General features: G+C 38.2%; 1 protein-coding gene across 6 annotated transcripts; it reads right to left on the bottom strand.

Annotated features, from left to right (window-relative positions):
• Positions 1-12,255: 12,255 nt before the first annotated feature.
• On the bottom strand, positions 12,256-71,806 carry OMA1 (OMA1 zinc metallopeptidase). Of its 6 annotated transcripts, none has more exons than XR_006335839.1 (10): positions 69,826-71,485; positions 62,298-62,816; positions 59,125-59,353; positions 53,742-53,915; positions 53,528-53,635; positions 50,758-50,886; positions 47,193-47,267; positions 30,055-30,204; positions 26,155-26,300; positions 12,574-12,709 (listed from the first exon to the last, which is right to left on the bottom strand). XR_006335839.1 is itself a non-coding variant. In XM_043877721.1 (10 exons), the coding sequence occupies exons 2-9, from the start codon at positions 62,795-62,797 to the stop codon at positions 29,896-29,898; spliced, it is 1,446 nt and encodes a 481-aa protein (XP_043733656.1). In that variant the 5' UTR covers positions 62,798-62,816; positions 69,826-71,487; the 3' UTR covers positions 12,600-12,709; positions 29,871-29,895. The 6 variants fall into 6 exon arrangements, 5 of the variants coding, with proteins under 5 accessions (XP_043733652.1, XP_043733655.1, XP_043733653.1 ...); XM_043877721.1 differs by lacking the exon at positions 26,155-26,300 and adding an exon at positions 29,871-29,976 and having other exon boundaries at positions 12,600-12,709; positions 69,826-71,487; XM_043877717.1 differs by lacking the exons at positions 26,155-26,300; positions 69,826-71,485 and adding an exon at positions 71,737-71,806 and having other exon boundaries at positions 12,256-12,709.
• Between the last annotated feature and the right edge of the window lie 283 nt (positions 71,807-72,089).

Below are 72,089 nucleotides of genomic sequence, written 5' to 3'. Positions count from 1 at the left end.
TGATGTAAACATAGTACCTGGCACACATTAGGCAATTATGTTCCTCATCCAACATTCTTGGATGGAACAATTTTTCTCAAACAGAACTGCTAAAACTTAAGAGCCCTAGTTCTGCAAACTCCAGCTATCTATAGCAATCAGGGTGAATCGAAATGATCTCCATTGACCCTTCTTATTCACACCCATCACTCTTTCTAAAGCAGCATTTGTGATTAATCTCACTCCAGGGCTAAATCAGTCCCAAGCACTTCCAAGGCACTTGATAAAGAAGCTCTCTGATTTATAGCAAACACCATTATTGAGCGGTGGCAGAGAGAGGCCATTGGGGGATTTGTCTTGCTGGAAACTCTGTCTATTGGAGCCATTTCTTCTACTTTCCTGGGTAAGAGCTCAATTTATTTCAAAATAGATAAATGGGGTCCTTTTTTTATTCCCTTGGTGGGGTAGGAAGGTGAGAGGAGTTGGACAGTTTTTTTAAAATAATGAATAATGGTTAACATTTTAAATTTGGGGAACTCTCTATGGCTGACACAGACATCAGGGTTCAGCAGAAGGCTAGGCACATAGTTCAGTTCAGTTCAGTCACTCAGTCGTGTCCAACTCATTGTGACCCCATGGACTGCAGCACACCAGGCTTCCCTGTCCATCACCAACTCCTGGAGTTTATTCACACTCATGTCCATCGAGTCAGTCATGCCATCCAACCATCTAATCTTCTGTCAACCCCTTCTCCTCCTGCCTTCAATCCTTCCCAGCATCAGGGTCTTTTCAATGAGTCAGTTCTTCACATCTGGTGGCCAAAGTACTGGAGCTTCAGTTTCAGCATCAGTCCTTCCAATGAACATTCAAGACTGATTTCCTTTAGGATTGACTGGTTGGATCTCCTTGCAGTCCAAGGGACTCTCAAGAGTCTTCTTCAACACCACAGTTCAAAAGCATCAATTCTTCAATGCTCAGCTTTCTTTATAGTCCAACTCTCAGATCCATACATGACTACTGAAAAAACCATAGCTTTGACTAGATGGGACATTTGTCAGCAAAGTAATGTCTCTGCTTTTTAATAATGCTGTCTAGATTGGACATAGCTCTTTCTTCCAGAGAGCAAGCATCTTTTAATTTCATGGCTGCAATCACTATCTGTAGTGATTTTGGAGCCCAAAAATATAAAGTCTGTCAAAGTTTCTTTTAATTTCATGGCTGCAATCACTATCTGTAGTGATTTTGGAGCCCAAAAATATAAAGTCTGTCAAAGTTTCCATTGTTTCCCCATCTATTTGCCATGAAGTGGTGGACCAGATGCCATGATCTTAGTGTTTTGAATGTTGAGTTTTAAGCCAGCTTCTTCACTCTCCTCTTTCACTTTCATCAAGAGGCTCTTTAGTTCTTCTTCGCTTTCTGCCATGAGTGGTGGTGTCATCTGTGTATCTAAGGTTATTGATATTTCTCCCGGCAATCTTGATTCCAGCTTGTGCTTCATCCAGCCTGGCATTTTGCATGATATACTCTGCATATAAGTTAAATAAGCATGGTGACATAGTAGGTCCTCAATAGATGTTTGTGGACATATGCAGTCATCTCATGGAATCCTCACAGTGCCCCTGTGAAGTGTACCAAATCCATTCTTCCCATTTGACAAAAGGGGAAGCTGAGGCTCGCAAATAAGAAATGGAAGAACTAGGACCCTGATGTAGCGTCAGACCTGACCTTGACCAGTCACCACACCACTGCCCTTGGTGGTCCAGGAGCAGAGCCATCATACCCATTCCTTGAGCACAGATGCCTAAGACACTGGCTCAGAGTGAAAGCCAGTTAGCCAAGGCTGCAACTTCTTTTTCCCTAGCCTTTGGGTCCAGTTGGTTCTACTCCAGAACATATACATAGAACATTTGTCTCTCACTTGCAGTCCCACTTCCTCACTTCTGCCTACTCGGAGCCAGACTCTCCTCTCCAACAAACCTTACAAATGGTAGTCTGACAAGATTTTGCCTGAATATTTCCAGTAACCAAGAGCTCCCTTCTTGCCAGAGCTGTCCATAAGAGAGCTTTTCTTATTTGTGCCCTAGGAAGGTAATTCCCCTGGACCTTAGACTTTACTGCAGGCAGAAGAGCAGCAGTGAAAAGCTCAGGCAGACCTGCCTTGAAGTATGGACTTTCCATTTACTAGCTAGGTGAACTGGGAAAGTTAACTAATTTGCAAAATGCAACCAATAATATTTTATCAGTAGGATTTCTTTTGGGTGCAGGTATGAGAATGGCCACCTGATGTGAAGAGCCAACTCACTGGAAAAGACCCTGATGCTGGGAAAGATTGAAGGCAGGAGGAGAAGGAGATGACAGAGGACGAGATGGTTGAATGGCATCACCGACTCAATGGACATGAGTTTGAGCAACCTCTGGGAGATGGTGAAGGACAGGACAAGCTCTGGCAGATAGTGAAGGACAGGGAAGCCTGGCATGCTGCAGTCCATGTGGTTGCAAAGAATTGGACACAACTGAGCAACTGAAAAGAGAATACTTAATTAACAGTCGCATAAACAATGCACTTAATTTTTCATTTCATAAACAATCTCAAGGGAGGCAGCACTGGCACTCATTCAGCAACACAGTGATGTTGGGCTTCAGGTTGGTATCTTCATGATTCTCTTGGCCTGCCCTCAAGTTCATTAAAAGGCCACAGCAGCAGCAAGTATCATATCTTTACACCAAACTTGCAAAGAAGGGATAGAAGACACAGGTTTAAAAATAAAGTAGATACACAATAAGGGTCTACTGTATAGCACAGGGAACTATATTCAATATCCTGAGATAAATCATAATGGAAAGAATATATATATATATGCATGCATGTATATCAGAATGTATAACTGAATCACTTTGCTGTATGGCAAAAATTAACATCACATTGTAAATCAACTATACTTCCATTGAAAATGTAAAATGAAATAAACAACCAGACTTTTTTATGGCCTCTCTCTTATCAGGGTGGAAAACATTTACCATCCTGGAAAATATTAAACTTGTCTCTATTTCTCATTGGTCGGATCTGATCACAAGCCTGCTTGTAGACCAATCACTAGCTTAGGGAGATAGTACTGCCATGATTGACTTAGACAACTGTGTTTTATCTCCTTGGGCAGGGCAGATTGCCATTTAAACAAAATGAAGCTTTGCGAGCTGTTGGCTGAAGAGCAACAATATTGCACTTGAGGGTAAAATGGGAGAATATGCGCACAGTGCTTAGGAATTTCTGGCATGTTTTACTCCCTAAGTGTTAACTCTTACTATGGCCTATTATGATGACAAACATTAATAAAGGTATCCAGTTTTCCTCTGACAATCTCTTCTTCCACCTAGAACTTCAGTTCACCCTTAATTATGTTCTACCTTGAGGGTCATTCTTCTTGACAGAAAAGATACAAGCATTAATGGTAGGACTGCCTTGTTGCATTACTCTACTGGGAGTTGTTCACACTGTAGTCTGGGCGGATGGCACCCTCTGGAGTTGTGCAGTATATAACTTGTGTGACTGCTAGCCTTGGTCCGATTAGAAGTAAAATAATTCTTTCTGTGTCATCTGTCTTCACCATATCATCTTCTCCGATAAGCAGTCCCCTCCTGTTCTTGGTATATTAGACCCTCCAAAACTTTAGCTTTTTTGTTTTGTCTTACTCACAAGTCTCACTTAGGAATTTAGCCTGGATTAACATCTTATCAATATCTTGAGGGAAAACAGGGACAGGCAGTTCCCTTTAAGGGGTAGAGTCAGTGACCAGTTGTGGCCATTGAACTTGACCATGGGACCTCTATCTGCCCTTGTATGGCAGTGGGGCTGGGGGGAAGGCAGGCTTTCCAGTTCTGCTGTCACCTTTGAAACAGTTCAAAGAGACCTCATCAGCAAAGGGTAGAGAAACCAGGGCAGGTATTTCCTGAATATTACTTAATGCTGTCTTGAGTAGAAAACGAAAGACTTTGTTGAAAAACCTTTCTCGTATTTGTCTCTTGATATCCTCTGCCTTACAAAAGAATCTCTTAAATCATCTGAGGCCTTATAAGAAGAGTCAGATTTTGGCCCCAAACTTTCCTTTGTAAATCATCTTTGGAAGTAAGTGGACTATAAGGTATATGTTTGAGGGGGAAAGAGAAAGAACAAGAAGTGATTAGTTACTGTGTGCCAGGCACCTCTGTCCATAAATCCACTGCCTTCTCCTGGCTGCTCTGTGAAGCAGGTATCACTGAATATTTGGTGGGAGTGAAATCAGTCCCGGGAAAGTGAAGGAATTTTCTAAGGTCTGTCTGATTCGAAAGACATTTCTCCACATCACACTGTCAGTTCAGTTCAGTGCTCAGTCATGTCCAACTCTTTGCAGCCCCACGGACTGCAGTATGCCAGGCTTCCCTGCCCATCACCAATTCCCGAAGCTTCCTCAAACTCACGTCCATTGAGTCAGTGATGCTCTCCAACCATCTCATCCTCTGTTGTCCCCTTCTCCTCCTGCCTTGAATCATTCTCAGCATCAGGGTCTTTTCCAATACATCACACTGTATTTTTGTGCATCATAAACCAGTCAGTCAAATAGCCAAACCACCCTCATTGAATGCCTTCAGATGGCATTAAATCTGGGGCCCATGAGCTTGGAGGATGGGGACAGTCCAAACTGTGACTCTGGGTCAAGACACCCATGCTCTCTAGGCTCTGATTCCTGCATCCATCTATAAAGTGAGACAATCATATCCGCCTCACAGAATGGCTGCAGGGATCAAATCAGCTCCTGGATATCAAGTGCTTTTGGGTCCTGGCTTGTAAGAGGTGATTAATTATTCATCCACTAACCAATGGTGGCCCTTATTATTGCTCTGCTTACTGGTCTTACTGTCAGTGACTGGATCTTGCTGAGCCCTGAAGTGAAGTGAGAAGTGTGAAATGAAAGTGTTAGCCACTCAGTCGTGTCTGACTCTTTATGACCCCATAGCCTACCAGGCTCCTCTGTCCGTGGAATTCTCCAGGCAAGAATACTGGAGTGGGTTGCCATGCCCTCCCCTCCAGGGGATCTTCCCAACGCAGGGATTGAACTCGGGTCTCCTGCATTGCACGCAGATTCTTCACCATCTGAGCCATCAAGGAAGCCCCAGTGACCACATTTCCAGAACAACCCAACCTGAATGTCCTCTACAGAGTAAGCTGGTGCACTTCTGAGTTGGCTTCCCCAAAACTGGTTTGCCTTCCCAGCCTGTGTTCAATATTTCGACTCCTGACAGATTCCTTGTATCGGACAAGGCCTCTGAGTGTGACTCTGCCATCTGCTCCGGCTGTTAAATAAACTTCTGCTCCTGGACAGGCTGTCACGTGTGTGTAAAAACCACTTTACGTCTGGACTCTGATTTTCAAGTCAAAATTCCCACTGCATGGCTTGGTTATTAGGGTCACTCCGGATCCAGAGAGTATGAATCAGAGATAATAGGTTCCAGCTCTGAGGCTGCCCTGGGGACTGATGATGGGCCTGAACGAGGGATGTTTAGCTATTGTATGTGGGTATGTTTATGGCTACTCTGAGCATCAGATGATCGTTTTGTGTCCCCATCATTAGAAGAGGTGGCATTATGAAGGGACAATAAGCCACTCTTGCCCAGTACTACAGTTTATGAGGCCCATTTATATTTAAGTGTTGACTCATTACCTCCTCATAACAACCCTGAGGGGCAAGGGTTATTTAAACTATGCATTGCTGTGTAACCATGGGCCAATTCCCACTCTCTGAACTTTAGTTTTGTCATCTGCTAAGTAGGCTTGTTATGGGCATTTAATAATAATAACAGTGTTTGATAACTAACTTCCCAGTTTGGGTCTCCCACAAAATAAGGCCGAAGCAGGCACCAGGGTAGAGTAGGTAGGGCTGAGGTGGTTTATCTGGCCTTGCTCTCAGGAACTCATGTAAGGAAGTGGACAGAGAGAGCGGGGAGGGAGAGAGCACTGCAGTATGGATTAATGAGTGGGTTAAAACTGTGATGGGGCTTCCCAGGTGGCTCAATGGTAAAGAATCCACCTGCAACACAGGAGACCTGGGTTCAATCCCTGCATTGGGAAGATCCCCTGGAGAAGGGAATGACTGCCCACGCCACTATTCTTGCCTGGGAAATCCCATAGACAGAGGAGCCTAGAGGACTACAGTCCATGGGGTCGTAAAGAGTCAGACATGACTTAGCGCAGTAGCAGGTTAAACACACACATGTATAGGCTCATAAATCAGACTAAAACTAAACCTGCCACAGATAGGTTTCCCTTTTTCTCACCCTTGGGTAAGAACAAATCATCATCAATTCTGGGTTGTATCACATCAGGCAATGGTCATCCTTTTGTAAATGACCTCTCCTAAATAATAACCTTATCACCCAGACTAAGATGATGCTAGAATCAGCCTGCATGCAGTGTTGTTGTCTTTTTTTTTTTGAAAGGGAAATGAAGCAGTTTTTAATAAAATTAATGGCATAAATTTGGTTGTATATCTTAGAATACAAAAATAAATTATAGGTGTTTTAAATACAAAACGACAAAAGCCAGCCCCAAACTGCATGCAGCATTTTGGATATTGTACAAAGCAGAGACACATATCTATATTTAAAACCCATAATAACTGTGGGAAGTAGGCAGGGAAAATGTTATCGTCCTATTTTCCTAAAGAAAAAATAAGATTAGTCATGTTCTTGATTTTTCTCAAGGTATTCTAACATCAGAGGGGAACGGTTGTGGAAAAAATTAAATTCAACTTGCTTTTCTGCAAAAATGATACTTAAAAAATATATCCTTATATACAGAACAACAGACCTGTCTACCTTCAGTAGACCATCCATCATCCCTAACCTACAGAAATATGGCTATAGTTTAATATACTGGTCAACATTTATACATGTTAATTTTACTTTCTTTCATCTGGAAAAAAAAAAGTGAATCTGACTGTAAATTCATACCTCCAGGGAAGAGGTCCCAGGCCCCTTGTGGCTTGTAAAGATGTTATTGGAATCTTTCAAAGAACCTAACTAAAATTTTTATATTTTCTCTAATATAATTAGGCCACACAGACTAATTAAAATCACAAATCTTTCTTTTGGCTGGAATTTGGTAACACCAGAGATCACATGATGATCAGCAGTCCTGATTGGTCATTGATGACATCACAGAAACGCTGAGACCTGGAAGCAGAACCACACTGTTAGTTACGCCCCTAACCCAGCTATCTCAGCTCCTAAGCAGCCAGCGCAGCAAGAGGCCCTGGTCATGGGAGAGACATTCCAACCCTTCACGACAGAGAGAACTTGGTGCAAACATCCATGCACACAGAGCCAGGTCGTGTAAAAAGAATTCTTGGTGATTTAAAAGCTAGAGCCACTGGCCTACTTTGGAGGGCTATTGGCTTTCTGATGGAAATTAGAGGGCCAAGGAATAAAGGGGGGATGCACTGATAGTGCTTTTTTCCACAGTGAATATATATATATATGTTTTTATCACAGATTAAGGAACTCTCTAGGTTTCAATAAAAATACATTATACAAATGCTGGAGAGGCTGTAGAGAAAAGGGAACCCTCCTACACTGTTGGTGGGAATTTAAGTTTGTGCAGCCCTTATGGAAAACAGTAGAGAGGTTCCTCAGAAAACTAAAAATGGAATTACCACATGATCCAGCAATCCCACAACTGGGCATATATCCAGACAAAACTCTAAATGAAAAGAGGCATACAACCCAATGTTCACAGTGACACTATTCACAATATCAAAGATATGGAGACAACCTACATGTCCATCGAGACAAATGGATAAAGAAGATACGGTACACAAATACAATGAATACTACCCAGCCATAAAAAAGAACAAAATAATGTCATCTGCAGCAACATGGATGCAATGAGATTACCATTCTAAGTGAAGTAAATCAGAAAAAGACAAATACCATATGATATCACTCATATATGGAACCTAAAATATGACACAAATGAACCAATCTATGGAAGAGAAACAGATTCACAGACATGAAGAGCAGACTTGTGGCTGCCAAGGTGGAGGGAGATGGGGGAGGGATGGACTGGGAACTTGGGGTTGAAAGATGCAAACTACTACACTTAGGATGGATAAACAAGGTCCTATTGTATAGCTCATGGAACTATATTCAATATCCTGAGATAAACCATAATGGTGATGCATATAAAAAAGAATTTGTGTGCATGTGTGTATGTGTGTATATATATAACTGAGTCTCTTTGCTGTACAGAATTAACACAGCATTATAAATCAAGTGTATTTCAATTTAAAAAATGTTATATTATAGAACAATTACCAGGAATTTTATCTTCATGTACATGAATATGCTTAAAATAGTTATTTTTACCACATGCCATAGAGCATTAAGATGAGTGCTTTTAAGAAAGGGAAGAGAAGGTATCGGCCCTGCTGTTCACAAGTGAGGAGTGAAAGGAAAGGAACCCTGCGCATGTCCACTTCCTTTATGAGATCTGCCCGCTGAAGGAGTAAATGGATGAGGAGCACAGACTCTGGAATCAGAAGATGAGGGCTTCAGTCTCAGTTCTGCCATTACTTGTTGAGCAGTGCTGGGCACACAGTTGCTTAGTATCTTTGAGCTTCAGTTTTGAGATAAAAAATGGAGGTAAGGCCTGCCTCTCCAAAAAGAGTGGAGTTACAGTATGGTGTTACCGTTGAATGAGCATAGGATTATAAATCAATGAATCTTTTCCTTCTGATCTCAGTTCAGCCATTCACTTGGATAACCTGCCTAACTCCTTCAAGCTTTAGTTTTATCCCCTATGAGCAAAACTCACTTGTCCTTCCAATCTCATAGGTTGATTTTGAGGATGTAATTCAGGTCAGGCAAAAGAGAAATTTATAAATGAAAGCAAACATATCAATGCAAATCCACCATCATATCAATGTAAAATTTTGCTGCAATGTTTTTTCCAGATTAAATATCATTTCAGACCAATCTTAAAGGATCATGTTTCCTTACTTGCTCAAAGAGGCAAAGGCAACAGGTTTCTTTATTCATCACTCAACAGACCATGCAGTTGCATGTCCCCCTCCACGTCACAGAGCTCTGTTTGGGTGCTGTTGACCGTGCCCATCCTTGGCTCCTGGCAGTCAGGACAATCCCATTCTCTACCATGGTGATGGTGACTGCTTCTGGGATGCTCTCTAGAGGCTGCACTTAGCAATGAAGGCTTTGTTTCAAAAGTTGCAAAGAGAGTCACTCTTCCCACCTAGATGTGAAGTAAACCTGGCGGCTGCCTACAGCCATCTTGATTATCACCAGAGGAGAGAGAAGCCAGAGCTGAGAAAAATCACAAAGAGCCCTTGCTCTGCTGATATCATGATCCTCTGGACTGAATTGTGTCCAGAGCTAGTGCACTTCTGGGCTTGTTGGCTGAGACAATAAATTTTCTTGATTGAGTTTGAGTTGGTTTTTCTGTTCTTGCAAGTAAAATAATCTTAAGAAATATACCATGTGACCTTGAGCAAGTTTCATTAACCCCCTGAACATCAGTTTCCTGATCTATAATAGGGGATAATATAATATCTATCATATACAGGGTTACAGTGAGGTTCAATAGTGCTTGAAAAATGCTTAGCACAGTTCTTAGTACAAAGTAAGAATTCAATAAATTATGGCTATTTTTATGATGTTTGGAGCTCTAGACATTGTGCTAAATGCTTTCAATACATCATTTCCCTTAATCATCACGTTAACCTATAAAGTAGGATTTATTATCTCCATTTATAAATGAAGAAATGAGGGTTAGAGGGTTTAGGGGACTTGTCCAGGGTCCCATGGCTACCAAAAGGCAGAGATTTCACCAAGTATGATTGCTTTTCCTTTTTTCTAATCTTTTGACCAGATGATATTGTACATTATCAGCAAAATGCAAATGTGCTAAAAATGATTAGGTATTAAGAGATATAGCAGTAAATATACATGTTTTCTTTGAGCTTAGTTTTAGAGGATATAGTATTAAAACGATTCGGATTATAAAAGAAATTAGATTGAATTTGTGCCCTGGATTAACCAGCATCATGTTCCAGCCAACAGCATCTAAATCCTCCAAGCACATAAAAAGCACTCAAAGTAAGTTATGCACCTAAATGCAGGACATAGAGAGGTCGTCTACACGTACAACTTAAAGCATTTGTACACATACTATGTTCCAATTGCTATTTAATTTCTCCTAAAACCCTGAGCTGAGATGTAACATTTCTTTTACATTTATTGATTCTAGTTTTTAAAAAATCTGTTTCATGTACACTATAAAATTATCATCTCTATATTTTCTCTGCTCTTTCTGACAAGATGTCAACTTGTATACATTTTCTAGGAAGTCTGAACAATACAATTAGATGTGAGAATAGAAGAAAAAATAAATAGACTAGGGTCTCCACTACATAATTTTCTTAGGACATTTACAGGGAAATCTAAAAGTGTGTTTTACTGTTGACCTGTCGGGGACTTTCTCCAGATGTCCCTACATGGCATGGAGCGACAGAACTCCAGTCACTAAGGGCGGAAAGACCAACCAAATGGAGAATGGTTAATGCAAACCTCTGCCTTACAAGTCTTGTGGGCAGATGAGGAAATTCCCTCCAAGCAATACATAGAAAGCCTCGAAAAACATAAATACACTCTGGACTTGTCTTCTTAACAACTAGGTCAATACTTTGTCAAAGACAATGTAATTGCATCCAGACACATCCCCAGTGAGAAGTAACAGTTTCACAGGCAGGGAGAGAGGTTTCACTGCTGTCCTGCCTCATTCCAGGTTTCTCACATGAAGCCTGATAGAAACGTCTGAGAGGAGGACCTGGAAAACAGCCTTATAGATGACACAGTGATCCTTGATTTTAAACTTAGATGGTTTTTCACCTATAACAAAGACATACATGAGGAAGCTGACAAACAACCGAGAAGAGTTTGTTCCTTTTGATAGTTTTTAGAAAGCTGAGGGTGTGGAAGTGGAAATATCTGTAGTCAGGCAGGTGTAGCTTTGCTCCTTCTAGGTGAGAGACACTGAGTGTATCATTGAACCTCTGCAAGCCTGTTTCTCATCATAAAATGAAAATACAGGCATGCCTCATTTCACTGCGCTTCACTTTATTGCACCTTGCAGGTATCATGTCTTTTACAAATTGAAGGTTTGTGGCAAGACTGTGTCACATTGTCCCAACAGCATTATTTTTTAATTAAGGTGTGTATATTGTTTTTTACACATGATGTTATTGCATATGTAATAGACTATAGTACAGTATAAACATAAGCTTTATATGCACTGGGAAGCCAAAAAATTGCAACTCATTTGACTGTGATATTCACTTTCTTGTGGTGGTCTGGAACTGGTCCTGTAGTATCTCTGGGGTATGCCTGTAACAAGACCTAGTTCACAGGGTTGTGTGATGAATGGGCATAGGTAAAAGGTAGATTTCCCCTTTAATTTTTTGTTAAACTATTTATTTGATTTAATGTGTTATAAGAAACATATCCTTCTTAATATAACCTCAACATCACTAGACTTCACCAGTTTGGGAGTACAAATAATACAAAAATAATAATACATTTTTAAAACCTATTTCTACATGTAGCAAATACAGTAATTTCTGGGTATCACTAGGGATGTGTCTTGTGCTTCTTTCATCTTCATCCAGATCTTTTCCGATGTCTGCTACCCAGAAAGATCAACTTGGGGACTACAGCTCGCCCAGGCCTGTGTCTCCGTGATACCTCACTGAGAACAGGTTGGCTGTGTTCTCTGAGAACCCCCGAGGTACTGAGACTATGATACCATCAACAAGTCCAGATGACACAACTTCCTGCTACGGCTTCAGTGCGCCAGAAGCATACCATGTCTGCAGAGAAGATCCTTCTCCTCATTTTCTCACTTGACCACTTAGACCACAAACAGCACTACTTGTGTCTGCCTACGGAAAGAGCTTCTTCAGCTTCTTCTTAATCGCTCATGGCCCACAGATGAGGATCAGGAAACTCTCTAGTCAAAGGTGCCCTATTCCACATAATTGCAGTCCTAATGCAAACCAATTTCTGCATATTTCAGACTATCAGTTCCCTAGTTCATTGATAACCACCCAGACTCTTAAATTCAGTTTGGACTCAGCTGGAACCCTCTAGATGATAACAATTACTTCACGTTCTGATATTCTGATTTTCCATCCTCTAGAGGTTTTCCCCCCAAATCAAAAGTATAAGACAGAGTAAAATATGTAATATAAATTTATTCTGTGGCATTTTCCTCATTGAAGGTATTTTTAAATTGATTAAATACATCAATATTTCACGAAAAATAAATACCTAGTGTAGGAATTTAGATAATACCTGTAATATACATGATTTGACCCTGAGTATCCATTTTTTTCCTTTCAAACATCATTTTTAAAAAATAACATGAAAATGATAAGGACTGCTGCATTCTTCATGTATCCTGTGTCTCATAAATTTTAATTCAGCTGCCAGTTCTTTTGTCCACTATACATGTTAATGGTATTTGCTTCTGGTTTTGGATGGGAAGAGTATCCGTTTTCTGTTTAACAGTGATATTTAGGTCTTCTTTCTCTGCTTCAAGAAAATTCTTCATGCTGAGTTTGAATAGTAATCGAGGGTCTGGTCCAGAAAGTGGTGGGCAATTACAGGTCTCTCTAATTTTGAGAGCCTATAAAGAAAGAATACAACACAAAATATATATACACATAAAAATTTATTAAAACAGTGAAAAATAAGAATACATTTTGTATTTCTGCAATAAAAGGATCTTAAATACAACATGCAAAAGTGAACATATGTAAATTCATAGTAAATAGTCATATTTACATGATTTATTCAAAAATAAGGTATTTGCAAAGAACAACTGTATCTGCAATGACTGCCCACTGTCCTGTTGGGGATAAACAAGGCTTCTTGAAGGTATCTCTATGATTTGTCAAACTCGAGTCAATCCTGAGAATAATATTCAGGTCAAAAAGATCTTAAGACTCAGATTTTTTTCAAGAGGAAAAAAGAAAAAAACAAAAATAGATGTGAACACAATGAAAGAAGATATACATAAGTGGGACAGTCTGGGGTGGAAATGATGCTAATAACCTAGACAAGTAAGCAAGTCAAAATCACGACACCTTTTAACTCCAGGGAAAATAAAATGCTGCAGGGAAAAGAAAAGTAAACGTAGTATACCACATGGCTCAGCTGTGATTAGTGTATACAGGGTTTAAAAAAATCTATCTTTATCTAACCAAAAGGGGGAGAGCTGTATTCATGCCTATGTATGCATAGTCAGGGGGAGCTTAATTCTCATCCTCCGTGGGGAGAAACGAACATATAATACCCAACACCAAAAAGTTAAGTAGCCATATAAGCATGTTTCAGTGGTACTGAAAGAACCACTTTATAGAGTTGCAGTTACCCTTGAAACTGGAAGCAGGATAGGGAGACTGCTGCTTCACATACTAGCCTCAGAGAACTATGGGCTTCTTTAAAGCGGGTACATGGATGACCTTAAAACATGAAAACTAAAATAGAAATTTTTTAAGAGAAGAAAGTCTTGATTCTTAAGGGATTTTGAAAGAAACATATCTGAGGGGAAAAATCAGTTCAGTCTTTTACCGCTTCTAAATCTTGGATAACGCTGCACATTAAGGGAAGAGAAGCAGGGAAGGGGACTTGAGAACCCCTTAGAAGAATCCCTTAGAAGCAACAATCCCTTAGAGGAAACGGACTAGGCCTCATAGTCAATGAAAGAGTTCAAAATGCAGTGCTTGGGTGCAATCTCAGAAATGACAGAATGGTCTCTGTTCGTTTCCAAGGCAAACCATTCAATATCACAGTAATCCAAGTCTATGCCCCAAGCACTAATGCTGAAGAAGCTGAAGTTGAACGGTTCAATGAAGACCTAACAGACCTAGAAATAATACCCCAAAAATATGTCCTTTTCATTATAGGGGACTGGAATGTGAAAGTAGGAAGTGAAGAAACACCTGGAGTAACAGGCAGATTTGGCCTTGGCGTACAGAACGAAGCAGGGCAAAGGCTAACAGAGTTTTGCCAAGAGAATGCACTGGTCATAGCAAACACCCTCTTCCAACAACACAAGAGATGACTCTACACATGAACATCACAAGATAGTCAATAATGAAATCAGATTGATTATATTCTTTGCAGCCAAAGATGGAGAAGCTCTCTACAGTCAGCAAAAAAAAAGATTGGGAGCTGACTGTGCCTCAGAACTCCATATTGCAAAATTCAGACTTAAATTGAAGAAAGTAGGGAAAACCACTGGACCATGCAGGTATGACCTAAATCAAATCACTTCCAGTTATACAGTGGAAGTGACAAACAGATTCAAGGAATTAGATCTGATAGACAGAGTGCCTGAAGAACTATGGACAGATGTTCATGACATTGTACAGGAGGCAATGATCAAGACCATTTCCAAGAAAAAGAAATACAAAACGGCAAAACGGTTGTCTAAGGAGGCCTTACAAATAGCTGAGAAAAGGAGAGAAGCTAAAGGCAAAGGAGAAAAGGAAAGATATACCCATTTGAATGCAGAGTTCTGAAGAATAGCAAGGACAGATAAGAAAGCCTTCCTCACTGATCAATGCAAAGAAACAGAGGAAAACAATAGAATGGGAAAGATTAGAGAGCTCTTCAAGAAAATAAGAGACACCAAGGGAACATTTCATACAAACATGGGCACAATAAAGGACAGAAATGGTATGGACCTAACAGAAGAAGATATTAACAAGAGGTGGCAAGAATACACAGAAGAACTATACAAAAAAGATCTTCATGACCCAGATAACTACGATGGTGTGATCACTTACCTAGAGCCAGACATCATGGAATGCGAAGTCAAATGGGCCTTAGGAAGCATCACTATGAACAAAACTAGTGGAGGTGATGGAATTCCAGTTGAGTTATTTCAAATCCTAAAAGATGATGCTGTGAAAGTGCTATACTCAGTATGCCAGCAAATCTGGAAAACTCAGCAGTGGCCACAGGACTGGAAAAGGTCAGTTTTCATTCCAATCCCAAAGAAAGGCAATACCAAAGAATGCTCAAAGTACTGCACAATTGCACTCATCTCACACCCTAGTAAAGTAAAGCTCAAAATTCTCCAAGCCAGGCTTCAGCAATACGTGAACTGTGAACTTCCAGATGTTCAATCTGGATTTAGAAAAGGCAGAGGAACCAGAGATCAAATTGCCAACATCTGTTGGATCATAGAAAAAACAAGAGAGTTCCAGAAAACCTTCTACTTCTGTTTTATTGACTGCAACAAAGCCTTTGACTGTGTGGGTCACAAGAAACTGGAAAATTCTGAAAAGAGATGGGAATACCAGACCACCTTACCTATCTCCTAAGAAATCTGTATGCAGGTCAAGAAGCAACAGTTAGAACTGGATATGGAACAACAGACTGGTTCTAAATCGGGAAAGGAGTTCCTCAAGGCTATATATTGTCACCCTACTTATTTAAGTTATATGCAGAGTACATCAAGCGAAATGCTGGCCTGGATGAAGCATAAGCTGGAACCAAGATTGCTGGGAGAAATATCAATTACCTCAGATATGCAGATGACGCCACTCTTATGGCAGAAAGCGAACAAGAACTAAAGAGCCTCTTGATGAAAGTGAAAGAGAGAGTGAAAAAGCTGGCTTAAAACTCACCATTCAGAAAACTAAGATCATGGCATCCAGTCCCATCACTTCATGATGGCAAATAGATGGGGAAACAATGGAAACAGTGACAGACTTTATTTTGGAGCGCTCCAAAATCACTGCAGATGGTGATGGCAGCCATGAAATTAAACGATGCTTGCTCCTTGGAAGAAAAGTTATGACCAACCTAGACAGCATATTAAAAAGCAGAGACATTACTTTGCCCGCAAAGGTCCGTCTGGTCAAGGCTATGGTTTTTCCAGTCATGTATGGATATGAAAGTAGACTATAAAAAAAAAAGCTGAGTGCCGAAGAATTGATGATTTTCAACTGTGGTGTTGAAGACTCTTGAGAGTCCTTTGGACTGCAAGGAGATCCTAAAGGAAATCAGTCCTGAATGTTCACTGGAAGAACTGATGCCGAAGCTGAAACTCCAATACTTTGGCCACCTGATGCAAAGATCTGACTCACTGGAAAAAACTCTGACGCTGGGAAAGGTTGAAGGCAGGAGGAGAAGGGGACGACAGAAGATGAGATGGCTGGACGGCATCACTGACTCGATGGAGATGAGTTTGAGTAAACTCCGGGAGTTGGTGATGGACAGGGAGGCCTGGCGTGCTGCAGTCCATGGGGTTGCAAAGAGTCGGACATGACTGAGCAACTGAACTGAACATTTCACTAGGTCTCACTGATAAAATAATGATCAGGAGGGTGGACGGAAGACCTAAAGGACAGGACCTGAGGGAAGAAGTAATTCAGGTATCCAGAAGAAGATAATTCCAAAATGCGGCAGTGAGTGCCAGAACCTGAGATGAGGAAGCCAGGCCAGCTGCAGCAGAGTGGGTATGTGGCAGGCGCAGAGCGTGTGGGATCTCACGGGTCAGGGAAGGGATCTCGGTCTTACTCTGAGTGTACCTGCTTCTGACATCTGTGGGGTCCATGCCAAGAATGCAAACAGAGGCTCAGACACCATATATTTAAATATCTAAAATGACTACACAAAAAATGTTCTGTTCTACTTTGAGGAAAAGACAATCAAAATGATGCTGATGGCCAAACACAAAACTAGCAACCTTGAATTTCACCGTAAGGCTGCAGGGAGCCTACCCTGGCTGCTGCCACTGGCCAGCTGTCCACTCCCTTCTCCCGTCACCGCCCACCTGGCACAAGGAGGGAATTGTGTGCGTGTGTCCAAGGGAAGAGGTGCACGCAGGCCCTGGAAACAGGCTCCAGAGGATCTGGGTGAGGAATTCCATTATTCCAAATACCAGACTGCCTTGTGATGACAGCATAGGTTCTTAAAAGGGACTATTCCCTTAGGTCTCACAGGAGAGGAGGGCTTACAACCAGAGGCAAGTCAGAAGAGGGTCTTTTTAAATGGCTGAGGCCAGGGCAAGAGCTTGGGTCTAGGACTCTGACTCTGAATGAGGCTGTGAGTTACCAAAATAAAGAGTAAAAAGCACTGAAGTGAAATTCTTTGGTGACAGAGGTCTTGTCTGAATTTTCTTTGTATCCCACAATACGACAATGTAATATGTACTCAGTGTTAAGTAAATGTTTGTTAAACTGAACTGAAAAAAGAAAAACAACGTTTCCCAGCTACAGCACTAAAGTAAACAGAAATTCAGACCCTCAGTCAAATGGTGACCTACTGTCCAAACAAGGATACCTTTGAGAGTGAAAGGAAATGCTATTAAAGTAAGATTTACACCAAGACACCAGGCACAAACTGAGACTGTCCTGGCAAAACTGGGACATACTACTCTTGCTTTAACGCCTTTACAACCAGGCTGATGTTCTTTCCCAAGTGAGAAGCCATTCTGTCACGGCTGCTACATCACACGCCCAAGGCCTTCCCGGGTGTCAGCAAAGGCCCAAGTGTGGGGTTCAGCAGGTAACAGGTGGTACAGCTGAGTTTAACAATGAGAGATGTGAAAAAGCAAACAAAGAGAAGAGAATACCATCTCCAGTAGTCTTTTATGTTCAGTACAAGCTCTTCTCTTTCCCTTACCCTAGTCAATACTTTTGCCTTCAACAGAAACTTAGAACACACTACTGAGTAAAGTGCTAGGTACCCCTGAATCAGAACAGTCAGGATCCCTGCCCTCAAGCATTTCCCCATTACTGGGCTTGTGAATAGTTCCCATAGTTTTGTTTTATGTGGCTTTTATAAATTACCCTGCTATGAAAATCTTTGTTAAAAAAAAAAAAAAAGATGCTATTTTCTAACCTCCAGTTGGGAAGGAAAATTCCCCAAAATAAAATCATCTGATCAAAAGCATAAGAACAGAGTGTAATTTTTGTGATATAGGACCAGATTGCTTTCACCAGGAAGGGTTTATCACCTTATAATGTCATCAGCATACAATCACATCTGACCTAATCCATGTAAGACTGCATGATTTCTATCTAGATAACCACATAATTTCAAACCTCAGAATTCTTAGAAATCATGCATTAAATTTTCCAAAGAAAACTGAACCCTAGAGAGGTTAAGTGACTGGCAGGAAACAAAACACTGCCTAGTAGTTGTTTATTTACTTTTAACTGCCAAAACTTGGAAGCAACCAGGATGTCCTTTGGTAGGTAAACGCATAAATTATCTGTGTTACAAGCAGACAACAGAATATTATTCAGCACTAATAAGAAAAATTTTCAAGCCATAAAAAGCCATGGAGAAACCTTAAATGTGTGTTTTTAAGAGGAAAAAAAAAAAGCCAATCTGTAAAGGCTACATAGTGTGTGATTCCAGTTACATACATGACATTCAGAAAAATGCAAAACTATGGAGACACTAAAAAGATCCTTGTTTGTTAGGGGGTAGAAAGGAGACAAGAATGAACAGACAGAGCAAAGAGTATTTTTAGGGTAATGAAACCTACACTATGTAGTACTATAAGGATAAATATGTGCCATTATACATTTGTCAAAACACCACCAAATCTACAACTAAGAGTGAATGCTAATGTAAACCATGGACTTGGGCCATAATAATGGTGGCGATGTAGGTTCATCTACTGTAACAAATGTACCATTCTGGTGCAGGATTTTGATTGAGGGGGAGGATGTGCCCACATGGAAGCAAGAGGTAGATGGGAAATTGTACCTTCCATTCAATTTTGCTATGAACCTAAGATCTGTCTTAAAAACAAATCTATCTTTTTCAAAAGCTGGCATGGAAGCAACCCCAGGTGGCACCAGTGGTAAAGAACCTGTCTGCCAATGCAGGCGACGTTAAGAGACGAGGTTCAGTCCCTGGATTGGGAAGATCTCCTGGAGAAGGGCGTGGCAACCCACTCCAGTGTTCTTGCCTGGAGAATCTCACGGACGGAGGAGCCTGGGGGCTGCAGTCTCCGGGGCCTCAGAGAGTCGGGTGTGACGGAAGCCACTTAGCACCGCACAGGGAAAAGCAAAAAGGTTTAGGAAAAAGGAGTTAGAACCCTCTGCTGTTGTTGTTTTCTTACTTCTGCATTACATGTAGTAATGTGGTTTTTCTTTCTTTTTTTCTTTTTTTTGCACATTACGTTTCTTGAGTAATCTTTTACTGAATAAAATGTACTTCGGCAACATCTGAGCTACATTTCCTTAACTGCTAGAAAAACTATATATACTTCATAAAGGCTTATATTAGTATTTCTTCACACATCAACTGTTTTTCTCCTCTACCTATCAAGCAGAATCCTGTTACAGACCACATATATTTTCATCAAGTCTTCATCTCTTTTGCATAGTAAGATTTTTATCACATATGTTGGTGAAACATTCTTTTTTTCACTTTCCTTTCCACATTTATTTTATTATGCTTTGTGGTATCAACACCTCTTATTTTTTATAAATTCAAATCTATCTTATTAAATATGCCTTCCTCTCTTTTAACGTAAGCAAGGCGTTCCTACTATATAACTAGAATATGCTTTTTCCCTTACTTTGTTTTCTGTATTTAACTCCATGCACTGCACATAATAGTATTTAATAAATGCATACTGAATTTTAAACAAACATTTATAGAACACAAGCTATGAATAAATCATTATGATAAATGTCATAGGAAAAACATTCTTAAGAGTTTTTACAGCCTAAGAGAAAGCAGGAATGCATTCACATAACAAGAATATACAGTTCAAAGAATCCCATGGAAGACCTAGCATTAAATATGGGATTAGCTAGCCTAAAGATTCCCACTAGGAGTGAAAGAAACTAACATTTACCATTCATTTTCTATGTGTCTTGCACTGTGCCAGGTGTTTTATCTAAATTGGTGTTATGATATGAACTACTTTGAAATCCTGGGCTCAGTGTTAAATACTTACCATTAAAGTATCTTATAATGGAGGGAGGGAAGGAGAAAGTTTCCTTTTCTTAGGCCAAGAGGGAAGGAGGCGTGATCTCCACACAAATACATAAAACATTCATTAAACATCCAGGAGAGACTGCTATCTCAGTTTCCTTCTCCAGGGGATCTTCCTGACCCAGGGATCAAACCCGCATCTCTTTTTGTCTCTTGTATTGGCAGGCAGGCTCCTTACTACTAGCGCCCACCTGGGAAGCCACCAGGGCTCAGATGACAAAGAATCCACCTGTAATACAGGAGACCCAGGTTTGATCCCTGGGTTGAGAAGATCCTCTGGAGAAGGGAATGGCTACCCAGTGCAGTATTCTTGCCTGAAGAACCCCATGGACAGAGGAGCCTGGGAGACTAGAGTCCATAGGGTCGCAAAGAATTGGACGCAATGAAGCAACTGAGCACGCACGCCCGCAAGAAGAAAATAAACATTCATTTCCAAGCATTTAGTTTCTGATGTCCATTAAATCTTATTTTTGTACTGTTCAACTCAATTCTCTGTTAATTCCTTTATGTGATCTTTGGTTTTCTAAGAGAAGGGTGCAAGCTATAATCTCAATCCTATATGTTGCTAAATAGCAAGCTAACCTATATATTTTATCTAATTCTGAAGCATCAGTGGATTTGGAAAGTTCATTCCTGCTACTGAGTACTTCACTGACACTTTGTTGTATGTGTTTCATTTATTAAGCGATCTTTCATCATAAAAGGGGTTTCCCAAGTAGAGAAGTGGTAGAGAATTGGTCTGTCAAAGCAGGACACGTGAATTCGATCCCTGGATCAGGAAGATCCCATGGAGTAGGAAACGACAACCCACTCGAGTATTCTTGCCTGGAAAATTCCATGGACAGAGGAGCCTGGTAGGCTACAGTCTATGGAGTCAGAAAGAGTCAGACATGCCTGAGTGACTGAGCACACACCATCTTAAAAGCAAGAAAAGTTGGTTTGGCTAGATACCATAGCAAAACGTATTCATTCCATTGGTTTTTGTTTGGTTGGTTTTGTTCCATTCCCCTTTAAACTCTTACACTTCTCCAAACTCTGAAAAATAAGATCCAAAGTCTCTTAAGTGTTTTTAAAATTTTTCTTTATACCACAGCATCTTGTAAAAGCCTATCTTTGTGATGAAGGGCAAACATTTGATAAATGCATGTATATAGGTATATTCATGTCAGGTTTCTCCTGCATGATGCTCTGGGATTCTTCTAAAAACTCATCCTGAGAAATGTCATCTAAATTAAAAATGTGACATAGAAACAAGTCAAAGAAAGGTCTTTTGTCTTGTCAAAAGACAAAACAAATGACCCTTATCACTGTTACATGCAGCTTGGATTTCCTTGTATCTTCAATATGCTTCCATTTTTTTAAACACTTTTTTTAGCTTCGGATGTTTTAATTTGGTTGTGCTATGTATGTTGCTCTATCTCCAAGCATCAATAAGTCTTTGCTCTGGAGCATCAATTCTGCTCTTTGCAATAGCTACTCTGTAGTACTCACAAGTGAAGTAACTTCTTAAAGTGGGTGTGTCTTACATTTGTAAAGTCATTCTTCTTCCTGTCACTTTCAATGTAGCTAAATCAGCCTCATCATGCAGCTTTGCCTCTGTATATACTCAGTAGCTAAGTTGTGTCCAACTCTTTTGTGACCCCATGGACTGTTGCACTCCAGACTCCTGTCCATCACTCCCCAGGCAAGAATACTGGAGTGGGTTGCCATTTCCTCCTCTAGGGGATCTTCCTGCCCCAGGGATCAAACCCAAGTTCTTCTGCATTGGCAGGCAGATTATTTACCACTTGAGCCACAAAGGAAGCATCTCTGATGAAGTGAATTTTTAAAATTAGCCTGAGATTTGGTTTTGTTTTTTTAGTTTTTCTATTATTTAAAGCTTATTTGAGGAAAATGGGCATTTGGGGGGCTTTGGGTTTTGTCGTTAATGCTGGATTTAGTTGAGATGAAGATCTTCGTGGTATTATTAGTTGAGGGCTCTCAGACACTACCTATTTATTAAATATCAATACAATTATCTGTGACCAACCTTCCTTTCAACTCTTACGCACTCATCATCATTGTGATTTTTAAAAAAAAAACCTCGCTTACCTACATCTTAAATCTACTCTTAACTAGGAGAAAACTGTGCCTGCAACATCTTTTGTTCCATTAGAGCTGACTTGGCTGGTCTGAGTTCCTTCTTCACTGTTCTACATAGATAGATTCCTCCTAAAGACACACAGGGCTTCCCTGCTGGCTCAGACAGTAAAGAATCTGCCTGCAGTGCAGGAGTCCTGGGTTTGATCCCTAAGTTGGGAATATGCCGTGGAGAAGGGAATGGCTACCCACTCTTGTATTCTTGCCTAGAGAATTCCATGGACAGAGGAGCCTGGTGGGCTCCAATCCATAAAGTCGCAAAGAGTCGAACACGACTGAGACGACTAACACTTTCACTTTCTGAAGACACAATCAACTTAGCCTTTTGAGAGAGAAGAGGATATTTCTTCAATTAAAGACATTTCTCAGGTTACTAAAGAACTGGATCTTTGGCAGAGTGCCATATCACCACCTCACAGTCACTTGCTGGCTATGAGGGGGAAAACCACATTCCCAAAGGAGGGGTTATGCTATCACCCTCCAAACCCTCTGATCAAATGTGACATCACTGAACTTGCAGCAGACAGATTAAGAGACTCCTGATGTGAAGCCATATGAAGTATAACTGCACCACCTATAAAATATTCTTGCCAAAAGTTAACTTCCACTTATAAGCATACAGAGAAAGAAGCTGGTCAAGGCCACAAAGAAGCGATCAGATAAATCTAGGATGTGGGTCTAGATTTATTCAACACATCAATAACATGTTTAAAAACAAACAAAGGGCAGGGAGACTGTTCTAAAATCAGAGACTTAAGGGACAAAGCAGGGAGATGCTATACGGATTTGCTGGATCATGATTTGAATAAACTAATGATAGAACTATATTTTGGGACCATATTTGAGTATACAAAGGATATTTAAGGGGAAATTACTTAATCTTCTTAGCTATGATGGTGGTATGATTACAGAAGAAAACACTACTACTGTCTAAAATGCATATTGAAGATTTAGGAGGGAAAGCCCTCATGTATAAGTTTTGCATTAAAATACTTCAGGGGAAAGAAGTAAGAGAAGGGGCAAATGAAGCAAATGTATAGAAAGTTAATACTACTGAATGTGAGTGAAAATGGGGGTTCACTAAATTATTTAAATTATTCTCTATCTTCATATATGTTTTAACATTTTTACCATCAAAAATAAAACTAAAAATCTTTTCTTTAAAAAAAAGCAACCTTTTTTTCTATCTTCACTTTCGTCATTTTTACACTTCTATAACTTCAACCTTGATTTTACATCAATATCTTTTAATTCTAAATGGCTCATGGCTCATGAGAGGTTTAAATGTTTTTCCTGAAAAATGAAATCAGTCCCTTTACACTCTCTGAATTTCCAACTCTCTTCCTTAATTTCTGAAGGTGAGCATATACTTTTCAAAAGATCTGAAATTTTCGTATCAATAACCTCAGTGCAAAAACTCACTAGAAACAAATTTAACAGGAAATAATGAGAACAGTAGGTTACCACTTCAAGGAACAGAAAATACAACAGAAAACACAGTACAATGTGTGGCTACTTAAAAGTAATCAAAAATTTGTTTTTTATTAGTCTGACAGGATGATCTGATCTGGTGTCTACTTGAAAGATTAGCAGAAGACAATAGGAAACAAAGACAGAGAGAAACTGTGAAAAAATTTGAAATGGGTAGTAAAAGATCATTTGGTGTCCTATCAAGTGCATCCTTGGGTATTATCTCTGTCTTTCGTGGCCTTAGAGCTATTTTACCACACTGTAAGTTGTAGAAAACTTAAAACACTGTAAATGATACTTGTCCACAGAAAAGGAAATGAACTATATCTGGTACTACATATCAAGTAAAACAGCAATTACTTATGCATAAAAATAAACTAAGTTCAAAAAAGAAAAAGGAAAAAGAACAGATAAAAAATTAACGCCAAAGAAGTCTCATGGTTAGGTTAAAAGCCTCCTTTGAAAACAGAAACCAAGACATTTCAAGGGGGAAAAAAAAAAATCACCTCCATTTTTTAAACATGTTTTTCTAAAAATATCATTACTTTTCTCCTCTTTCCTCCTAAAAGCAATTTTTTTCTAATAGCCCATTCATTTCAGCCTCAAGTAGATACACATCAAATGCACCATAATATTTTTTTAAGGTTTTAGACAATGGTACTGTCAGGCTTACTGGTTTTATATGATTCAGAGGCCAATTCAATTACAGTAGCTGCTATGATATTTGCCTTTTCCCCAACACTCTTCATGTCAGACAAAATGAAATTCTGTAAGGTGAACAGTGTATGTTTGTGTACATTGGCCAACAACGACATTTCACTTCAATGTTAAACACTCTCATATTTTCTCCTTATGAGATGTATAATATTAATGATTTATGCATTTACTTTGTCCAATTATAAATACGTAAGAATGATTTATACATGAGTTAAAACCCCCAGCTTCCTGAAAGTTTAAAGAATTTGAAATATAATGAGATTAAAATGAATGCATTTATGGTCTGCCACTGAGTGATTCTCATACCTAAAAATTAAATGTAGTAAATTTGAAACTCTAGATTTAAAAAACAGTTTACAAATAAAGCTGACATTGAAAGTTCTAAGAGTATTAAAAAATAAATCCTATTTAAAATTATGATTATAATAACATAACCCCAGACAACTAGTAATTCCAAATTAAATGCTTTCCCTATATACTCTATTATTCTCTATCCCCTTCCCCATGCCAAGGAATGAATGACAGAGAGTTGGTGAGAGAAGAAATATAAAAAATTTAGTATAAATGCTTTCAGTTGTAAAATAAATCCTTCAAGTAAGTTTCAACCCCAGGTTATTATACAATTTTTCTTATTAACATCTATTCATATAGTATAATGATACTTAACAGAAAAAAATTAAATAAGGTATCTTTTTCAAGGACTATGTATGGTATATATAAATTTAAAATTTGAATATAATTTAAAAATTGTCATACTATTAAACATCAACAGGTTGATATAACATCTGTTCTTCAATTTTTCACCCAAGTTGTTATGGTAACGGAATATGTGGAATATGTGTTTCCTAAATTTAACTGATTATTTCAAGTAAATAAAATTATAACATACCGTATCATTAACTACAAATAATATCATTACTATAACTCTTTCTTTATCCTTTTTAAATACTAGTGGATCACAGGACTATATTTAACTAGGCATTTATACATGCATTATCTCAGAATTCACATTTTTTAAAAAAGCAAGGATATTTTTTTCCAGTTTGGAGGCTTGATTTAGAAACAAAACAAAAAAAGGATCTGGCTTATTTTCTGAACAATATACTAAACTAAAGCACTCCAAAATTACATGATTATACTGTCTTGTAGGAGCTGTAGATCACACTCTTCAAATACAACACAGATCCTGCTGCTCCTCTAGTCCTCAGCTCAGAACACTCCACTGAGGCGCTCTGCAGTCAGGTCAGGCTCTGTGATGCTATGGACTGTAGCCCCCCAGGCTCCTCAGTCCATGGGATTCTCCGGGCAAGAATACTGGAGGGCGTTGCCATGCCCTCCTCCAGGGGATCTTTCTGACCCAGGGATGGACCCCAAGTCCCCTACAACTCCTGCACTGTAGGCAGATTCTGTATCACTGAGCCACCAGGGAAGGCCCCACTGCTGCTCTACCTCTGAGTAAAATCTAGCCCTTTTTTGTGTGTGGGCCTATAAAACCTGCTCCCTCCACCTTCTGTTGCTTAACCCCAAGCGGCTACATTGGTTTCTTTGCTGGTCCTCAAATATAGCTGGCTCACTCCTGCTCAAGGACTTGTACTTACTATTCCCTCCGCCTGGACGGCTTCTCCTCCCAGGAAGCTGCACGGCTCACTCTTTCCCTTATTTCAAGGCTTCCTTCCAATACCTTCCTTCCCAGGGACACCTTCTCTGACCCAACCCGATTTCAAACAGCTTCTCCAGCAGCCATGACCACCTCTGCTCACACATTACCTGTCTGCTGGGAAATGAGCTGTGTCATCCTGGAATGCGTTATGTTGAAGCAATTCCCAGTGTGATGGTACTTAGCGACGGGGCCTCTGGGAGGTAATGCTTAGATGAGGTCATGAGGGTATGACCCTGTGATGGAACAGTGCCTTCTAAGCAGAGGAAGAGACACAAAAAGCAATCACTCTTTCTATACCACACGGCACACAGCGAGAAGATGGCTACATACAAGACTCGAAGAGAGGCCTCACCAGAAACTGAACCGGCCAGAACCTTACTGTTGAACTTCCAGCCCTCAGAATTGAGAAAAGTGTATTTCTGCTGCTTAAGGCAGAACCCTGATCTTGTACTTTTAGCCTTCAAATCTGTGAAGAAATTAATTTCTGTTGCTTAAGCTACCAAGTCTATGGATTTTGTTATGGCAGCCCAAGATAATACACAATTCCTCCTTCTTTATTTCCCTCCCTTACACTTAGTACTGACTAACATGCAACATATTGGTGATTTATTCTGTATATTACTGATTTATTCTATTCACTGTCTCTCACCCTTTACTGCCAAATAAACTTCCTGAGGGCAGGAGGTTTTGTCTATTTTGTTCACAACACCTACAATACCCACAATCTAGCATGTAAGAGGTAATCAATAAATATTTGTTGAAAAATGCATCAAATATGGATTTAAAACATCTTAAACATTAATATGCTATGGTAAGACAATACACTTCTGTAATGATCTACAGGAAAACAATTTTAAAAAATATACAATCTTTAATAACTTAAATTTTAAAACATCAAAGTTACCAAGATTTGTATTCTCAGAGGACCAAAGAACCTCATTTTCCTGACTTTCTTGGTCTTTTCCTACGAACCTAATCTACTACAGGCTCATCCTCCTACCAATTAAACATGGACTCTACCTAATACTGCTAAGCGTCCAAGAGCATTTCCTTTGCTTACTGCCTAAGTGAACGAACTCACTCTCACCACTTCAGCTACCTCCATTTCCTGGTGATTTTGAAATCCTCAACTCTGACGGAGACACCTCTGCACACTGGTGCAATATTCCCAACCACCCTTTAGATGTACATCACGTCTGAAATGTCAAAGGACTGGAGCTTTAGGTGGAACCCAACACTGTCCTCACTTTAGTAGGAAAGAAACCTTAAAGAAAATCTAACCCAAAAAAGGTAGTCTCTAAGAGGACACAGACTCACATAATTCCATATATTGCCTGAGGAATCGTTTTCTTTCATTACAGAAATTAGACCTATGATAGTAGGGAATTCCAATCTCTGAATTATGGTTATGTATTCTAATTAACAATATACTCTTGTACTATCAGTTTCACTTCAACCACTAAACTACTCCCAATATTGTAGTAGAGTTTTATTACCTTCAAATTGAATTTAATCACTTGGGGGGAAAAAATACAAGAAATTATATGAGGTTTTTAAATTAAGCTTCTGAACTAGAATAGTTTATTTTTAGAAGAAAAATATCTCTTAATTTTTTTCTTCGTCACTGGCTTCCAAATAACATATCTGTTTCTCCAACCATTTTTTTGTCGTACTCACTACTCAATCCATTACTATTTTAAAGACTTCTCTAAAGAACATTTACTACTTCTTTAAAGATCCTTAGTTATCTGATGATGAAACAAAAACCTGGAATTTAGGACAGGCTTCAGATAAAAGTTAGGTAGAACTCATTATCCAATTTAAGCAAACCATGTATTTTTAGAATTTCATTAAGCAAAAATAAAAAGCAAAGGAAATTCTTAGAGAAAACCATATGGTTATTATGGATTTAGAGATAGATTAAGTCACTCCCAGGGTAGAATGAGGTTCCTGGGTCTGGGGTGCCACTGAGACTCAGAGTCAGTGCTCTTCAATACAAATCAGTTACTTATGAAACTGACTGTCCCAGTCCCATGTTGTTTTTTAAGGTGAATAACTACTACATATTATATCAAGAAAATTTCACTGCCCTTTATTTCTCACGTATTTTTCCTTAAAGTTAAGAGTATAAATGAAATGTATTTAGGATAGGTCTCAATAACCTGTGTCTGGCTGACCCAGTGCTCATAAAAGGCATAAAGTAAGCTCAAAAAATCAACAAATCCAGTCATCATTCTTTTCAAAATACATCTAAAATCTGACCATTTCTCTCCTGCTCTTCTGCCTCCATAATCTTACCAGGATTACTGCAAGAGCCTCTTAAATAGGCTTCCTGATTCCACCCTTGCTCCCCTATAGTCCACAAAAGAGACCCAGTGATCACTATAAAACACTTGAGCCAGATCAAGCCTCCTCTGCTCAAAGCCTTGCTTAGCTTCCCATATCACTTGAAATAAGAATCAAGAGCTTACAGTGGTTTAGAAGACCCCTCACACCTCAAACATTCTCCCCTCCCTGACTCCATTCAGCCCCAGCGTCTTGCTATTCCTTGAATGTACCAAACAAGCACAGTCTCACTTCTGGTCCTGGGCTTTTGCTGCTTCCTCAGCCTAGAAGACTCTTCCTCCAGATATCCACAGGACTTGCTGCCCTGCTTCTTTCCAGATTCTGTGTATTAAGTTCTTCTTTGGCAAATGAACATTGACTAGTATACCTTCTGTTGCCCAGGCCTCTCTCCCACCTTTCATCCGCTTTGTTTTTCTGCAATGTGCTTCTAGCTGCTTGACATACTATATGTACGTTTGTTTGCTTGCTTATTATTTGCATTCCTTAACTAGAATGTTAGCTCTAAGAAAACCAGAGGCTGTTTTGTTCCTTGCTCACTCCCTGGCACAATACAACACAGAACGGTACGTTAGCAATGAATATTAATAAATGTTGATCACATGAATAAATGAATGAATCTTGTTGTAGTTTCTTACCCCAAATAAGAAGCTTACCCCAAAATAAGGTTATTATTATTACACCAAGTAATAAGGTTATTCTTCTTTCACAATGTATACCATTGTATTCTACTTTTCTTATGATAAATAATATTCCTTATTATATTAAGAATCATTTTTTACTTATTTTAGCATCTTAAAATATCAAGATGATGTATTATTTCTTTTGCATCTTTCTTATAATGGGTACTCAATGTTTTGTTCTTCTGAATTTGAAGTCATATTTAAAGAGACTTCTATAATATATCTGAATCTGTTGTGTTATCCCTTTAGCAATTAACCCAAGACTAATTCTTAAATTGGTAACGAATATTCTGCTTTTAAGCAAGTGAGACAGAAGAGAGCACGCAGCCTGCCTTAGAGATGACTGACATTCATTTTGTACCTATGTGGAAAGCACAGAAAACATTCTGAATATGTTAAATCAACAGATTTTTAGAAGAGAGTGAATACTACTTGGGAGAAAGCTGTTTCAACTTGATCTATTAATGAATTCTTCAAAGAAAAAAAAAAGAGCACATAGCACATACTTTATTCTGTCTTTTAAGAGAAATAACCAGAAAGCAAACTAACCTGAAGGGGTTTTTTTCCTAAAAAAAAAACCAAATTCCAGCATCACTACTGGAATTAATACTCAACCAAAAATTTCACACAATTCATTAACTGGTATTTTTAATGATAAGCTTAAATCACTAAGATTATGATCAGTATGATGAAAAACATACTTTGACTTTTAGACTTTCACCAAATCAGTTAAAATTAAACAGTATGATACTAAATATGCTAAACCTTGACTATCATGAAAAGTCAACTATACATACCAATTTATTCACCAGGACTTGTGGACTAGCAGGATTTTTTACTTTTCAGTGAAATCCTTTGAAAACTGATGATAATAAAAATGGTTGACAGGGTAGTGCTCTTTTTCTAGGCACAACAAGCAACAGTATTAAAAATAAATGATACAGTAACAATAAAGTCTTGCCTTATGTAGAGTTAGCTCACCTGAGGAATGAGCCTATCCAAGTGCTCAGCTCGATTGCCATGAGAAGGGTGTGTAGATAACCATTCTGGCAACTTGGGATGACCGTGGAGGCTTTCTGCAAATTCCATCTGCTGCCAAAACACTGAACTGGCTCTGACGTCCACACAGGCCTAAAACCAAAATTAACAAAAGCACAACATAAGCTTAGTAATGAGGACATTATTTTATTTTTTTTTGAGGACATTATTTTAAAATTACCTTTATGTCATTACATTTCTTAAAAATATTTACCATTATCATTTTAATAAAAGTAGAATATGCTCATAGCTTTAAAAAAAAAATCAAAACAATATGGTAAAGCATCCTCCTCCCTCGCCCTTTCCACTATACAACATTCACAATAATCCCACTCCCAAAAGTATGATGGATATTAAGAACATATGTTGAGGGCAGAAATCTTTCATGCAAATTAAAACTTTTTTAGTTCAGTTCAGTTCAGTCGCTCGGTCGTGTCCGACTCTTTGTGACCCCATGAATTGCAGCATGCCAGGCCTCCCTGTCCACCACCAACTCTCGGAGTTTACTCAAACTCATGTCCATTGAGTCGGTGATGCCATCCAGCCATCTCATCCTCTGTCATCCCCTTCTCCTCCTGCCCTCAACCCCTCCCAGCATCAGGGTCTTTTCCAGTGAGTCAACTCTTCGCATGAGGTGGCCAAAGTACCGGAGTTTCAGCTTCAGCATCAGTCGTTTCAATGAACACCCAGGGCTGATCTCCTTTAGGATGGACTGGTTGGATCTCCTTGCAGTCCAAGGGGCTCTCAAGAGTCTTCTCCAACACCACAGTTCAAAAGCATCAATTTTTCGGCTCTCAGCTTTCTTCACAGTCCAACTCTCACATCCATACATGACCACTGGAAAAACCATAGCCTTGACCAGACGGACCTTTGTTGGCAAAATAATGTCTCTGCTTTTTAATATGCTATCTAGGTTGGTCATAACTTTCCTTCCAAGGAGTAAGCATCTTACATTTTCATAAAAGGATTTTAAAATCTAATCTGTTAATGAACTATAATAAACAAAGTTTACTCTTCATCTATACCACCAGAATAATTAGAAGACCTCAAATAAAGACAGTTATATTTTTATATGAAATTCCAATTTTATTTGCATTATTTCTTACTGCAAAAATGGTCCTGCATTTTAAAATATAAGATTAAAGTGTTGACTCCAGAAAGAAGTTAGTGTTTTTATGCTGTTTGATTCCACCCACTATTAGCAAGCATTTACATTTAAAATCAGTCATTCCCTCTTGGAAATCTTTTTTTAAGGATATTAAACCTACACTATAGGTTTTATTTATTGATTTTTTTTGGCCAAAGCCTAACTTTCTCCTTTACAAATTTCTTTTATTGTACTTATGCTTAAAAAGGATTTCACAAGTTTGAAATCAGAGATATTACTCTATGATTTCTTTTTAATAAATTTATTTACATTTGCCTCATCAATCCACTTGAAGTGAACATTTATGAATGTATGAGTAATGTATTTTTTTAACTTATTTACTTTTTAATTGAAGGATAATTGCTTTACAGGATCTTGTTGTTTTCTGTTGAAGACAGTTATAGTTTTAATGTACACATCAATTTATCTGCTTTTCCTTGAACTTACTGAAGAACATATTTAAGCCATTCAAAATACCTTATAGAAAATGACTCCCTTTAAAAAAAATAAAAGATGGGATATATAGATTTTGTGTATGTGTGTGTACAATTTCATCATATACTCATATACATATACTTATCTATTCATAGATCATTTCTGGAAAGCTATTTAAGAAACATTAAAAGTAGCTACCCTAAGAGATAAATGAGGTGTCTGATGGTGGAGGAAGAGCAAGACTTTTATTTCTGAAATGTATTAAAATATATTAAGTTTATACTAAAATTTATTTTCTAAATCCTACATAAGGTGACTTAGTAAATATTACTACAAACCTGTTCAATTTTTTCACACTTCTTATTTTTTTCTCTAAAAAGAGGCGGGAGAAAAGTGATTATATTGTATTTCCCAACCAGTTTTACTTTTGATTAAACCAATTTTAAAAATTACACTGTATTGACTAAAATGTGCTATCAAAAGCCTTAATGTGCTATCAGCCTTAAAACAGTACAACTGTGACACACAAAAAGACAAATAAAGAACACTGTATGCCAATTCAGACAGCCAACATCTACACCACATCATTTTTAACAAACACCATTAAAGCCATTTTTAAATATTTGGAAAGTGAAAAGAAAAAATAATCTGAAATTCAAGTAAGTTTTATTCAATGTTTAAAGCAACACCATTCCTTTTTTATTGTGGTAAAATACACATAACAAATTTGACCATCTTAACCACTTGTAAGTATACAGCTCAGCAGTACTGAATACATTCACACTGTTGTACAGTCATCTGTACCCATCACCAGACTCGTAACTCTTTTCATCTAGTGAAACTGAGACTCCGTACCTATTAAACAGTAACCCTCCATTCTTCCCTCCCCTCAGCCCCAGGCAACTACTATTACAATTCCTGTCTTTATGACTTTGACTACTCTTAAAATACCTCAAATAAATGGAATCACACAATATTTGTTTTTTTATACCTGGCATTTCACTGGGCATAATGTCCTCGAGGTTCATCCATGTTATAGCATATTATAGAATTTTCTGCCTTTTTAAGGCTGGATGGTATCTCATTGTATGTATGTACCACATTTTGTTTATCCATTCAACAGTCAGTGGGTACTTGGGTTGCTTCCACATTAGCTATTGTGAAAAATGTTGCTATGAACATGGGTGTACAAATATCTTTTCAAGACCAAGCTTTCAATCTTCCAGGGAATATACCCATAAGTGAAGCTGCCAGATCATATGGTAATTTTAATTTTAAATTTTTTCAGAAACCAACATTTCATTTCCATGGTGTCTGGACCATTTTACATTTCCACCCAATTTCTTCATATCCTCGCCAACGCTTGTTACTTTATGCTATTTTGATAATAGCTTTGCTAATGAATGTGAGGTAGTATCTCATTGGAGTTTTAACTGGCATTTCCCTAATTATCAGTGGTGGTGAACATCTTTCCATGTGCTTATTGGACATTTGCATATCTCTTCTCCGGAGAAATGTCTATTCAAGTCTTTTGCCCATTTTTGAATCAGGTTTTTACGGTTGTTGAATTTTAGAAGTTCTCTATATATTCAGATATATGATTTGCAAATATTTCCTCCCATTATGTGAGTTGTGTCTTTTTACTCTGGGGATAGGGCTTCCCTGGTGGCTCAGGTGGTAAAGACTCTGCTTGAAATGCAGGAGACCCAGGTTCAATCCCTAGGTTGGGAAGACCTCGTCAAGAAAGAAATGGCAACCCACTCCAGTATTCTGGCCTGGAAAATCCCACAGACAGAGAAGCCTGGCGGACTACAGTCCATAGGGTCACAAAGAGTTGGACACAACAGAGCAACTAACACTCTGTGAATGGTGTCTTTTGATAATAAACTTTTTTTAATTTTCATGAAGTCCAATTTGTCTACTTTTTCTCTTGTCAACTGTGCCTTTGGAGTCATATGTAAGAAATCATTACCAAAACCAATGTTGTGAAGGGTTTTGCCCTGTGCTTTTTTTCTAAGAGTTTTTGTTTTAGGTCTTACACTTAGGTCCAAGTTAGTTTTTTATACAGTGTTAATAAAGGTCCAGCTCCACTCTTTTGTGGAGAAATCTGTATGCAGGTCAAGAAGCAATAGTTAGAACTGGACATGGAACAACGAACTGGTTCCAAATTTGGAAAGGAGCACAAAGCTGAATATTGTCACCCTGCTTATTTAACTTACATTCAGAGTACATTATGCGACAGGCTGGACTTGATGAAGCACAAGCTGGAATCAAGATTGCAGGGAGAAATACCAATAACCTCAGATATGCAGATGACACGACCCTTATGGCAGAAAGTGAAGAGGAACTAAAGAGCCTCTTGATGAAAGAGGAGAGTGAAAAGGCTGGCTTAAAACTCAACATTCAGAAAACTAAGATCATGGTATCTGAACCCATCACTTCATGGCAAGCAGATGGAAAAACAATGGAAACAGTGACAGACTTTATTTTCTTAGGCTCCAAAATCACTGCAGATGGTGACTGCAGCCATGAAATTAAAAAGACGCTTGCTCCTTGGAATAAAAGCTATGACAAGTCTAGACAGCATATTAAAAAGCAGAGACAATACTTAACCGACAAACGTCCATCTAATCAAAGCTATGGTTTTTCCAGTAGTCATGTATGGATGTGAGAGGTGGACTATAAAGAGAGCTGAGTGACAAAGAAATGATACTTTTGAACTGTGGTGTTGGAGAAGACTCTTGAGAGTCCCTTGGACTGCAAGGAGATCAAATCAGTCCATCCTAAAGGAAATCAGTCCTGAATATTCACTGGAAGGACTGATGCTGAAGCTGAAACTCCAATACTTTGGCCACCTGATGCAAAGAGCTGACTCACTGGAAAAGACCCTGATGCTGGGAAAGATTGAGGGCAGGAGGAGAAGGGGACGAGAGAGGATGAGATGGTTGGATGGCATCACTGACTCATGGGTTTGGGTAGACTACGGAAGTTGGTGGTGGACAGGGAGGCCTGGCGTGCTGCGGTCCACCGGGTCGCAAAGAGTCGGACTCGACTGAGCGACTGAACTGAACTGAACTTTGCTAAATTCTTTTATTAGTTTAAACAGCTTTTTTGGTAGAGTCTTTAGGATTTTCTACACACATGATCTTATCATCTGCAAACAGAGATAATTTTACTTCTTCTTTTCTAATTTGGATGCTTTTTATTTCTTTTTCTTGCTCTGGCTAAAAGTTCCACTACTATGTTGAATGGAAGTGAAAGTGGGCATCCTTGTCTTGTTCTTGATCTTAAAGAAGAAGTTTTCAGTCTTTGCTGCTGTGTGTTTTTCATGTATGGTTTTCATTGCAGTGATACAGTTTTCTTTTTGTCTCTATTTTGTTGCCTGTTCCTTATCATGAAAGGGTGCTGAATTTTGTCAAATGTTTTTTCTGTATCAATTAAGGTAATCACACAGCTTTTTTCCTTCATTTTGTTGATAATAGCATATCATTGATTAATTTTTGTATGTTGACCCATTCTTGCATTCCAGGGATAAATCTAATTTGGCCACAGTGTGTGTATAATCCTTTTAATAGACTTCTGAATTCTATGTGCTAGTATTATTTTGAAAATCTTTGCACCAATGTTCGTAAGGGATATTCTTTTCTTGTAGTTTGTCTTTGTCTGGCTTTGATATTAGGATTATACTGGTTTCACAGATAAGGAAGTGTTCACTCCTCTTCAGTCTTATGGAGAAATCTGAGAAGTATTAATATTAATTCTTCTTTAAATGTCTGGCAGAATTCATCAGTGAGGCTATCAGATCTAAGACTTCACTCTGTTGGAAGATTCTGATCGCTGACTCAATCTAATTCCTAGTTATGTGTACTAAGTCACTTCAGTCATGTCCAACTATTTGCAACTCCAAGGACTGTAACCCACAAGGACCCTCTGTCCATGGGATTTTCTGGGCAAGAATACTGGAGTGGGTTGCTGTGCCCTCCCCCAGGGGATCTTCCCAATTCAGAGATCAAACTTGTGTCTCTTACCTCTCCTGCAATGGCAGGCAGGTTCTTTACCACTAGCACCAGTAGTTATAGGTCTATTCAGATTTTCTATTTCTCCATGATTTAGTCTTGGTAGGTTTCGTGTTTCTAGGAATTTGTCCATTTCATCTAGGCTATCCAATCTGGGGCAAACAACTGTTCACAGCACACTATTATAATCTTTTTATTTCTACAAAATCAATAAAAGCGTCCCCAACTTCATTTCTGATTTTAGCAATCTGAGTCATCTCTATATTTTTATTAGTCCAGCTAGTTCATGATTCATCAATTTTGTTTACCTTTTCAGAGGACAAAATTTTGGTTTTGTTGATTTTTCTCTGTTTTTCTATTCTCTATTTAATATATCCCCACTCTAATCTTTTTAAAATTTCCTTCTACTATCTCTGAGTTAAGTCTTCTTTTTCTAGCTAAGTTGTAAATTTAGGTTGTAACTTTGGGAGAGCTAACTTTGGGTACATTGTTTTCATTTTCATTCATCCCTATATTTATTAATTTCCCTTGTGATTTCTTCTTTAAATTCTTTGATTGTTTAAAAATATATTGTTCAGTAGAGGTCTAACACTATGCTACTAAACAACCAATGGATCACTGAAGAAATCACAGAGGAAATCAAAAAATATCTAGAGATAAGTGAAAATGAAAATACAATGAACCAAAACCTATGGGACACAGCAAAAGCAGTTCTAACAGGGCTGTTTATAGTGATACACACTTACCTCAGGAAACAAGAAAAGTCTCAAATAAACAACTCTGACTTACACATAAAGAAACCAGAGAAAAGGGAATAAAACCCCAAACCCAAAGTTAGTAGAAGGAAAGAAACAGTGACAAAACAAAAAACAATGGGGAAAAAAAAATCAATGAAACTAAGAGCTGGTTTTTTTGAAAAAATAAACAAACTGATCAACCTTTAGCCAGACTCAACAAAAAAAAAGTGGGGGAGAGGGCTCAAATCAATAAAATTAGAAATGAAAAAGGGGAGGCTACAACCAATATCACAGAAATACAAATGATCATAAGAGACTACTACAAACAACTATATGCCAATAAAATGGATAACCTGGAAGAAATGAACAAATTCTTACAAAGGTACAATTTCCCAAGATTGAACGAGGAAGAAAAAGAAAATATATTACTAGTAATGAAATTAATAATTTAAAAACTCCCAGCAAACAAAAGTCCAGAACTAGAGGGCTTCACAGGTGAGATCTACCAAACACATAGAGAAGAGTTAACACTTATACTTCTAAAACCATGCCCAAAAACTAAAGAGGAAGGAACACTTACTAACTCATTCTATAAGGCCAGCATCACCCTGACACCAAAAACTAGATGAAGATCTCACACATACACAAAAATTACAGGCCAATGTCACTGATGAACATGATGCAAAAATCCTCAACAGAATACTAGCAAACTTAATCCGACAATACATTAAAAAGATCATTTACCATGATCAAGTGGGATTTATCCCAGGGATGCAAGGATTTTTCAATATCCACAAATAAATCAATGTGATACACCACATAAACAACAACAAAAATCCCAGGGTCCTGGGGCAGCAGGAGGTGAACCACACATGTAATGTTCCTACATTTCTAGGAGCTGCCCAAGGGACTAGCCACTGTCACACCTATCTAAGGGCACTGATAGACTCTAGAATACTTTAGATGCCTGGGGAGCACTAAGGCCAAAGACAGATTTTGACTAGCCTGAATGTTTGAGAGGTTACCTTAAGTCTCTGGCTGGGCTGATCAGCAAAGATCTCCTCTTGTGTGAGGCCAATCTGTGAAGACTGGAAGAAGTGGTTGTTTTTTCCGTTGTGAAGATACCAATACAGTAAGTCAAGAAAAATGAAGAAACGGGGAAATAAGTCCTGAAGGGACAAGCTAAATCTCCAGAAATCAACCCTAATGATACCGATGTGTGATTTACCTGATAGAGAATTCAAACCAGTCATCGTAAAGCTGCTCATCCAGGTCAGAAGAAATGCATGAACTGCAGCCAAGAGATAGAAATTACTAGAGTACCAAACAGAAATCTTGGAACTGAAGAATACTATAAATAAACTGAAAAATTTCAGTAGAGGGATTCAACATCAGACTAGATCCAGAAAGGATCAGTGAACTCAAAGACAAGGCATTAGAGATCATCTTGTCAGAGAAGTAAACAAACAAACAAAAAATAGAGTGAAGAAAGCCTAAGGAATTTCTGCGATATTACCCATCAGCTGACCAATATATACATTATAGAAGTCCCAGAAGAAAAGAGAAAGAGAAATGGGGCAGAAGAAAAGTATCTATAAATCTTGTTCTATTTCACTTAGACTCTCCAACCAAACTCCTGCCAGATATCATGTTCTCTAAGAGGTAAATTCTGACACTAGCAGTTCTGAATTTTTCTTTGGAATGAGTAACACCGTACACTTGTCCGAGTCATTCTGGCATTCTCCCCTGTATGCTACACAGACATGTGGTGGATAAAACAGCCATCTGAGAGAACTCTATAAAGGACTGTTGCAGAAGGGTAACTGGATTCCTAGATGTAGAAGAATACACTGAGGCTATTTTAAAATTAAATTTAAAGGAACTGAAAACATATATGAAAATGGTTATTTTATGGACAATACGACAGATGTCCAAAACTGTTCCTAGCAGGTTAAAATATTGGGTTGACCAAAAAGTTTGAGTTATTCCATACCATCTTCCAGAGCAAAAATTTTGGCCAACCCAATATTATCAAAAAGTTCCATTTCAGAAGTAAGAGGGGAAAACTTTACTATCTGTGAGCCCTTTGACAGGTTACTTGCTTTCTCCATCCCTCAGTTTCTCATCTCTCATAAACATGAGAGAATAATTGTACTTCACAGGGTTTCTATGAAGTTTAAAAGAGGTAGCATATTTAAAAACACTCAGAACATGCACAATACATAAAGAAATGTGAACTATTATATCACTGTTGGCAAAAATCATCGTCATTGTTACCATCACTACCAATATCATCATCATCTACCAGGATGTCTCAGTTTATTTCAGTCTCTTACAGGTTCCTTTTCCCAATATAGTACCACTTGTTAAAGCTCACCTTATAACCCACTTTTTGTTTAAACAACATTTTCCAGTCAATAATTAAAAACTGCTCTTTTCCAACTAAATGTGACATAGTCCTGGGATGGTTATTGCTATTCTCAATATGTGCCAATACCTCTCACTTAAAAAGAAAAAAAAAAAAATGACTTATCAGAACCAATTTTATGTACCCTAATAAAGAGGAAAAATGAGAACTTCCATTATTTTATAATTCATTTTAAAGTTTTCTGCATTTTTCATTGCCAACCTGTCAGTTCTATATAATTTTAATAAATTTTCATGCATTTATTTTTTATCTATCCTAAAAAGTTTTATAAGATTAAAAAACTTGTGCTGAAATCATAGCAACTAAAAAAAATTAAATGAAATCACAACAGCTTGTCTCATTTCTCTAAGTGAAACAATCAGGTTCAAAATAAGATGTAATCTATAATACATGCATTATGGGAGCTTACTTCATGGCATACCTGTAAATGAGATGTTCTCATTTATTATTTTTTCTTTCTTAAATAAATCCCTAAAAACATAAGACTTTAACACAAATAGGACACAAAGATAGTCAGTTTGCTATGTAAAAGGCTCAGATTACCAACTTGGAAAACTGAGACCTGAATTCTAGCCCCGGCTCTTGCTGTAATACTAACTGCATGCTAAGCCGCCTCAGTCGTGTCCAACTCTACGACCCTATGGACTGCAGCCCACAAGGCTCCTCTGTCCATGGGATTCTCCAGCAGGAATGGAGTGGGTTGCCATGCCCTTCTCCAGGGGAACTTCCCGACCCAGGAACTGAACCTGCATCTGCGTCATCTCTCGCACTGATGCGGGTTCTTTACCACTAGCGCCACCTGGGAAGCCCGTAACAAGGCAACCCACTCCATTGTTCTTGCCTGAAGAACTCCATGGATAGAGGAACCTGATGTGCTACAGTCCATGGGATCGCAGAGTTGGACACAACTGAAACGACTTAGCATGCACGCACGCACGTATGTTACTGGACAAATCACTGCACCTCTTTGGGCCCGAATTTTCTAATCTGTAAAAGGAGAAGATGGATCAGATTATCTCATTTTCCCTCCTGCTTCAAAAATCTGGGATTCTATAACCTATCATTTTACAGAAAGTTCAGATTTTTTAATTTTCTCATTCCTGCTATGAAGGAGATTTTGCTTATTACCTATTGATATTTTCCCCCACTAGATGGCGCTATGTGCACAGTTATTCAGGTCTCTTGAAGAACTCAGCCAACTGTTTCTTAAGAGGGGCACTTTCAAGATTTGGGGGCTGGACAATACCTCACTCTGGAGAGCTCTCTGGGCCACTACAGGGTATTTAAGATCCTTGCCCACTGCATGCCCATTAAACACCAGCAATCCTACCTCCACAGTTAGTATGACAAAAATAATAAGAGGCTGTCCCCAGCTTAGAACAAAGAAAACTAGTTTTCTTTCTCATATTTAAGAAACAGATACTCAAAAAATATATGAACATGATACAGCTTTTTATGAAATCAAATAAACAAAAGTCATTTCTTTAAATGACTGTAAAGTGTCAAATTCTTTTTACAGGGACAAATGAATAAACATACACAACAAAATCACAGGATATCTTTTTGTCAGCTAATAACTGGACAGTTAGCTGTTACTCTGTGCTTAGGACACCTTAGTTCTACCAGTTTTTACAACTGCATCTGTCATTCTGGTTATTTATGTGATGATAATTTAAAATTTTTTAATTTTTATAAAAATTAAATGAAAAATTAAAACTACAAGAATGCAAATATAAAAAACAAACTCACTCACAGCCAATAGCAGAGCAGACACAGAGTGTCTCTAGAGGAGAGAAGCTGCTTACCATGAAAGAGGCATCTTGAGTAACTTGATTCTAATGGATTTTCCATATCTCTATTTAGCCCTGGGCCTTAAAAGCTCATAAATCCAATGGGACAGCACATGACCAATAGATCCATGTCTCAGGAACAGTTCCTATTAACCAAGCTCACTAGACTGACGTAAAATCAGAATGCCAACTTATTAGCTGACAGCAGTAACTATAACTACCCGAACTACAAGGGCACAGGGCGTTTGTGTCCTCAACTCAGCATGTTCTCTCCCTAGCAGTCAAGGTATTCCAGGCAAAGGAAGCCAGACTATAATCAGAAGGTTGCCTGATAAGGAAAGAATCGTGAATAAGAGAATTATGTGATCTGACTATTAAGTGGCAGGAAGTCAATGGAGTCTGATGCATCAGTGTCCAAACACAGTACATGCGCCACAAATAAGAATCAAGTTCCGGATACTCAAATTGGCCATCGAGGTTCAGTTGCTCAGTCATATCTCATTCTTTGCGACCCCGTGTCCTGCAGCACGCCAGGCCTCCCTGTCCATCAACAACTCCCGGAGTTTGCTCCAACTAATGTCCATTGAGTCAGTGATGCCATCCAACCATCTCTTTCTGTTATCCCCTTCTCCTCCTGCCTTCAATTTTTTCCAGGATCAGGGTCTTTTCCAATGAGTCAGTTCTTCACATTAGATGGCCAAAGTATTGGGAGTTTCAGCTTCACTATCAGTCCTTCCAATGAATATTCAGGACTGATTTCCTTTAGGATGGACTGGTTGGATGGATCTCCTTGCTGTCCGAGAGACACTCAAGAGTCTTCAACACCACAGTTCAAAATCATCAATTCTTCGGAGCTCAGCTTTCTTTATAGTCCAACTCTCACATCCATACATGACTACTGGAAAAACCACAGCCTTGACTAGATGGACTTTTGTTGGCAAAATAATCTTTCTGCTTTTTATTATGCTGTCTAGGTTGGTCATAACTTTTCTTCCAAGGAGCAAGTGTCTTTTAATTTCATGGCTGCAGTCACCATCTGCAGTGAGTTTGGAGCCCAGAAAAATAAAGTCAGCCACTGTTTCCACTGTTTCCCCATCTATTTGCCATGAAGTGATGGGACAGGATGCCATGATCTTAGTTTTCTGAATGTTGAGCTTTAAGCCAATTTTCACTTTCATCAAGAGGCTCTTTACTTCTTTTTTGCTTTCTGCCATAAGGGTGGTGTCATCTGCATATCTGAGGTTATTGATATTTCTCCCAACAATCTTGATTCCAACTTGTGCTTCATCCAGTCCAGCATTTCTCATGATGTACTCTGCATATAAGTTAAATAACCACAGTGACAATATACAGCCTTGACGAACTCCTTTCCCAATTTAGAACCAGTCTGTTGTTCCATCTCTAGTTCTAACTGTTGCTTCTTGACCTGCATAGAATTTCTCAGGAGGCAGGTCAGCTGGTCTGGTATTCCCATCTCTTTCAGAATTTTCCACAGTTTGTTGTGACCCACACAGTCAAAGGCCTTGGCATAGTCAATAAGCAGAAGTAAATGTTTTTCTGGAACTCCCTTATTTTTTTGATGATCCAACGGATGTTGGCAATTTGATATCTGGTTCCTCCGCCTTTTCTAAATCCAGTTTGAACATCTGGAAGTTCACAGTTCACATACTGTTGAAGCCTGGCTTGGAGAACTTTTAGCATTACTTTGCTAGCATGTGAGATGAGTGCAATTGTGCGGTAGTTTGAGCATTCTTTGGTATTGTCTTTCTTTGGAATTGGAATGAAATCTGACCTTTTCCAGTTCTGTGGCCACTGCTGAGTTTTCCAAATTTGCTGGCATATTGAGTGCAGCACTTTCACAGCATCATCTTTTAAGATTTGAAATAGCTCAACTGGAATTTCATCACCTTCACTAGCTCTGTTTGTAGTGATGCTTCCTAAGGCCCACTTGACTTCGCATTCCAGGATGTCTGGCTCTAGGTGAGTGCTCACACCATCATGATTATCTGTGTCATGACGATCTTTTTTGCATAGTTCTTCTGTGTATTCTTATCACCTCTTCTTAATATCTTCTGCTTCTGTTAGGTCCATACCATATCTGTCCTTTATCGAACCCATCTTTGCAGGAAATGTTCCCTTGGTATCTCTAATTTTCTTGAAGAGATCTCTAGTCTTTCCCATTCCATTGTTTTCCTCTATTTCTTTGCACTGATTGCTGAGGAAGGCTTTCTTATCTCTGCTTGCTATCTTTGGAACTCTGTGTTCAGATGGGAGTATCTTTCCATTTCTCCTTTGCCTTTCCCTTCTCTTCTTTTCATAGCTATCTGTAAGGCCTCCTCGGACAACCATTTTGCCTTTTTGCATTTCTTTTTCTTGGGGATGGTCTTGATCACTGCCTCCTATACAATGTCACGAACCTCCATCCATAGTTATTCAGGCACTCTGTCTATCAGATCTAATCCCTTGAATCTATTTGTCACTTTCACTGCATTATGGTAAGGGATTTGATTAGGTCATACCTGAATGATCTAGTGGTTTTCCCTACTTCTTCAATTTAAGTCTGAATTTGGCAATAAGGAGTTCATGATCTGAGCCACAGTCAGCTCATGATCTTGTTTTTGCTGACTGTATAGAGCTTCTGCACCTCTGGCTGCAAAGAATATGATCAATCTGATCATATAAAATGCTAAACAAAGTATAAAAATATAATAAATATTAAATGGAAGATAAAGGTGACACAGAATAAAGTGGTAGTATAAACACAATTGAGGTTTTCATACTTATTTCTACCTTTGGCAGGAAAAGAAATACTTGTATTCAGAGATGGCATTTTTATGTCCTAAGTGCTCCATAATAAAGATATTACTTTATCACTATGGATTCACGACTTAACATCTGCTGCAATACTGTTTTCTCCTTTGAACTAGATAAACCATAATATCACAACTGGTAAAAGGTCACTAGTCCACAACACAAAGAAAATGAAATCATAGTTTTATCTATCCTTTAAAATAGGTAGAGAGGGAGGTGGGAGGGGGGATCGGGATGGGGAATACATGTAAATCCATGGCTGATTCATGTCAATGTATGACAAAAACCACTACAATACTGTAAAGTAATTAGTCTCCAACTAATAAAAATAAATGGAAAAAATATATATATATACACATATGGACTGCATATCATAAATAATCAAAGGAATACCAATATTTCTTTACTAACTTCTCTAGTTTAATTCCTCTTTTTTTAAAAAATAAAACAGGAAATTTAACTTACCAAGTGACCTGAAAACACAAAACTGACATTTGATTACTCAAAGTAGTAATTTCCAAATCTGCCTGAATATCAGTATCACTTGCAGCTCCTAAACACACTCAGACTCAGATCTTGGTCACCTAGCTACTGATTCTGAATTTCCAAGGGGGAAGCCTAGAATATGTATTTTTAAAATCTACTCATCAAAACATAAAAGGCAATCCGCAAAAAAAGAAATCATTTTAAAAGAGCCAATGAAAATAAAACATTATGCTCAGCTTTACTGCTAAGCAAGAAAATTAAAGTTTTGAAAGCAATGAGATCTCATTTTTTGTCCAAATTAACAAAAAAGGGATTAAAAACAGTGCTGTTGAGGGGAGTTTAAACAGGCGTTCTGGTTTGTCACTGGCCAAGACTTGCTAGTAACATTCTGAAATAATCGAGAGTATCTCTTAAAGTAAAAATTGAAATGCCAGCAACCCCAACCTACAAAAGCCCGAGGAGCAGAAGGACGTGTGTACAAGGGCGCCAGTTCCAGAAGTGTCGCAATCAACACGGTAACAGCAGCAGCAGCTAGCAGTACCTCCGAAGTTCATCAATAAGCATACAGCTAAATGAGCTATCCAAATTACAGACTGTTAGACAGCTATTTAAAAGACTGCATTAGGGACTTCGTCTCCTAACAGTGATGGAGTCAAGTAGCTTATTATAGCTGACCAATGTTTCCATCAAAACTAATTAGAAAATCTGGATAAAACATAAATAATACTTGTTCAAAGGTACTGGAGAGTTACCAAGTCAACCAAGACTAGAAAAGCCAAAATCCCAGAAAGAAGGAAAGCTCACTGCGGGGACTCTGATCCTCTGTTTCACAATTCCAACCAGCAAATCTTATTAAATTTTAAGCAGTGACGAGCAAGAGACTAAGAATATATGCAGAAATCAAAAGAAATCCAAGCAGAACAGGGTGACTGAGAAGAGCCTTTGACTGTCTAACGGGACTAGAGAGTCAAAACTTAGAAATCAGACATTTCTCCAAAGAAGACACAGGGATGGCCAAGAAGCACATAAAAAGATGTTTGACATTACTATTAGAGAAATGAAAATCAAAACTACTATGAGGCATTATCTCACACCAATCATAACAGCCAATATCAAAAAAACTACAAACAATAAATGCTGGAGATGGTGTGGAGAAAAGGGAACCATACTGCACTGTTGTGGGAATGCAGACTGATACAGTCATTGTGGAGAACAGTATGGAGATCCTTAACAAGTTACGCGTAAAACCACCATGGTGGTTTAGTCACGAAGTCGTGTCCTACTCTTGCGACCCCATGGACTGCAGCCTGCCAAGCTCCTCTGTCCATAGGATTTCCCAGGCAAGAATACTGGAGTGGGTTGCCATTTTCTTCTCCAAAAACCACCATATGATCCAGCAACCCCACTACTGGGCATGTTGTTGTTAGTTGCTAAGTCATGTCCAACTCTTTGTGACCCCATGGACTGCAGCATGCCCGGCTCCTCTGTCATCCACTATCTCCCAGAGTTTGCTCAAATTTATGTCCACTGAATCAGTAATGCTTTCTAACCTTATCCTTTGCTGCCCCCTTCTCCTGCCTTCAATATTTCCCAGCATCAGTATCTTTTCCAATGAGTTGGCTCTTCACATCAGGTGGCCAAAGTATTGGAGCTTCAGCTTGAACATCAATATATTAGATCTCAAAATTTATTAAACCATTATAATGCCAAGATGGTATTGGCTCAAAGATAAAAAAATAGACCACTGGAATACAACAGGGAGTCCAGAAACAGACTTACATATAGCCTCCCACATTCATGACAGAGAAACTGAAGTTTAGTGGAGAAAAGAAAATCTTCAAAAATCAGTGCTGAGTCTACTAGATATCCACATAGGGAAAAAATTATCTTGACCTCTTCCTTATATTTAACAAAACAAGAAAACTTCTTGGAAATAAAACAGGAGCAATCTATTGAAATAAGCAAAGATTTCTGAACCAGAATACAGACGGCACTTAACTAGAGGGAAAATTTCACAGACCATAGTACATTAAAATTGGGAAATTCTTGATAGAGTCAATCTGTGACCCACTATTTGGGAACCTCTTAATCTATGAGGTCTGAAAATTCATTTAATCATGCTTATGCAACATTCAAAGAACATTGCTTTTTTGGATTTATTGAATTTTTTGAACTTTGAATTTTTATCTCAATTTATGAAATTAAAAACTCATAATGAGAAATTCGGCTTAAGAGTGATTTTCAATAGTTAGGATTTCTGATAACTACTGAAGACTCAACAAAGAATCAAATACAATTTGAATTTAACATGTGAAGTGGCACTGTTTTCACCAATTTTTAAAAATGCAGTTTTACTTCTAATGTTAAATCCTACTAATACACAGTTATCACAGGTGATAAAAACAGTAGCCAGGCATGAAGTAGCTTCAAATCAATCCAGTATAAACCAGAATAAAAGCCCAGAGCTGCTCTCCGTGGCTAGCAAAAATAAGTCATCTGCCATAACAAAAATTATAACCTGAAAGATACAAAGTAATAAGACTGTTCTATTATTTATTTAAATGGTAAAAATTCAGTTTGTTCAGTTGAGATTGTAGCTATAATAAGATAAACCCTTTTCCAAGTGGGTAAAAACAGTTACACATCATCTTATTCATAAAGCCTCCTTAGATCAGCAAAACAAGGGGAAAGAGTCAAATAAAGATAGCAATAGCTTCCAGAGGGGACAGACTTAAAAAGATATTAATGAAGGGCTTCCCTGGAGGTTCAGTGGTGAAGAATCCACCTGCTAATGCAGGAGACATGGGTTTGATCCCTGGTCCAGGAAGAACACCCCCCCATGCTACAGAGCGACTAAGCCTGCGCACCACAACTTCTGAGCCTGTGCTCTTGAGCCCAGGAGCCACAACTACTGAGTCCACATGTGGCAATTTACTGAGGCCCGTGTGCCCCAGAACCCGTGTTCCACAAGAGAAACCACTGCAACGAGAAGCCCACGCACCGCAACTACAGAGTGGCCCCCAGTCGCCACAACTAGAGAAAAGCCCATGCAGCAAAAAAGATCCAGAACAGCCAAAAATAAATAAATAAAATTATTTTTTAAAAAGGTACTAGTGAAAAATTATAGTCAAACTCTCATTCTACGCCCATGCCAAACCGCATTAAGACAACATACAATTATATTTTGCTATATGAAGGAGATAGTGTATTTTCAACTTCTAAACTTTTTACCTTGGCAGCAAGCTGTAGTCCAATTTTGTCAGCTTCAGCCTCCAGCGTTCTACTATATGGTCTATCAAACAAAAACTAAGAAATAAGAAAGAAAAGTCCCATTAAGGCTATTTATTTCGTTAAAAAAACAGCAGCAACAAAATGATATTTTTAAAATAAATTTCATGGCTTATGTAGGATATAGTTCTTATGCTATGATTAACATTTAAAGCACACGATGGTATAAAACAATGCAGCCTTTATTTCCCCCATCAGAGATTAATATTTTAAAAACAAGGAATGAATAGGAAAAAACCATGCCTACAAATTTTTGAAGAGTCCACAGTATCATACAGAGTCCTTTTATTTTTTCTGATTATAATCTCCACTTACTATGTAGAGGATTCCCTGAGAAAGTTTATTGATATAGTTTTTTTTATTATGGCCAAGAAACATTCTGATCTTTCAGTCTTAAAAGAAAATTGAAAAACTGCAGCTATATAGTAGCCAGTGACACTACCAGGAGATTTATTTCAGTTAGAAAATTAACCATACAGCACAATGTTCTTTCTATGATGTATTATCTTAATTTCTTCTTTGTTTTCTAAGTATTGATTAGTTAGGAAAATGAACTCTTCTTCCAACTTCAATAAAAAAATACAAATAGATATTGTAACTTTAATTTCCCTAATTACTTGTATTTATGTGAATGCTTTCCAGTTAAATACTAATTTTCAGTAAGTACTAAAACTTTGTAGAAGATGGATCGATAGGCAGGACTTTTTGAGAAAAGAACTATTAATTGGGGAAGCAATTAATTACCTGTCAGTGATGGCTTGAAATAACTAAATCAATCTAGTCCACAGTACATGACCATTAGATGTGACTTGCTTCCTTCTCAATCATGTCTGTTTTAGATTGCTTCACTCACCACAAGCAGGCTACAGATGTCCCCACAAACTGACTGGCATTAATAGTATAACTAGTATAAACTGGTGAAAAACACTGGCTTTAAAAGGAGAGAAAAATGTTCAAGCCTGAGTGCTTGTTAACTATTACCTCTGGGCTGTATTTTTCCACCCTTATAAGCCCAATAGCATTATATGTAAAATGAAGCATTGACTTCATATAGTGGCAAAGTATAGCAGTACTTCATATAGTACCAAACTCCTAGAGTTGCAGAGAGGGTTAAAATGAGCAAGTAATAACTCCTATTTGTTGAGTCCTTACCTTATACCAGGTACTGTGCTAAATACTTTCAACCAGTGGTTATCAACAGGACGTGATTTTTATCCCTCGGGGACATTTGGAAATGTCTGGTGGTATTTTTGATTGTCACAGCTGCAGCTGGGGGTGGGGAGAAGCGGGGAGAGCTACTGGCATCTAAATGTGTGGAGGCTACTAAACTTTCTGCAATGCAGAGGACAATTCCCCACAACAAAGAATTATCTTGTCAATTCTTTGTCAATTCAAACTGTGAACAGTGCTTATATTGAGAAATGCTGCTTTAAATGTTATCATTAAGCCTTCAGTAGTGCTGTGAGTTGGCCTCTACTACTATCTGAACTTACAGATAAGGAAACTGAGACCTGTAACAAATGCAGCAATCTGCTGAAGTTCTACAGAATTTAAATCTAAGAGAGATTAAATCCAAACACAGATCCATCTGATCAGAGCCTGTATTCTTAGCCCCTGTACAAAATTAATTTACAGTATTTATCATGGTGCTAACCATATAGTATGTACTCAATAAATGTTAGCTACTGTAATTATTACTAATAGCTCTCAAAACCCTAACGGGTAGCACTCTATGAGGGCTGCTACACTATACCCAAATGGTTAACTGAGAGCCCCTCCTTCTCCCTTCCTCTCTTCCTTTCTCTGACAAAAGAATGTCAGATTTCCCCCTCAATAACTTCACTATCGGAATCACCTCTGCCCTCCAATCACCATGAGCAAGACTTCTAGAAAAAGAAGCATTTCCTCACCACCAAAATTATTGGGAGGGGGCCTGGATTCAGAGAAAAAAAATAGAGGAAAAAAAAAAAAAAGAGTTCAAACAGAAGTAATCCTTACTTGAGTTTCAGTGTAATTATTAAAGAATTATACTCAAGCAACAGGATCATCAAGCATTTCAACAGAGAAACAGCTTCCAGTTATGTTCCTTACGACTTAATCTTCTGATTCTATTACATAAAATGCTATCTACTGATAAATGGTGGAAAACCTGCATTACCTTCTTTGACTTCCCAGCACATGAAAGATAAAAATAAAATCCAAAATATGAGATTCTGTCACTTAAGCAATAACCATTTTTTCTTTTTCCCTTTAAGAACTTTTATTTCCATAAAACTGAAACCAAATGATTCGATAACACTGAATAAAAGATTTAGTTATTCAATTTCCAAAGCAATTTGTCTCAAAGAATTTTACAGATTAGATTTAAACAGCACCCAGATGGCACTCTGATGGGTGCTCCACAAATCACTGAATATACACAAATAACAGATTTCCTAAATAACCAAAACTCCCAGGACAAGAGGAAATATCTGATGAAAGATGTAAAATAAAATAATCACAGCTAACAAAGCAAATATTAAGACTGCAAGACCTCCTTTCCGTGATGTACTATTTTGAGAAAGATGGAGGACTCCATAAATTTTATCAGATGACGATCATTATGCATAAAACAAAAGTTAACAGACACCTATTAAAACTGTCCTTTCAATAGTTACCAGGTAACACTAGCTTAGCTAGAGCGAGGCGGTGGGAGAAATTGGGCAGCTTCTGCCAACCCTGTGCCCATGAAATTTACAGGTTTTAAGAGCTCCCCAGAGTGCTGACAAACCTATTTGCAGCAAAGGAATGAAGACACAGAAAAAGCACCTCTGGATACAGGTGGGGAAGGAGAGGGTGGGAAGAATTGAGAAAGTGGCGCTAACAAATACATAGTGCCATGTGTAAAACAGATATAACTGGTAGGAAGCTGCAATACAATACAAGGAGCCCAGCCTGAGGCTCTGTGATGACCTAGAGGGGTCAGAGGGGAGCGGAGAGGGAGGCTCAAAGAGGGATGGGGTATGAGCATAATTACGGCTGATTCACGCGGCTGCACGGGAGAGGCCAACACAACACTGCAAAGCAATTATCCTCCAAAAAAAAAGTTCCCCATCAAAATGTAAGTATTTGGGGAAAGGAAGTGTCATCCAGTGAGTACACCACTGTCACGACGAGAGACAAAAGGAACATTTGAAGGTAAACAACAGAAGGAAAGAAAGGGTTGTGACTGGGTTTCCTCTCTGTAGAAACAATAAATATGCCCAAAAAATCATGCTAGCCAAAAGTTGCCAAGCCCTTCCTACCCATCTATCTCCATCATTTAAGAGAAGTAGTATTTTCTAATTTAAATGCCTATTATTAAGAGTATCCCCTAAAAATGAGAAAATCTAAGACACTAAAACATAGTACCCATGTTTCATGATAAGGATAAAATACGAAAAGATTTCTGATGTTTTTTTCTTTACAGTAATATTAAAATATCCTCACCACAAGCCATTGCAATTTCAAGTTTTTGTCTCAGACTTACCTCCTGCAGTTTAGACTGTATCCACTGGCCCAAAAGTGCCAAACTATCTCGAGGACAAATGGCCCAAATCATCGTAAGAAAAATCAGACCTAGGAAATCCAATAAATGAACCAAGCTAGCCTTTTCTGCCTGAGAAAAATCAAAATAATAAAAATTATACTTAATAAATTCAGACAGTACAGGCTTACATTTTCTTGTTCACTGTGTGTAACCACATTAAATAATTACATGTGTTTAAGTGAACTTCACCAAGTAAGACTGCAAGTTCTCCTTCTTCTGAGCTTTATCCTTCTGGCCTCTGGCTTACATATTATGTATTCATTTACTCATAGAGCTAATATCTGCTTGAACTACTACCACTATTCAGAAATAATGACAGGTTCATTAAATTGAACCTGTCATTAAACGCAATTTCTGTTCATATGTACAGAGTCTTATATTAACAAGCATACTAATTTTGTAAAATATATACAATTGTTTTCTATTTTATAGATAAACTAGGATGAAGGGAGGTTAAAAGAGTTGCCCAAATTCACACAGCTGCTTAGTAAAAAGAACATGGAATCAAACCCAGGAAGTTACAGTTTCTAATATTGTCACTAAATCTTCTTTAAAAACCAAATAAATGTGTTTATTATGCTTACACTTTTAGACAGAGACCAAACACTATTGAACACATGAAGAAGCTAAAACAAGAACAATTCAGGAAAATATCGGAAATTATTTTAAATAAAAATCTTTTGAGTTCACGACCTAATATACGAAAAGTCAAGCAAGTTTGAAATTTTATCAGTCTGGTATTTCCCACCAGGAAATTTAGTTATATGGTTTTTTTGTATTTACTTATAGCAGTAACCAAAAAAAAGTTCTAAAGTGGTTGTTTTGAATAGCAATATCTAAATATAAGTTTGATGCACTGGACTGTTCACCGTGCCCCACTATTGTTGATTAATAAATGTTACTGTCATGCTGACACTGACAATACAGGAAACATTACTTGAGTGTATGAAACACGGCTGACAACTAAAAATAATCACCTAGAATACTTCTTAACATAATCTGCCCTCACAAAGCAATTTTTGCTTCATTATAAGAACTGAGAGTCATGAAAAACAATTATGGAATTATTTTAGCACTAAAGAATACAACTCCAAGTGATGAAGTCATTATAGAAGAGAAAATCCTTGTAATTACCAAAGAATATAATTGCTATTACATAATCTTAGAAAACTAATAAAAATTTAAAAATCCATATTTGTGGAATAACAAAAACAAGATAAAAGGCTAGATCAAATAAAACTGGAGACTCCTGAAAAAGAGAAAACACAGTATAGACAATGGCTAAGATGCCTAACAAAGAAATATTAATAACTATTTCCTATTTTTGAGCCTGATATTTGCTTTTTATGTCTCATCTAATTGTTGTTCTTGCAGAGACAGAGATGACAACATTATGCTCAATAACACATCAATCTAGATCCAAGAAAATTAATGTACTGAAATGAATACCTTTTAAAAGCTAAAAATGACCATAATTGATTTTGCAGTTATGAAACCATTTCTAGAAAGATATAATGCATTTCAACTGCTTAGATTGATTCTTGTATGTATCTGTTTAAGGAAAAAAAAATTTTTTAATTTCCCTATAACTCAGAAGAAATAAAGGTGATAATTACTATTTGCACTCCAGAAGAGCACAACTTTGGCCTACCTCATCTTATTAATACTCTAAGGAAAAGACAGAATTTGAATTGACTTTTAGAAGGATTAATAACATTATCTTTTCCACTTGAAGTTAATATTACTTGCATTTCTGATGCAGCATTTTACAATCCTTTCACTATTTACCTTCGTGTTTTCAATTAGAAAATATACCTTTTTCTACTCATGCGGACGAATGAGCCATGCGTGTTTTTAGTGCATCAAAATAAAAATGAGTAAATAAATATATTATTTTTCTAGATTCATACCAAGTCAAACAGATCTGTATATTCACAAGAGCATTAATCAACCTAAATTCTATGATAAATCAACCTGAAAACAGCCAGGTAACTGTGGTAAAAGAAAGCAGTGCTAGACCTGCAAACAGAAAGCCTTGATTAAAGTTCAAATTCTGCCAGGCTGTCAGATTAGTATTTAATTAATAATTAGTATTAGTATTCAAGGTCTTTTTAAACATTAGTGCCCTTGTATATAACATAAGGATATTAAATACCTACCTCATGAGGACAGTATTAAAATTATTAATGAGAAGGTATATATTAAAAAGCTCAGTAAACTGTAAAATGGCAAGGTATCATTATTATTACTCTGCATTCATTATATACAGCATATCATTCTAGACATTTTCCAAGATGCTCTAAGTTATTCTCTGAGAATGAATAAAAAAAGGAAGAAAACTGATTTACCACTTAGATAGTAATATCACTTCCCTACAGTTAATTTTCTGACTAGATTATAAGTATGTTAATAATTATGGAAAGTTTAATATCTAATTTGAAATAATTAGAGGTTGAGAATAATTACATCTTACCAAAAAAGATAGGTGATAAAAACAGTATTTAAGAGAAACACTAATTATTCAGAATCAAATACTAAAGACCATAGAAATTCTCAAAATTAGCCAATCATACTTTTTCAGGCAACAGAATAAGTCAATTACTAAAAACTAAAATTCCATCAATTTAAAAAAACTGAAAAGATTCAGTTCTCTAAAAGATTTAACTTGCTAACTAACTTCAATAACTGAACATTCATTTTAGATACTTACAGCATGCTCAAGTACTGCATGTGCTATTTCATGGCCCAGAAGGAAGGAAAGCTGATGAATATCAGTCACACTATTTAAAAGTCCAGTGAAGACAAACACTTGTCCATTCTGCACCATAATGAAAATAATGTAAGCAATGAGAACACCATAAAAAAAAAGGACATTAAATTTAACAATTAAAAATTAGAAATTAGACTGGGCAATATTTACTTACTGGAAGTACAAAGGCATTTATATCTGGGGAATCAACCACATGAATAATCCAATTGATCTCAGAGATCCCTGGAATATCTTGATTGCATTCAATTAAATGATGAACCACTGCTTTAACAGCCACATATCGCGCATCTTTCTCAGTTAGCATATCATTTTTAAATTCTTCCATCCACTGAAAGATTAAAAAGTAGTCTCTAAGAGAGTGTTAACTCTACAAAATGTTTATATTGCTTTTATTGTTGTTGTTTAGTCACTAAGTTGTGTCTGACTCTTGGTGACCCCATGGATTGTAGCCCATCAGGCTCCTCCGTCCATAGGATTTTCCAGGCAAAAACACTGGAGCGGGTTGTCATTTCCTTCTCCAGGAGGTCTTTTCAACCCAGAGATGGAACCCTCATCTCCTGCAATGGCAGCTGGATTCTTTACCACTGAGCCACCAGGGAAGCCTTTATACTGCTTTAAGGAGTGATTTATATGGCACTATGCTGTTGAATACTTTAATTTTTAATTATGGAAAATTCTGCATATATTAAATACTCAACTTTTTCAAATTTGAATTTTTTATGCAAAGGCAAAAATTTGGCTTCTCACAAATGGAGTAAATTCTAATAACCTAAGATTTTTCCTATAAATTGGTTGAAATAAAAATTTCATTCATCTTTTCTATTAGCTTATAAACAAGTAAAATGCTTAAATATTATTTCAACTTTCCTAAATATTTTAGAAAACAAAACATTTCCTAGAGAACATAAAGATTTTAAATAAGAAAGCAAAATACAAAAGAAATTACTGTATAGCAGAAACTAACTCAACACTGTAAAGCAACTATACTCCAATAAAAATTAATAAAAACTTTCATAACATACTGAATAGAAAAACACCCTATGCTTAATAAGAAAGCTAAACTTCTACCAGAAAAAGGACAATAGTTCATTAATTTTAAAGTGTCTTATTCACACAGACTGAAAGGAAATTACTGAAACTGTAGAACTAATGAGCATATCATTTTCTTTTTACTGTGTTAAGACTAGCCACCATACAAAGACATCTTTTTGGAAGCTATGTTCATGAGAGATTCTTTCAAGAATACTTTGAAAAATTTTGCTCTTCCAGTCGCTCAGTCATCTCTGACGCTGTGACCCCACAAACTGCAGCATACCAGGCTTCCCTGTCCTTCACAACCTCCCGGAGCTTGCTCAAAATCATGTCCATTGAGTCGGTGCTACCATCCAACCATCTCATCCTCTGTAGTCCCCTTTTCCTCCTGCCTTCCATCTTTCCCATTATCAGGTCTTTTCCAGTGAGTCGGCTCTTCGCATCAGGTAACCAAAGTATTGGAGCTTCAGCTTCAGCATCAGTCCTTCCAATGAGGCAGACGCTTTAACCTCTGAGCCACCAGGGAAGCCCATTCAAATGAATACTCAGGATTGATTTCCTTTAGAAGTGACTGGTCTGCTCTCTTTGCAGTCCAAGGGAGTCTCAAGAGTCTTCTCCAATGCCACAGTTCAAAAGCATCAGTTCTTTGGCACTTAGCTTTCTTTATGGTCCAACTCTCACATCCATACACAGCTACTGGAAAATTCATTGCTTTGACTGTATGGACCTTAGTCAGTGAAGTGATGTCTCTGCTTTTTAATATGCTGTCTAGGTTGGTCACAGCTTTTCTGCTAAGGAGCAGGTGTCTTTTAATTTCATGGCTGCAGTCACCATCTGCAGTGATTTTAGAGCCCAAGAAAGTAAAGTCTGTCACTGTTTCCATTGTTTCCCCATCTATTTGCCATGAAGTGATGGGACCGGATGCCATGATCTTAGTTTTTTAAATGTTGAGTTTCAAGTCGGCTTTTTCACTCTCTTCTATCACTTTCATCAAGAAACTCTTTAGTTCCTCTTTGCTTTCTGCCATAAGGGTGGTGTCATCTGCATATCTTAAGTTACTGATATTTCTCCCAGCAATCTGGATTTCAGCTTGTGTTTCATCTAGTCCAGAATTTCTCATGATGTACTCTGCATAGAAGTTAAATAAGCCAGATGACAATATACAGCCTTGACAAACTCCTTTCCCAATTTGGAACCAGTCTGCTTTTCCATGTCCAGTTCTAACTGTTGCTTCTTGACCTGCATACAGATTTCTCAGGAGACAGGTAAGGTGGTCTGGCATCCCCATCTCTTTCAGAATTTTCCAGTTTGTTGTGATTCACAAACAGTCAAAGGCTTTAGAGTAGTCAATGAAGCAGATGTTTTTCTGGAACTCTCTTGCTTTTTCCATGATCCAGCGGATGTTGGCAATTTGATCTCTGGTTCCTCTGCCTTTTCTAAATCCAGCTTAAACATCTGGAAGTTCTTGGTTCACATATTGCTGAAGCCTGGCTTGGAGAATTTTGAGCATTACTTCACTAACATGTGAAATAGTGCAATTGTGTGGTAGTTTGACCATCCTTTGGTATTGCCTTTCTTTTGGATTAGAATGAAAACTGACCTTTTCCAGTCCTGTGTCCACTGCTGAGTTTTCCAAATTTGCTGGCATACTCAGTGCAGCACTTTCACAGCATCATCTTTTAGGATTTGAAACAGCTCAACTGGAATTCCATCACTTCCACTAGCTTTGTTCGTAGTGGTGCTTCCTAAGGCCCACTTGACCTCAGACTCCAGTATATCTGGCTCTAGCTGACTGATCATACCATCGTGGTTATCTGTGTCATGAAGATCTTTTTTGTATAGTTCTTCTGTGTATTCTTGCCACCTCTTCTTAATATCTTCTGCTTCTGTTAGGTCCATACCATTTTTGTCCTTTATTGTGCCCATCTTTGCATGAAATGTTCCCTTGGTATCTCTAATTTTCTTGAAGAGATCTCTAGTCTTTCCCATTCTGTTGTTTTCCTCTATTTCTCTGCACTGATCACTGAGGAAGGCTTTCTTATCTCTCTTTGCTATTCTTTGGAACTCTGCATTCAGATGATGTATCTTTCCCTTTCTCCCATGTCTTTCACTTTTCTTCTTTCCTCAGCTATTTGCAAGGTTCCTCAGACAGCCATCTGAAAATTAAGGATGTTCTAAAACTACTAAATTTCCATAAAAAGTGTAATTTCTTGCATATATGAATTAAGAAGTCTGTAACCTTGATAATGCATTAAAAACATGATTTTACAGAATACGAATTTTAAAATCTTTATATAGTATTTTCTAAAAGCACAAGTCACCAGTGTAAACTGTCTAAAAGAACACTACTGAAGTAGATACAACAAGATTATATGTAATTATGGTACTTTATAATAATCCCATAAGAACATGTGCTTGAATTTTCATATCAAGCAGGTATTACATGCATAGGCTAAAAATAAGGAAAAAATATATGTACATGTATGTAATTTTTTTTAAACTTAGTGATATAAATGGTAGAACATACACTAATTTAACACTAGGCCTTTCTCAATCTTAACAAAACACTTTTCTCAAACTTGCTTCTGACTAGAATATTCTAAGAAACATCTCAAATCTCTGTGTAACCTATATAGAAGAGATTGGTCTTATCTTTGTTAAGAACAATCGAACAATCTTTTTAGTGAAAAATCTGTTATTTCTTTTTTACGGTAACTTTCCACTGACAAACTCAGAAGGTCAATATTATAAAAATACAGAAATATTTTTGATATATAAAAATCTAACCACAGAAAAGTTGTCAAGTGAGGCTATAAATTCAACAAATATTAATTTAGCATATATAGCACACGTTGGAGATTTTGTGGGTTCAGTTCCAGTTCTCAATATCTTTACTGAGATATTCACCACAAAGTGCATATCTCAATAAAGCGAGTCACAAGAATTTTTGGTTTCCCAGTGTTTATTGTGTGCAATAGCATTATGTCTAAAAAAAACAATGTACACACCTTAGAGAACACTTTATAGCTTAAAAAAAATGCTAAGCATCATCTAGGCCTTGAGAGACTCATCATCTCTTTTGCCTAACAAATAATAATGAAAAGACTCAAAATACTGCATCAGTGAAAAGTGACACAAATAGGAAGTGAGCAAATGCTGCTGGAAAAAGGGAGCCGACAGACTTGCTTGACACAAGGTTGCCATAAACCTCCAAAGTTTAAAAAGTCAGTATCTGCAAAGTGCAATAAAGCAAATAACAATAAAATGAAGTTTGTATACCATATGTGTGCTAAGCATGAGGGACAGAAAGATGATCTGCCCTCAAGGAACTCACTAGGGGTGTAAGAGGCTTACTTGAGTTACTATACTTTCCAAGGAGTTAAGGCTTCTGAAATCCAACTTTATTTTGTACTCAAAGAATATAACTTAAAAAAATTATTTTAAAGAACATAACAAACTGTGGCAACCTGGTGGCCCAGTGGTTGAGAGTCTGTCTGCCAATGCAGGGGACATGGGTTCGATCCCTGGTCTGGAAAGATTTCACACACTACAAGGCAACTAAGCCCACGGCCACAACTCCTGAAGCCTATGCTCTAGAGGCCAGGAGTTGCAACTATTGAGCCCACACGGCAACCACTGAAGCCCGTGCTCCACAACAAGAGAAGCCACCTCAATGAGAAGCTTGCGTACTACAACTAGGACAGAGCTCCCACTTGTCGCAACTAGAGAAAGCCCTCATGCAGCAGTGAAGGCCCAGGGAAGCCAATAAATGAATAACATTTTTTTTAATGAAAAAGAAAATATATACATAATAAACTGCCCAAATTGATGTTTAGGGGGTGGGGAACTATGTTATTCTACTTAATTTTCAAGATACAAAAATTCAAATTACAGATCTATTTGTTAAAAAAAATACATAGTAAGCACTACTTTGTACACTGTGCCAGTACTTAAAATAAAATGATAAACAGAACAAACAGGCTCTTTGACCCCCTGGAGTTAGTCTAGCAGGGAGACATATCAGCAAATAGATAATTATGCAAATAATTACGATGCTTCTACCCTCATGATAAGTGTTTTTAAAAGGAAAGTACAGTATGCAAAGAGAAAATAAAAGTAGGACACCTAGCCCCAATACAGCCAAGCAGTGATCAAGCTACAAATGACTGATTCATAATGTAATCTGTGTTGTTATGAAGGATACCCCCTAGGGCCTAACACAGCCTCACTGCTTAACCCAGTCAGGATAATCAAGGAAGGCTTTCCTGAGAAAGTGACATTTGAGGTGACATCTGACGAGCAGGAGCTGGCTGGGTGATTGTGAGGAAAGGTGATGTAGATGGCAGGAATACAAAGCATGAAAGGTCTGAGACTTTTTAGAAAAAAGGCTAATTCCCCACCAGAGATTAAAATTAAAAAGTAGTGCATTGTTCATGTTTAAGAAACTTTCCTGCTTTGAATATTATGTCAAGCAATCTAATTAAAAAATGAGTCTTTCTACTTACTGCTTCATATTCCAGTTCTGATAAAAGTCTGAAATGTTCTTTCCCCAATAACAGTAGCTTGCTCCTTCCTGTGACTGGACTCACTTCCAGATGTGTAAAATAAAACACTACAAAAAGCAATCCAAAACTACTCAAGCCAAGGAAGAGCTTCCATTTATTCTTCCTTAAACTTTCTTTAAATAGTTCCTTCTTGTTAGGAGGAAGTGCCTGCCACCATTTTCTTATGCCCCTAGAGCAAAAAGAAAAATTCAAAGTTCTGATAACAAAATCAGTACATACCACCAAAACTTAATGCTTATGCTAATATTTTGTCATCAAAGGCTTGAATTTTTATATTTCTCTATATAGATGGGATTTTTCCAGTTTGTAAAATTCTTAGCCAAATGATAAAAAAGCAATCAATTATACAGAGCTGTAGTTAAAAAATCTAATGCTCATTTGAATTTTCTTCTTCAGTTATTTTAAACGAGCTAAGTGAGAAGCTGTTTTACTATAACTACCATTAGTTCACATTTATTGACTATTTAGCACATTCAAGGTACTCTTCTAATTGCTATATGCATGTCATCTCATTTAATCTTCATAATAACCCTGTTACAGAAGAGAAAATTGAGGCATAGAGAAGTTAAGCAACTTACCCAAGGTCACAGAGTTAATAAGAGGAAAATCGGGAAGGCAGGCAATGTGATAATAGGGATGAATTGCCCAAATAAACAACTGAAGGCTTGTGGTACAATAACTCTTCACCTTTAACCACAACTCCCCCACTGCTCATCAGACGTCAGACATCTGGCACAATCTGCCAGTACTTCAGTCAGATGCAACGGAAACTATCTCAGCTCTGATTTTGGAAACAAATATTGCTCAGCAGCAGAAACTCCACTAAGCTCCGGAGAACACGACAAAGGAGAGGTGTAATAAGGGCACAGGCACTGTACACACAGAAATCAGAGATTTTGTGGAGAACGTCAGGGGAGGTCCAACCCTACCAGGCAACAACACTCTCTGCTGCCTCTAGGATTCACAGACATTCTGACAACCAGTAATGTCTTCAGTGGCTTCCCAGGTGGCTCAGTGGTAAGGAATCTGCCTGCCAAAGCAGGAGACCCAGATTCAATCCCTGGTTTTGGAAGATCCCCTGGAGAAGGAAATGGCAACCCACTCCAGTATTCTTGCCTGGGAAATCCCATGGACATAGGGGCCTGGCCGGCTACAATCCACAGGGTCGCAAAGAGTTGGACACGGCTTAGCGACTAAAACAACAATGATGTTTTCAGTACTTGAACAAAAAATCTCCCCCATGAGTTCATCTGTGAAATTACAACAAATATTTAAAATATATACATCATTCTCTGGACAAAATTTATTTTATAAAACAACTTCTTTAAGTTATTTTAGTCCTGCTAAGTGATATACCTAAAAGGCCCTTAAAGTGTTTCAACCTTAAAAAGACTTAGATCAAGCTATGAAGTATACTTATTTCCAATTTAAAAATTTATGACACTATTATTTAAAAATGTATGAAAACATAACCTAAAATAAAATTTTAGGTGATTTATAACAGTAATAACAAAAAGTTAAAAATAAATAAATAATTTGAAAGAAGGAAAAAGATCTATCAGCCCAAGAACCTGGGCTGAGTTGTGACAAAGATTCTCTCCTGGACCAAACTCTACTTAGACTCCCATGAACGTTTTGACTTCGGGACTGCTGTGTTCACCTCTGCACTGGTCAGTTAAGTCAGAATCTCTCATCCTCCATATATGATCTCTTGTGATATCTAACCTGTTACTTATCATTCATCATCCCCCAGGTCAGTGGTCCCCAACCCTCTGGCACCAGGGACTGGTTTTGTGGAAGACAACTTTTCCATGGACCTGGGGTGGTGGTGGGGGAATGGTTTGGGGGTGATTCTCATAAGGAACACACAACCTAGATCCCTCAGAAGCCCAGATCACAGTAGGGTTCATGCTTCTATGAGAATCTAATCCTGCTGCTGATCTGATAAGAGGCAAAGCTCAGGCAGTAATGCAAGCGATGGGGAACAGCTGTTAAATACAGATGAAGCTTCACTTGTTCGCCCCTGCTCACCTCCTGCTATGCAATTGCATTCCTAAGCAGGCCATGGATAGGCACCATGGTTGGGTAGTATCTGATCGCTCTCACCTGTCTTAGGCAGTAACTCTGGTAGATCAGATTGAGTAGAATCTCTACTGGCTCCTGATGTTTCCTCTCTGTAGTTTTCCATCTACCAACCCCCACACTACCTGCATAGCCCATGGTGTATTCAGAACTGATTCTGGTTCTATACTGAGGTCTCTTTTCTCCTATTGCAAAAGTTCTGGATAAAAACTGGTTTTACTTCTTTGACTACTGCCTAGCTCTGGCTTTCTTTGAAGTCATACTTAAATTGAGAACTAAATTAACTGTATATTTTCTGAGTGCCAAAGCCTAGTCATAAAGAACACAATAAATTAGAGTACAAGTTCTCGATTTTGGATAAAAAGAAAACTGAGTTGATTATTACAGAAGTAAAAAGGCTAGAAGGCACTTCATAGTTATCAAATATAAAATAACTTTATAGGAAGACAATGCTTAACTTTACCTTTCTTCAATCTTCATGGAGCAAATAAGAGAAAACAAGATTAATTATGAGGGAAGAGTTTTAAGTTAAATACAAAGTATTACTTAGCTTTAAAAACATTAAGTGCTATAAAGGATCACCAAGAGAAAATAAAGATTTGTTGGAACTAGAATAGAAAAATAAACAAATACTAATTAAGAGTTAATTTGGCTAGGAGTTCTTTCTTAAAGTAGCAAAGTTTTTCAGTTTCATGATTCATTGCCTCAAATTTCATGAACTAAAAAGGAATGTTTTTAAGTACGGTTCCTACACATGAACTGTAACAAACATTTCTGATTTTTGTAATTATAAGATCTTTAAAATAGTGTCTAGATAAGATATATAAGAATAATTTTTACAGATAACATTTCTGTATTATATATGCAGCAAGTGATTTCAAGATTATTAAGGCATATATACATACATATGCCAACTATTTAGAAACTGAACTTCTGAGCTAATCATGGGAGGGAAATCTATCAATTTTTCTTTAAAAGTACAGTTTTACAAACTTTTAATATAAAAGCTTACATTTTAAAAAGCATTTTACCTGCCCACAATGATTGCAAGCAGCTTCTGCACTGGCTTAAGAATCATCAACAACAGAGGAACAGGAGCAGCTTGGCACCGTGGAGAAGTGTGGAAACTCCTGATGTCTCTTGGGGGTAAACAGTTCAGGGGATGCAACACTGCATGAGCAGGAACTATGGGAACGTCTTTCATCAGCAGCTGTCTTGAAAAAGAGTCAGTCCATGCAGTGTATTTTCGGCTAATCATCCAAATTTCCTTACTTCTGGTGCTCAAAAGGCAGTCTTTTCTTTTGGTATTTAAAGTCCTATAGAAGAGAAAGTTTTCAGGCAGAGGAGTCCATCTATCAATGTGATTTACTCCCAGGCCCGGAGATTTATTTACTATATGGTTAATTTTCACTTGATGAAAGTCCCGTGAGGTTACAGCTTGTGTGTTACATTTTCTCCAATTGGTCAGTAAATTAAATCGGAAGAAAAAACAGTTTCTAGCAGCAGACTGCAGTCCATAGATGAAGCTCATCGTTGTTTTACTTGATTATCTGGAACACAAAATATAAACTATAAATAATCCCAGCAAAATATTTATTACCATACTGGAAATATAACACATTGAAAAGTTGTTCTTCCTTCAACACATCTCCAACCAAATTACCTTGGGTTTCTACTCACCACTCATGCAGCAAATTCTCTTAACAACAAAAACCAAAGAGGTTTTACTAACTTTTTTTAACTCAGCAACATGTACTTTCAATGTCCAACAAATCTGGACTTTTTTCTTCTTTTCATTTTTTAAATTTTAGTTGAAAGAAGTCTATTTTTATTTTAACAGCTAAATTATTTGGGTAATAAGAAATAGATTAAACAAAAACAGGACTGAAAGTAAGAAAGTGAATGTCGCTCAGTCATGTCCAGCTCTTTGCGACTCCATGGACTGTACATAGCCCATGGAATTCTCCAGGCCAGAATACTGGAATTGGCAGCCGTTCCATTCTTCAGGGGAATCTTCCCAACCCAGGGATTGAACCTAGGTCTCCCACATTGCAGGCAGATTCTTTACCAGCTGAGCCACCAGGGGAGGTTTCAGCAATTGGCAGTAACCAGATCAAAGAGCATTAAATGGAATAATGACAGAATGTGGTCCACTGGAGAAGGGAATGGCAAACCACTTCAGTGTTCTTGCCTTGAGAACCCCATGAACAATACGAAAAGGCAAAAAGATAGGACACTGAAAGATGAACTCCCCAGGTCGGTAGGTGGCCCATATGCTACTAGAGATCAGTGGATAAATAACTCCAGAAAGAATGAAGGGATGGAGCCAAAGCAAAAACACCACCCAGCTGTGGATGGGACTGGTGATAGAAGCAAGGTTCGATGCTATAAAGAGCAATATTGCATAGGAACCTGGAATGTTAGGTCCATGAATCAAGGCAAGTTGGAAGTGGTCAAACAGGAGATGACGAGAGTGAACATCGACATTCTAGGAATCCGCGAACTAAGATGGACTAGAATGGATGAATTTAACTCAGATGACCATTATATCTACTACTGTGGGCAAGAATCCCTTAGAAGAAATGGAGTAGCCATCATGGCCAACAAAAGAGTCCAAAATGCAGTACTTGGCTGTAATTTCAAAAATGACAAAACGATCTCTGTTCATTTTCAAGGCAAGCCATTCAATATCACGGTAATTCAAGTCTATGCCCTGACCAGTAATCCTGAAGAAGCTGAACAGTTCTATGAAGACCTACAAGACCTTCTAGAACTAACATCCAAAAAAGATGTCCTTTTCATTATAGGGGACTGGAATGCAAAAGCAGGAAGTCAAGAAACACCTGGAATAACAGGTAAATTTGGCCTTGGAGTACGGAATGAAGCAGGGCAAAGGCTAATAGAGTTCTGCCAAGAGAATGCACTGGTCATAGCAAACACCCTCTTCCAACAACACAAGAGAAGACTCTACACATGGACATCCCCAGATGGTCAACATCGAAATCAGACTGATTATATTCTTTGCAGCCAAAGATGGAGAAGCTCTATACAGTCAGCGAAAACAAGACCAGGGGCTGACTGTGGCTCAGATCATGAATTCCTTATTGACAAATTCGGACTGAAATTGAAGAAAGTGGAGAAAACCACTACACCATTCAGGTATGACCTAAATCAAATCCCTTATGACTATACAGTGGAAATGAGATATAGATTTAAGGGACTAGATCTGATAGACAGAGAGCCTGATGAACTATGGACGGAGGTTGTGACACTGTACAGGAGACAGGAATCAAGACCATCCCCAAAAAAGAAATGCAAAAAAGCAAAATGGCTGTCTGAGGAGGCCTTACAAATAGCTGAGAAAAGAAGGGAAGAGAAAAGCAAAAGAGAAAAGGAAAGATATACCTATTTGAATGCAGAGTTCCAAAGAATAGCAAGGAGAGATAAGAAAGCCTTCCTCACTGATCAATGCAAAGAAACAGAGGAAAACAATAGAATGGGAAAGACTAGAGATCTCTTCAAGAAAATTAGAGATACCAAGGGAACATTTCATGCAAAGATGGGCTCCATAAAGGACAGAAATGGTAGGGACTTAACAGAAGCAGAAGATATTAAGAAGAGGTGGCAAGAATACACAGAAGAACTATGCAAAAAAGATCTTCATGACCCAGATAATCATGATGACGTGATCACTCACCTAGAGCCAGACATCCTGGAATGTGAAATCAAGTGGGCCTTAGGAAGCATCACTACGAACAAAGCTAGTGGAGGTGATGGAATTCCAATTGAGCTATTTCAAATCCCGAAAGATGATCCTTTTAAAGTGCTGCACTCAATATGCCAGCAAATTTGGAAAACTCAGCAGTGGACACAGGACTGGAAAAGGTCAGTTTTTATTCCAATCTCAAAGAAAGGCAATGCCAAAGAATGCTCACTCTACCACACAATTGCACTCATCTCACACGCTAGTAATGCTTAAAATTTTCCAAGCCAGGCTTCAGCAATACGTGAACCATGAACTTCCAGATGTTTAAGCTGGTTTTAGAAAAGGCAGAGGAACCAGAGATCAAATTGCCAACATCTGCTGGATCATTGAAAAAGCAAGAGAGTTCCAGAGAAACATCTATTTCTGCTTTATTGACTATGTCAAAGCCTTTGTGTGGATCACAACAAACGATGGAAAATTCTTAAAGAGATGGGAATACAAGACCACCTGACCTGCCTCCTGAGAAACCTGTATGCAGGTCAGGAAGCAACAGTTAGAACTGGACATGGAAGAACAGACTGGTTCCAAATAGGAAAAGGAGTACGTCAAGGCTGTATATTGTCACCCTGCTTATTTAACTTCTATGCAGAGTACATCATGAGAAACACTGGGCTGGAAGAAGCACAAGCTGGAATCAAGATTGCTGGGAGAAATATCAATAACCTCAGATATGCAGATGACACCACCCTTATGGAAGAAAGTGAAGAAGAACTAAAGAGCCTCTTGATGAAAGTGAGAGGAGAGTGAAAAAGTTGGCTTAAAACTTAACATTCAGAAATCTAAGATCATGACATCCAGTCCCATCACTTCATGGCAAATAGATGGGGAAACAGTGGAAACGGTGACAGACTTTATTTCTGGGGGCTCCAAACTCACTGCAGATGGTGACTGCAGCCATGAAATTAAAAGATGCTTGCTCCATGGAAGAAAAGTTATGACCAATGTAGGTAGCATATTAAAAAGCAGAGACATTACTTTGCCAACAAACATCTGTCTAGTCAAGGCTATGGTTTTTCCAGTAGTCACGTCTGGATGTGAGAGTTGGACTATAAAGAAAGCTGAGCGCTGAAAGATTGATGCATTTGAACTGTGGTGTTGGAGAAGACTCTTGAGAGTCCCTTGGACTGCAAGGAGATCCAACCAGTCCATCCTGAAGGAGATCAGTCCTGGGTGTTCATTGGAAGGTCTGATGCTGAAGCTGAAACTCCAATACTTTGGCCACCTCATGCGAAGAGCTGACTCATTTGAAAAGACAGTGATGCTGGGAAAGATTGAAGGTGGGAGGAGAAGGGGACGACAGAGGATGAGATGGTTGGATGGCATCACCGACTCAATGCACATGAGTTTGAGTATATTTCGGGAGTTGGTGGTGGACAGGGAGGCCTGGTGAGCTGCAGTCCATGGGGTCGCAAAGAGTCGGGCAGAACTGAGCGACTGAACTGACTGAATGACAATTTTTCAAATTTGATGAAAATTGTAAACTTGCAAATCAAGAACTTTAACAAATCACACACATTGACAACACAGAGAAAACTACTGCAAGGAATATAAAATTCCTTCAAACCAATAAAAGAGAAAATCTTAAATTTGACACCTTAGATTAAATGGACACATTCCTTGAGAAACACAAATAACCAGAGCTCACCCAAGAATAAATAAATAACATAAAGAAACTTATACACGATCTTTAAATTGAATTTGTAGTTGAAAACCTTCCAACAAAAAAAGTTCCAGAACCAAAAGGCTTCACTGGGGAATTCTACTAAACATTTAAAGAAGAAACAACAATTCTATATAAACTCTTTCAGGAAATTAAAAGGGAATAGTTTGCAATCCATTCCTCAAGACCAGCATCACCTGATAACAAAGACAGAAAAAAGGATAATTACAAAAAGACTACAAAATAATAACCCTCATGAGTATAGATACAAAAATTCTCAATATTTTAGGAAATCTAACTCAACAATATATTAAAAGACAGTACATCATGACCAAGTGACATTTGTCCCAGGAATGTGAGGCTGAATAAAAATTCATACATCAAAGTAATTCACCCTAACTGAAAAAACACCACATGATCATCTCAAAAGACACGCACTTGATAAAATCTAACACCCAGGGGCTTCCCTGGTGGCTCAGTGATAAGGAATTCATCTGCCAACACAGGAGACACAGGTTCAATACCTTACCCAGAAGGATCCCACACGCCAAGGAACAACAACGCCTGTGTGCCACAACTACTGAGCCTGTGCTCCAGAGCCTGGGAGCGCAAATACTGAAGCTTGCATGCCCTAGAGCCCGTGATCTGCAACAAAAGAAGCCACTGCAATGGCCGCCCACACACTGCAACTAGAAGAAAAGAAGGAAGATCCAAGACAGCCACAAAAAAGTCAACAACCAACCTTTAAAAAACTCAGTAAACTAGGAAATTTACAGGTACCTATATCCAACAGTATGTTTGCTGGTGAAAGAACATACTTTCCTCCTAAGACCAGGACCAAGGAAAAAATGTCCACTCCCACCACTTCTATTCAACATTATACTGGAGATGTCGGTGAGTGTGATTGAATTGAGTGAAAACATACATAACTAAATAAATAAATGGCATCCAGATAAGAAATATAGATCATCTTTATTCCTAGATAACATGACTGTCTACCCAAAATATCCAAAGAAATCTACAAATCAAACCAAACCAAAAAAAAAAAACAAAAACAAACTATTAGAATGAGCTTAAGGTGGCAGAATACAAGAGCAATACACAAAAACAATTTTATTTCTACATACTAGCAAGTGAAAGAAGCCAGAACCATACACAGGAAAAAAACACTACTCTCCCTCCAAAAAACATACTCTATGATTACAGCTATATAATATTAACTGTAGAAAATGCAGACTAATTTATAGTTACAGAGAAATCAGAAAATGGAGAGTTAAAGAGGGGCAAGAGGAGGAATTACAAACTATGGGGGACAATTAAAGGGCTCACTATTGTGACTGTGTTGCTGATTTCATAAATATACACTAAGTCCAAACATATGCACAGTTGAAATATGTCCAAATTACTGTGGATAAACTATACATTAAGATATTTTTTAAAAGATACTAAAAAGAGACAACCAAACACAATGTGTAAACTTTGATTAAATCCTACTTTGAAAGAAAAAATGCCTTAGAAGACAATTGGAACTACTGGGATAAACTGAATATGAATTTGCTTTTAGGTTCCTTTAGGTAAGTATTGCTTATTTTCTTAGTTGATAAAGATGTGGTTATGGAGGTATCTTATACCTGAAATACTTGCTGAACACTCTCTTCATGATGAATGAAACTTTCAAATTTTATAAGAAAAGTACCTACATACATACACAAAGGACATAAAGCCGATATACTAAAAATGGCAGCAATCTTTGTGTAAAGTGGTGGTTATATATGTGCCATTAAATGTTTTTTTTCAATTTTCTTTAGTGTTTCAAAATCTTCATAATAAATATGGGGAATACATGTAAATCCATGGCTGATTCATGTCAATGTATGGCAAAAACCACTACAATATTGTAAAGTAATTAGCCTCCAACTAACAAAAATAAATGAAAAAAAATAAATAAAAAAAAATTGCATCTTCTGCACTGGCAGGCAGGTTCTTTACCAGCTGAGTCACTGGGGAAGCCCAATAAAAGTTGAAGGTAAAAATACATAAATCTAGAAGAAAAGAAGGAAGATCCAAAACAGCCACAAAAAAGTCAACAACAATTCAGTCTAGGTTAATATACTATTATCTAGAAAGATGCTTCAGAACATCAATTTTCATAAAGAGTATTTTCTATATATCAAACTATTTGAATACTGCTCAACATTTTTACATACTTTATACATTCTGCCCTTGCATTATTAATGTATAATCTGAATAAAGAGCATGCTAAGCAAGCATTAACTTCTAGTTAACCCTTTTTGAATTACTACCAATTCTAAATCAGTAGAGTCGAAGTTGATATTGTATATAATAGTTTAAGACTAATAACAAGATATTTTCTAGTTTTCTTCTCCTTTGAACCTAGCTGAAAAGTGGTAAAATATTTCAGGCCTGGAAATCATTTTAAAATTAGTATTTGGGTAGCTAGGAAGATTCTTCATTGGCTAGGTGGTATGTGAGTTGCGGACACAGCATAAAATTCAATCCCTGACCTCACAGAAGTTGTAATCTAGTTGGGGCGTGGTGACAGGGGGGGGGGGGGGGGGGGGGAAGTACTTTAGTAAGACTATTAAAGGACAGTAAAATATGGCCTTTTATTAAGTGCCATACACTGTATGAATTTTAAAAAAGAAAATATATCCATGAGTAGCAAAATAGTTCAGGAAGGCAATTATTATGCACAACATTTGGGCAGATGCAGAAAAAAAAAATTTAAGATTTCAAATAAGAAAGTGTACTGAAGGTTTATATATAGAATGTCTTCTATCAAAAGTCAAAACTGCAAAAACAACACACTCTTTTCATTATTCTAGGAGACCAGTTTCAGTCACTTACCAAGTGCACTCTACAGCCTAAATTTGGGGCATAGGCCTAGACTGCCATGTTTGTCCCTTTTGATTCTGACCTCTGAATTATTTATTATTCATTCATACATTAAATATTTAATAAGTGCCTGCTACATGCCATACCACATACCTTTCTGAATGCTAGGGACACCACAGAAAACAAACCAGACCAAAATCTCTACCTAATTTGCAAAAATAGCAATGCTTAAAATATGGCAGTATACACAAATATAAATAAATCTAAAGGAATATACACCAAAGCATTCACAGTGGTTATTTGGAGTGGCAGGATGACGGTTGTAAGGATTCAGCATTTCCATCTTCTGTATTTCTGTGCTATCTACATTTTTACAGAATGTGTGACTATTGCTGTAAGCCCCAAGCCAATAAAGCCAACTGTATTTGTAATTTTCATTGGTTTCTATGCACTTCAATAAACTCCTACATACTGTAGACTAAACCCTGCAAATTACCACTTCCCACTATTTCTCCAGGCACCTTCCCCACCCTTTCTTCACCAACTCCTAAGTTCCAGACCCATGGATTTACTTACTCCTCTCAGCAGGAAAAAAAAAAAAACACCTCTCATCTCTGTGTGCGCACATCTATTTACACTGCTTAGCTCTGCTCACATGTCAAGCAAACTCCTGCTCATCACTCTCGACTTCTGTGAAATGTAAAGTGTTCTACTGACACAGAAGGTATAAGCAGAAGCCCCGCACCATACCTATTACACATACAAGCAAAAACATTATCATTTATATCACCGACAAGTGTCACTTAGAACAGAAATAGTGCCTGATAGTTTGTAATCCCTGCTTTATCCTTAAGAAAGGGTAAAGAATGGGAGAAGAAATCTATTTATAAATTTTCAAAGAGCCAGTGACTAGCCCACACAGAGCAGAAGAATCCGGGCTTACATATCCTCTTCAAAGAACTGCAGCAGGTCAACAAACATAGCTGGCAAACGTCTAGGATTACTAAATTAATGATGTGAGAAAATTAAACAATCTGGATTGTTAGCCTCTAAGAACATTTCAGATCCTTAATTCTTTAAGTACCATCTCAGAATGAGCAAGTACAGCCCTCACTGGCATTCACAGCTGAAGCCTAGAAGACAGTTTTAACAACTCTGCTGAAAATGACTATTTCTTCTCTAGTTTCTATGGCAACAGCTGTCAGATCGGCAAAAATAGGACATGTACTTTAAAATAATCATTCAAGCAAAGTACACACATGATGGAAGGCTTAAAAAAATAATAATAAATTGGAAGGCAACAGACTTGGTTCTTAGGCTTCCAAATGTCAGACTACACCCTTTCACCACAGCTGAGAATGATGGATATGAACCCAAATCCTTTTAGTGAAGGTTTGGTTGCATTGGGTGGAATCACTACAGCTGATTAATCCCTGAATTCTCAATGAAGTATTTTCATTTCCCTGGACTAAAATTTCTCATGCACATTGTAACTGTTCCACTTTACACAAGCAAGAGACATTATTTAAAGAGCACAAAAAGTGAATTTTGTAGACTAGTTCATGAAGAAATTGTCTTAATACCCTACAGCTGTTCAGACAGGGAATTTCCTATGTTTCACTGGGATAGGTAGGGAAACTCTTCTCTACTTTTAAGAATGAGGAAGTAAAAGAGGTTTGAGTCTCAAGATGCCTAAACCGGCTGGAATCGGTTTTCCACGGGAGAAGGTGTCACTATGAGGCACATGATACTACGTTAATTAGAAACACAACTTTAAAAAAGGGTCCCCGAAACGAGAAGGCTGGGAGAGGGAGGTTATCTTGCCGGAAGATGCAGCCACCTGTCTATTTGCAACTCCCGCGCTGCACGGTAGCGCCCTGGAGTCCCTGCAATTCACACCAAGAGGGGACCGGGCGGGAGAAGGAGGCTTTACTCCCACGTCCTCCAGTCCTCCTGTCCCCCTCGCCCCTCTTCCCCGACTCCACACGCCGCCCCCTCGATTCCCGCCCGGGCGCCCTGTCGTCCCTCCCCCACCCCAGGCCTCGCCATCCCCATCCCGCCGGGTCCACAGGGTCCTCGCTTCGCACCCCAGCGCCCCTCAAAGCTCTCTCCGCCCCAACTCCAGTACTCTGTCCCCTCCCCGGGGCCCGGCCCACTCTACGGCAAAGGCGTCCCCACCAGGACAGACCCCAGCAGTAGCAAAAGCGAAGAGTCCTCCGACCCGACCTACGCGCACGCGCACACCCCGCCAGAGAAGCCCGGCCTCTTCACTTCCTGCCCTCGGCAAGGACCGCGACGCCTTTTGCTCCGCCCACACCGGGCAGGCAACACACCCGCCCAGGTTCGTCCTCCCAGAGGGCCGGGGTCCCGTGTGAACTATGGCGCTCTAGTGCCCCCGCGTGGCTGGAGGAGGGACGTGACTGTGGGCTAGGCTGCTTGCCTAGGAACATCACTAGCGTGATCCAGGCCAGGGTGTGCCCGCTGTAGATTCGGCCTGCTGTGCTGGCCGAAAGGAAAGTGATTCGAAGGCTACCAAAACGC

Source organism: Cervus elaphus, chromosome 20 (assembly GCF_910594005.1).
Source record: "Cervus elaphus chromosome 20, mCerEla1.1, whole genome shotgun sequence".
Classification (NCBI taxonomy): Eukaryota; Metazoa; Chordata; class Mammalia; order Artiodactyla; family Cervidae; genus Cervus; species Cervus elaphus.
Note: the sequence above shows the minus strand (reverse complement) of the source record. Positions and strands in the feature narration are given on the sequence as shown.

Excerpts from the sequence above, each read along its gene's own strand:
- OMA1 (XM_043877717.1), bottom strand. The coding sequence starts at position 62,797 with ATGAGCTTCATCTATGGACTGCAGTCTGCTGCTAGAAACTGTTTTTTC. Across the intron at positions 53,636-53,741 it reads TAAATGCCTTTGTACTTCCA|AATGGACAAGTGTTTGTCTT; the intron begins GTAAGTAAATAT and ends ATTATGGTGCAG. Across the intron at positions 50,887-53,527 it reads ATGCAGTACTTGAGCATGCT|GCAGAAAAGGCTAGCTTGGT; the intron begins GTAAGTATCTAA and ends GATTTTTCTCAG.